This window comes from Momordica charantia (assembly GCF_013281855.1).
Source record: "Momordica charantia cultivar OHB3-1 chromosome 4 unlocalized genomic scaffold, Mcharantia_2.0 BLBB01000004.1, whole genome shotgun sequence".
Classification (NCBI taxonomy): Eukaryota; Viridiplantae; Streptophyta; class Magnoliopsida; order Cucurbitales; family Cucurbitaceae; genus Momordica; species Momordica charantia.
The window spans coordinates 10,474,354-10,524,889 of NW_028275162.1; the positions used below are offsets into that span (position 1 = coordinate 10,474,354).

At 39.1% G+C, this 50,536-nt stretch overlaps 1 protein-coding gene and 1 long non-coding RNA gene across 4 annotated transcripts; one reads left to right on the forward strand and one right to left on the reverse strand.

Moving 5' to 3' along the window:
• Nucleotides 1-818: 818 nt before the first annotated feature.
• COP9 (COP9 signalosome, subunit CSN8) lies at nt 819-40,022 on the forward strand. 3 transcript variants are annotated; one of them, XM_088122807.1, is made up of 6 exons: nt 819-974; nt 1,093-1,175; nt 2,052-2,233; nt 7,887-7,994; nt 23,801-23,964; nt 39,687-40,022. In XM_088122807.1, the coding sequence occupies exons 1-5, from the start codon at nt 894-896 to the stop codon at nt 23,938-23,940; spliced, it is 594 nt and encodes a 197-aa protein (XP_087978933.1). In that variant the 5' UTR covers nt 819-893; the 3' UTR covers nt 23,941-23,964; nt 39,687-40,022. The 3 variants fall into 3 exon arrangements, with proteins under 3 accessions (XP_087978933.1, XP_087978932.1, XP_087978931.1); XM_088122806.1 differs by lacking the exon at nt 39,687-40,022 and adding an exon at nt 24,636-24,900; XM_088122805.1 differs by lacking the exon at nt 39,687-40,022 and having other exon boundaries at nt 23,801-24,251.
• Nucleotides 40,023-45,882: 5,860 nt separating this feature from the next.
• LOC148211774 (uncharacterized) lies at nt 45,883-46,929 on the reverse strand. The gene is made up of 3 exons (XR_015790502.1): nt 46,619-46,929; nt 46,328-46,515; nt 45,883-46,237 (listed from the first exon to the last, which is right to left on the reverse strand). It is a non-coding gene; the product is annotated as an uncharacterized LOC148211774 (long non-coding RNA).
• Nucleotides 46,930-50,536: the final 3,607 nt, after the last annotated feature.

Genomic DNA, 50,536 nt, shown 5'->3' on the forward strand with positions numbered 1-50,536 from the left:
CTGTAAAGGGGTAAGTATCCGGATTCATAGCCCATTGAATACCCAGTTCCTAGGTGCAGTTTATGCATGGCGAAAGGGAGCATTGGAAGGGTCTTAGCTCCAGAATATTCAGACGAAAAAAAAAGAAACTGAACTTCAACCCCCGGACACTTTCTTTTTTGTAATATATAAATAAGGTTGTTGATTCAATTGAATGCCAGTCCAGGAGTCGATTCTGATCATGAATGTCGTAGAACTATTGCATCAGCAGGATGGCTCTACTGCGATAGAGGATGAAGGAGAATCCGTAGGCAACTGGTCGTTATTAGAATATGATAAAGATGCTGGCTGCTCTTTATTATTAGAAGAGTGATGTGCAAGTGGTCAAGCCCTTTCTCTATTAAAGCAAAAAGTATGCGCTCAAAATACCTCCTAAACCCCAACCCACCTTGTTTGTGTACTGGAATAGCTAATTTGATAAGCCAATGATTTTTTTCCGTGTTTCAGAATACGGGAAAAAGGAATATCGAAAAAAAGGAAGAAAACAAATAGCAAACCTTAGCTCCCCTTCCGATGATCACTTCCTCCGACCTCTCACTTCGTTTCATTCTTCTTCTCTTGAGTCGCTTGACATTTTGCTCGTTACTGTCCCATCCCAATGTTCAACGGACGAATGCTACTTATTTGTCTTTTGAAAACTATATATATATTTTTAAAAATTTACATGGAATTTCAAAATTATTTTTTAAAACAGAAATTTAAATTTGTTATCAAACAATCCGTTTCTTAAAAACCAAAAATAAAAAATAAAAAACGAATTGGTTTTTGAAAGGGTCCTCGAACGGGCCTTAAATAACCGAATTGGTTTTAGCAGCACAGGAAGAGGAGCAGCCGAGAGAGCAAGAGCAGCAATCATGGATTTTGCTCATCTCACAGAGGCCTTGGCCTCAAAGTCTTATGAGAAGATCGCTGATATCTGCGACGACCTCATGCTTCAGGAAACTAATATCTCTCAGTTTTTCATTACGCTTCATCTTTAATTCTTTTTCACGACTCTCCAAAACCCTGGCCTGATTTATCCTCTTCGTTTTGCTTAAATTTCCATTACTTGAACAGGCTGCCGCTGAGGGCATTGCTTTTCAGGACGAATGGCCTTACGCAATCCACATTCTCGGCCACCTTTACGTTGACGATATGTAAGATCATTTTCCCCGATTCCTATTCATTTTCAGTGATTTTTTAGGTTATTTGTTTGATTTATTCAGTCGTTTTGGTTTGAGGGAACTGCCAATTTGTTACTGCTAAATACCTTAATAATTTGATCAAGTATATGGTTGGGTTGATTAGGATACTAGACTGTTTCATGGCGGAAAGTTTTGTGGTTCTTGTCTTTGGTCTGGGTTTGGAGCGCCATTGTGTTTTGTGGGTTTCTTCAAAGGGTTGGTTTTACTCCTCTAATGGGAGTTCTTTGTACTTTGTAGCTACAATGAGAAGTTCTGTTTCCTTGTAAAAGAAAAAAAAAGGATTAGGGCACTAGGCTGGGAAATTGTGTTAGATAATGTTTTATTTGATTATTGGCTCATATGAAAATTCTCAACACCAATGTAAGAGTTCAACGTGATCTTCAGTTTTCTTCAGGAATATGTTCTTGAGGAAATATGAATTATTTCTTGGCTTTGATCCCTTTTTTTTTTGTCAAAAAAGACAGAAGCAATATGGTCAAAATTGTCCTGTTGATGTCTCTTAGAAATATTCTTTAGTTGTTTCATTTTCCTTTATCTGCCATCCTTCAAACTTGCATATAGGGCTCTGTATTGGAGTTATGTTTTGGAATACGTTGGTCTGCATTTGGTTGGGTAAGTCCATATGTAAATTATTTATAGATTTTATTTTAGACTCACATTCAAATTTTTATTTTGGATTCCTTTTCCCTGATTTATTTATTTTTTCATTCAATTTTGAGGTTGAATCTTGTCATAATTTAGTTCATATCATAACTACTCTAGGTTGAAGTTGAGTTTCCTTATCCGGATTTGTGGATTATCAGCTAACTGTTAAGTGGTCTCTTGCAGTAATAGTGCCCGATTTCTCTGGAAAGCAGTACCTTCTACTGTAAGAGAGAGCCGACCAGAATTGGTTGCAGTTTGGAAAATTGGCCAGAAGCTATGGACTAGGGATTATGGTGGTGTGTATGGGGCTATTCATGGATTTGATTGGTCTCAAGAAGTTCAAGGTTTATTAGTTGCATTTTCAGGCAAGTTTCCTTGATTTTTTTTCCTTTTCAAAGGGAACATCACATTTCATTGATAATATGGAAAGTTACAAGTAAAGTTACATAAACTCCTTTCTAAGATATGAGAAACAGCCCAACATAATCCCCCCGAAAAGACTTAACAAATACTGATCCTCAAGCTTTACTACAAACAACCATGCACTAGCCCTCCAAAATGTTCTACTTAATTTCTTTCTCAGACTTTTGAGATCCTTCTTTTTTCTTTTCTTTTATTTTTTTTTTCACAGTTCACTTGAAATTAGAACAAAAATAAATCCAGACTCCTAATTAAAATCTACACCCTCTTCCCCATATTGCTCCTCGACACACTTTATCTCTTCCAGAACTTCAAAAAAAAAAAAAAAAAATTCTTATTAACACAAAGGGCTTTCCTCTGATTCTGAAGTGATAGAGCATTCTCTGCATTTGTGGCAATAATTCTTTATTTCTCACATCATTAAGATGGAATGTGGAAGCCAGTAACTCCATCCATAGTAAAGGTATCATCTTCTATTTTCTTCCCAAACGTAATCAGAATTGTTGCACTTATTGCTACTAACACTAACATAAGAACTCTCCGAGAGACCAATGACATTAACATTTTCTTTCTTGGAGACTTAATTTCTTCTCAGTCTTGAATAGGGTAGTGTTTGGAGACCTAGTATCTTTCCTAACCTTGTTTCTTGAGTAGACTAGTGTATCTCCTTCTATTGGGCAAGTTTCTTTAATTGTTTAAACAATTCTTAGTTTGTCTCACTATATAATATTTTTGTAATATTTTGGGTCTGGGCCTCGGGTCGGGTGCGCCAGGGTATAGGGGACGAAAGCTCCGACTCCCAGTTATAAAAAAAAAAAATTGTAAGATTTTTGTTGAAAGGTATTTCCAAAGAAATGCTAGACATATTTTCATCTTTTTTAGATGAGAAATAGTTGGTATTGATGGCAAAGATCACAAAGAACCAAGGGAACTCTCCTTTCAGTTGAAACAAAAATGTTGCCTTATACGGCGATTCATTAAATTTAGGCTTTTTTTTTGGGATAAGATTTAAATTTAGGTTTAGGATTTGAATGCACAAGAGAACTCATAATGGGCAACTAACCTAAAACAAGCCTGCTTCACTTTCGTTCTTAAAATCATATGCTTCCTCAACTTTACGTGTTTGATGTGAGTGGGCCTTTTCTTCTCTAAGTTGAGTGTGAAAATAACTTTTCCGTTGAACATTCCAGACGTGCTAACTCAAATAGTTTTGTTTTTTTCGGTATCTAGAATAGATCTTGTGTTTCCATATTTTTTCCTGGTAACATGGCTGAGAAAACTTGTGATATTCAATTTGATTCTTATGCAGGTGAAAATCATGGATCATAAGTTAAATGATTCATTACTAAGATTGAAGCTAGAACATTAGACTATAACTACGAATCATTGAGATGGATAACCAAATAACTGATAATTTGCTTGAAGATAGCGCAAAAACCAGCAGCCTATTTGCTTACTTTAGCCCTCTTTTACCCCACTGATGCATATACAAATCAATATACAAAGGTGAATTCATGGCTATCGTCATGCTAATTCAAAAAGGGCAACCTACCTTTTGGGTTAAAGGTTTTTTTTGAGAGAAGAAGACCAAACTTTCATGGGGAAGAATGACATAATACAGAAGGGCATCCAAAAACACAGCCCAACAAAAGGAAGCCAAACAAAGGGCTTCAATAAAGCAAGATCAAACCTAAGGAATAATTACAAAAGGCTTCGGACACAGATCTAAAACTCCCATTGAGAGCTCTCAACAATTGATGGGGAAATTGAAGATGAGTGTCCGAGTTTTTTGTTGACCTCTCTATCTCATGAGTGTTTGAAACACTGTTGCCTCCTCGTTAGGCAGTGGGCGTATGAGGGTTAGTGATCTGGTTAGGGGGTCTCTAAAGATTGAAAGAAAGATGTTTGAGTTTGGCTGTAAGGGCTCGGAAAAGAGTGTGGATGTAGTAGAGAAAGGAAGACATAATTCTCTGGTGTTGGTTTTGTGCTTGGGTGGCTTGGGTTAGAGACTGCCTAATTGGGATCTTTGCCCATTCAAAGGAAGCTCCTTTTTAACATTGTGGCCTTAGAGTTCGGTTGAGGAGAGTGATTCCCTTGCAGGAAAAGCTTGAAAGTTTTCTACCTAAAGCGGCACTGATTCCCTTCCCCTCCCCTCCCACATCCAGCTTCCCCATTAATCCTTGGAGGTGAAAGTACATTCTCATGCCGAGTTGGATAAGAAGGTAAAGGCTGGGTCAAAGGCAACCATTTTCCAGAGTGATGAGATGGCGTTTGCCTTGGTGTTGGGAGGGTGGTGTTAATAGTTAGGAGATGCTCATTGGATCAGGTGGCAGCTAAGAAGTTAGGTTTCATGGAAGGAGAGATGCAAAGAAGGTGAAAGAGTTGATTTTGTGAGACGGAAGCAAACTGATTTGAAATTTTGAACAAAATTTTAGAATTTCACATCATTCCTTCTAATTTGGGGTGTGAGAAAATATAAAGAAGTGTAGAGTTATAAGAGATCTTTCTTTTTCTTTTTCTTTTTCTTCTTTTCTTCCTTGGGAGATACAAAGATTTCATTGATAAAATAAATTATACAAAAAAAGAAGGAAAATCCTCCCTACCACCGATGTTCGACTGCAAAAACATCACCACCTTGTGACGAGAAGTATGGCTGGAATCTTTGAAAGGCTGTAAGTGTAACATTTACACCAGTATAAAGCATTTAAAAGAACTGAATCTAATAAATGAGTCAACAACCTTCACACCAAATATTCCAAAAGAAAGCTCTGTTAATAGCCACCACAGTGTCCTTTTTCCATCCCTAAAAGGATGGTATATAGAAACATCGGTCCTTGTGGAAAAAAGGTCTTTTCTCTAAAGGAGGAAGGTTAACGCTCATTCAAGTGGCTTTAAGTGGGATTCCGTTGTATTATTTCTCTATTTTTAAAGCCCCTATAGTTGTTTGTAAAAGCTTGGAAAAAATTATGTGAGATTTTTTGTGGGAAAGGGTGGAGGAGGGAGGTGGAGCACATTTAGTCAGTTGGGGTATGGTTTCCAAACCGTCAGAGGCAGGTGGCCTAGGCATTGGGAACTTAAGGCTTCGAAATGATGCACTTTTGGCTAAATGGCTTTGGAGGTTTTCCATGAGCCTAGGGCTTTATGGCGGAGGATTATTCTGAGTAAGTATAGGCCGCACCCCTTTGATTGGGTTTCAGATAGAGGGCATAAGGTTTGTGCTAATAACCCCTGGAAGGCTATATCCTCAGGCTTTCCTCTCTTTTCCCATTTCGTGTCTTCTGTGGTTGGAGATGGTTATGATACTTACTTCTGGGAGGACCACTGGGTGGGAGTAAAGCCCCTTTGTTCTTTATTTCCTTGCCTTTTTCTATTATCAGACAGAAGGTTGCACTTGGTGGCCTCGGTGCTAGGCTTTGGGGAGGAAGGACCTTCTATTTCCTTAGGTCTCAATCGGTCTTTAACTGATAGAGAGTCTCGCGAAGCGGGAGAGTTGCTCCATCTTCTCTCTGATGTCCATTTCTCCCGAGATAGGAAGGATGTCTGTGTTTGGGCCCCTACTCCTTCTAGGGGTTTCTCTTGCAGGTCATTATTTAAAATTTTGTGCTCCCCTATCCTTCCCCGGCTGCCCTGTGTTGCCTCGCTTTGGAAAGTCAATATCCCAAAGAAGATTAAGTTTTTCGTGTGGCAGATCTTACTTGGGAGAATCAATACCCTGGATCGTATCCAGAAGCATTCTTCTTCTTGTTTGGGTCCGCAATGGTGTGTTCTTTGCAAACAAGACTCTGAGAGTCTTGATCACATGTTATGGTATTGTATTTTTGCCCAGAAGATTTGGAGTCAGTTCTTTGACATGTACGAAATTTCTTGGGCCCGACATAGAGATTGGGGGCTATGGTGGAGGAAGTGCTCTCGGCTTCTCATTTTCGTGAGTAAAGGAGGTTTTTGTGGCAAGCTTGTTTCTTTGCGTTCTTGTGGGGAGTTTGGTTGGAAAGGAACAATAGAATTTTTAGGGGTGTAAAGAGAGAGCGAGGCCGTTCGGGAGCTTGTGAGATTTAATGTTTCTTTATGGGGTTCTGTTTCGAAGTTTTGTAATTATCAACTAGGTCAGATTCTTTTGGATTGGAAGCCCTTCTTTAGCTAGTGCTTCTCCTCGTCGGGCTCTTATTTTTGTGTGCCCATGTTTTTTTGTATATTTTTTCATTTATCTTAATGAAAAGTGCAGTTTCCTATCAGAAAAAAAAAAGAAAAAAGAAAAAAGAAAAAAGAAATGAGAGCCTGAAATCAGGGATGTTTGCTGGGGAATCATAGATAGACCAACCAAAAGCTTCCATCATAACAGCCCAGTGATTAGCAAAAGGACAAAAAGTAAAGAGGTGGCTGGGACATTCAGAGCTCTTTTAGCACATGACACACCCATTGAGGGATAGAAAATGAGCATGCAACCTTTTCTGAAGACAATCTCCTGTGTTTATACCCCAGTGGCTAAGCTCCCAGCGAAAAATTTTAATTTTTTTGGGGTATAGACCATTTCAGATGATGCTATAAAGGGATTACACTCGGTGTTTCGGCTGACCATTAAAGCAATATTTATAGATTTAGCCTGGAAATTCTGTGGTGGATATAGTGGCCAGACCCAAGTTCCCAACTATCAGCATCCTCCTTGAGAATCATCGTGGATAGCAAATTAGAGAGTGAAACCCACTCCAAAATCTCATCATCTTTGAGGTTCCTAGGAAAGCCAGCTCCCAAGCTAATATGGATGGGTTCCAAACCTCAGAAGTGGAGAAGTTTGCACGGTTGGAGAGCTTGTATAGCTTGGGATTAGTGACTGCAAAAGGACCCTCTTCATTTCAAGAATCAAGACAAAAGGATGTATTCATCCGATCCCCAAGTTTCTTTCTATTCTTCCCATAGAAGATACTGCTCAATTTGGAGATGAAATGCCATGTTTTGGTGAAGCTTTTATGAGCGGGAGATGGCAAAATAGGCTCAACGGAGGAAGAGTAATAATATAACTCAAAGAGGCTTAGATGAAATTTCTTCACATTCATGCATAGAGGCTGGGGGTTTGATGGTTAATAAGATGATAATTATTTGAGAAAAATAACCCTTTAACCACCACCCACCGTGCCAAACCATCAAACCGAGCCGAATGAATCTTGAGCTCAATTTTTACCCCTCTGGCAGTTTGGCTTAGTTTATGTATTTATTTTCATTTCTAAAATATAGCTGTTTGATTTCGGTTCAGCTCAATAACCTAGTAAAATACCTAACAATTTGATAAGCAAGGTATCCACCAAAATTGATGTGTTTCCTAGGGGCCAATACTCCCACCACAATACATCAATGAGGGTGGCCAGCTATGGCTCTAACTAAGGCTAACAAAACCCTTAATGAATCAGAGTCAAACTGTTTGGACGAGGATGCTTAATTTAAAGCCATCAGACATGCTTTCTTTTAGTTGTGCTTGCTTGTTGGTACTGTTGTCTGAAACTTGTAAATGCGGATGTTGGTCACTGCAATTCTCCAACCCCCAAGAATTTAAAAAATATGATATGGATCTTAAGCATCAAAATAATTTTGGTTTTCATGTTGCAGATCTTTACAGAAGGAGAATGTTTCAGCTGCTGGTGTCCGCTTATTCTACATTAAGCATCCATGACACGGCTCACTTCTTGGGAATGAGTGAGGAAGAAGCCAAAAACTGTAAGCTTCTTTATTAACCAAGTACTTTTGTTTATGCCTTCAACTTTTGTTTGGATATATTGTACTTTTAAAGAAACAAAACTTTTCATTGAGAGAGTGAAAAGCTTATGGGTATGATTCAAAGAAATTTTTCTTAGCTTTCAAGCCTTTGAACATATGGTAACTGCTCAATGTTATCTTTTGCTGAGAAACCAATGGCCTACGATTTTTTGAAACTCTTGTAAAAACATATTTCCAATGTTTCTTGTCAAAAAAAAAAAGGAACTCTTGTAAAAACTGAAACCAGTGTTTCCAACTAAAAGAACAATGAAAATAATCGATGATCCACCTGATCCTTTTCATTTTTCCATACCAGAGAACCAATTTGGATGAATATTCATGATAGGGCATCTTTTTGAATCCTTTCTGGTGGGTATAAACCTCCATTTCACTCAGTCCACTTGAAGATTGTAACTTCTTTTGATTATTTACCCTCCACATTGTCAATACCAAGATTTTTCTAAAGAAACTTCGCACATATCGCATATGTCAGGTAAAAGAAACATGACTTTACCTAAATCAACCTGATAATGTAAGCTCCATATATTAATAAGCTGTAGAAATCGTTGGTATACTCCTCTTTGGATAAATTTCTTCTCGTTACAAAATTCCAATTGTCTATGTCTATTATCTTCTTTCCATGCATCTTTCTGCATCACATATTTTTCTTTGTTCTACTGCAAACACTTGAGGGAAAGAGTACATGACAGACTGTGTTCCCACCCAATTGTCCTTCCAAAAAGAGTTGTCTCTTCATGTTAAACTCTTATTGATCTGCATTTTTGAAATTTTTTTTGAGCTTTATCCATTCAGTCAATCTCTTAACAAGTCTTGGGTGGAGGGGTTTTTAGTCATGTCCTCTCCAACTCTTGCCTTTTGTTCCTTTATCCTTTGCTGACCCACCCACTGTTTAACCCACTGTTTTCCTTGTCAGCCATGTTTTGATCTGATCGTGCTTTGTCTGCCACCTACTGTGGTCTTCACCAAACGTTTGATCTCCGTTGAAAATAAATCTTTTGCTTTGCCCTTGTTTGGTTGTATTTATGAAGGTAGTCAATTGCGTTTAACAGAGCCACAAAGATGCAAGTCCTCCATAGCAATTCTCTTATCTTCCCTTCTGGGATTGTTTCAAAGAGCTGTTATTCTTTCTGAAGAGTGACAATTTGTGGAAAGTTACGTGTGAAGATTATGTCATATGGATGTGAAAAAAGTTCAGCAAATGGGGTTTTATGATAGAAGTCTTCAAACGGGATTCATTGTAATAAACTCAGCATTATTTTACCTGGAGGTTCAGATGAGGGAGGATGCCGAACGTTTTAAAATCAGATTGATGACTATCCTGGAACGAAAGTAAAAAACAACCTCCTCTCAGCAAAGTCCCGTATTCCCTGCTTTCAGTTTTGTGTTGAAGTTTTTAAATGCTGGAATGAACAATTTTAAGTGCAAACCACCTAAGGCTGTTTAAGACTTTTCTCACTTAGGGTGCTGTGTCTCAAGGAAGCTAAGAGCCTTAATTAGAACGTTACAATCAAGATTAGTGGACAGTTTTTCCACTAAGAGGTTCAAGATCCTCTCTGCCTCCAAAGATCATTCAGCCTTTGGTGCAAGAATAACCCCTTTCAGCTCATCATGGATCTTCTTAAATGTAAAAGATGAAGATGTTGCCAGAATTACTTGCCTCCAAACCAGTTGAAGATTGTCAAGTTAAGTTTGAGCGGTGAAATTATAAGCTCCATGACATAATTTTCATTGTTCTATCCTTTGACTTAAAATCCTTTTAGGGGATTTTATCAAGGTTGCTAAAAAACTGTTAATCTGTATGAGCTTTTGGAAGTTTACATCTAGGTGAAAGATAACTGCTTGGGTTTCGCACGACAGAATTCTTAGTCCAAATCATTATTCACAGTTCCTTGTCAAAAGAGGTAGTTGTTTCAAAGCCTATTAGAATGGTAAACAGCCCGTGTCTTCGGGGTTTTTTTCCCTGTGGTTAGTGGGGAGGAGCAAAGTATTGCCTTGACATCTGTGAAGATGACGGTTATATCAATCATTCCTACACTGTTTGATAACAACACTAATCCTGAGATCTACTTGCAGAAGCAAGGGGGGAAGTTGCTTTGTCTCTCCTTCAAGGCATCAGAAAAAGTTGATTTAATGTTGGACAAAATCGTTGGCCAATGTTACAACACATTTGTCAAACCATTTTTTTTTGGAGGGAAATAGCAGTAAGTATGGCCCGTCACACTCAGCACCAAGTCTCAGCCCACAGAACTACCCATCAACCTCCCTAAAGGGTGGTCTACGGAGAAAAAAAAAGAAAAGAAGAAAGGGTGGCCTCGTCCAACCACAATTTCGTTTAAGACAAGTTGAACTACTAGAAGCCATTATTCACGACTCCAATAATGCTCTTCTCAATGATGGAAGTAAGGGAGAAGCCCTCTTAGAAACTATGGCCGTTCAGATTGAGTACTTCGGGCACAATGAAATCCAAAATCCACCCTAAAGGCAAGGAGTTATTTTAAGAAGCAGAGGTTTGCAAAGTTTGTAAGTGGGAGTCTGATGTTGTCATCCTTCAAGAAAGTGTAGGGCAAAGTTATTAAATCCATCTGTGCTCCAAACTCTCAGTGCTTGAAGGGGGGGGGGGGGGGGGGGGTGGGATTGATTTTTGATTTTATAGTTAAAGAATGTCATTTGCAATTTATTGGTGAACCTTTAAGTGAAACAGATTTTGCACTTGGTCCAACATGAAATGTTTTTTGTTTTTTGTTTTTAATATAAAACAAATATTTTATTGATGGTATGAAATATACAAAAGGCCCCTCGGGCAATTACAAGAATGCCTTCCAGTTAGCGATAAGATCGTTTAGAGAATAGCTATTAAAGGGTGGACAAAAACATTTACACCAACCAAGAGCTCCAAGAGCTAAAATAGTAACTCTATCAAAAAAAGAATCAAAAGGGAGGGATTTGCCATTAAAACCCCTATTGTTCCTCTCCAACCATAAACTCCAAAGGTAAGCTTGGACGAACTAGACCAGAGGGTTGCTACGTCCTTTTTGAAAGGACGATGAGCCAAGAGATAATCTAGGAAGGTAGAGGGATGGTTGTGCAGTGCTATCCTCCATCCAAAAGTAGAAAGGAGCCGATCCAGAAACCTAGTAGCAAAATTGTAGCTTATGAAGAGGTGTCCCTGAGATTTCAAGGCCCTCTAATAGAGATGACAACAGTTGGGGGAGAGAGATATATGAGGAAGCTTTTTCAATTTCTGTATCCGGTCATGTGTGTTCAATGCTCGGTGGCTGAGCTCCCCATAGAAAGACTTGACCTTTTTGAGGAATTTGCCTTGCCAAATGATGGGAAAGAGGGTGGAGGCTAGGGGTGTAAGGACCTTAACCAAACCGTAAAACTAAACCGAACTGACTTGATTCGGTTCGGTTATGACATAAATGAGTTCGGTTCAGGTCGGTTCCTTCAAAACCGACTTAAAAGGTTGCCCTACTTTTTTTGCGTCGCTCCTCTTCTCTCTCAACAAACCTGCTCCCGCCCCCCTCCCCTTCCTCTCTCAAAATCCTACCACCGTTCTCTCTCTCCCAACAATTGCACCGACGGTAGCCCAACAATGATGACTTCAATGGCGACCCAATGGCAGCACGAGACCGAACTCCTCTTTGGCGGCACGCGAAGCATCATAAAGAAGAAATCTCTGTGATGAAATCTTTCTGCGCGGAAGAAGAAGTATAGAAGTAGAAGATGAGGTGAGAAGAACATTTCTTTTCTAACTTTTAATTTCTCCCTCTCCCGACCCAGGGAAAGTTCCCAATCAGATTTTTTTCGTTAATTTTCAGATGTGAGAGATTTATTATTTTTTTTTTGATATGAAACGAGAATTTCATTGATGGTATGAAATATACAAAAGGCCACATAGGCAATTACAAAAACGCCTTCCAATTATGGATAAGAACGTTGAGAGTGTAATAATTGAAGGGTGAGTGGAAGCTTTTACACCAACCAAGAGCTAAAACAGTAACTCTATCAAAAAAAGGATCAAAAGGAAGAGATTTATCGTTAAAGACTCGATTGTTCCTTTCTAGCCATAGACTCCATAGGAAGGTTTTGATGAAGAGGGTCCAAAGTGTTGCACGATGCTTAGTGAAAGGATGACCAAAAGATAATCAAGGAGGATGGAGGGGTTGTTGTGAAATGCTGTCTTCCATCCAAATGAAGAGAGGAGGGTCACCCAAAATTTGGAGGCATAGCTGCAGCTGAAAAAAAGGTGTCCGGGTGTTTCATGTGCCTTGACACATAGGTGGCAGCAGTTTGGGGAGAGGGTGATATGGGGCAGCCTTTTCTGAATCCGTTCAAAAGTATTTAAAGCTCCATGACTAAGTTCCCAGCAAAAAAAACTTGACCTTTTTGGGGCATTTTCCTTGCCAAAGAGTAGGGTAGAGGCTGGAAGTGGCATTGCAATTGGACAGATGCTTAAAAACAGAGTTGGTGGTGAAAGATTTACTTGGTTCCAGAGTCCAAAACCATCTGTCTTCTTGTGGGGGAGGGTTTACAGCTTCTAGGATCTGTGATAGGTCCAACCATTCTTCGAACTCCTCATCTTTGAGTGGTCTACGAAAGCTGTAGTCCCATGTTGCTGTAGTCTTGGACCAGTGATCGATAATTTCAGCATCCTTATTTGTGGCTATGGCAAAGAGCCTCAGATAGAGGTTGTCAAGAGTCCCTTGTTGAAAACACCTATCTTTCTAAAAGTAGCAAAGACAGTCTTCCCCCACCTTGCAGAGAGCAAATTCCTTAATAATATGTGTATGATTAAGAATAGAAGACCAAGGACCTCTAAAGCAAGTGTAGCTTTTAGAGGGCCAAGTATTAGATAGAGAACCCATATATTTTGCTGATATTATAGTCCTCCAAAGATAGTGTCTTTCACTAATAAACCGCCAAATCCATTTTGAGAGGAGAGCTGTATTCTTGTGCCTGATATTACCCACTCCTAGACCACCCACATTAATGGGAAGTTGAACTTGCTTCCAGTTAACGAGATGAGGCTTACCATTATTGGTTGAGCCTTCACATAGGAAATCCCTGAAAAGCTTGCTAATCTGTTCTTCTGCTCTCCTTGGTAATTTGAATAGGGATAAATAGTATGTAGGAAGGTTGGATAGGATTGATTGTAGAATAGTGTGTCTCCCACCTTTGGAGATAAATAGGTTTTTCCATCTGCTCAAACGGTTCTGTATTTTCTCAATAATAGGGCACCAAAAAGAATCCATTTTAGGATTACCATTCAACGGGAGACCCAAGTAGGTGCATGGCCAAGCTTCCTGTTTGCAGCCCCAAGCAGTGGCAATAAGAGAAGTAATCTGTGGGTCAATGGAGACACCATGGACGCTGGACTTGTTGTAGTTTATGTTGAGGCCCGAAGCGATCTCGAAAAATTTGATGATTTTGTGAAGATTTATTACCTTGGAGGGGTCCTTGCTGGTGAAAAGGAGAGTATCATCTGCAAAAGGAGGTGGTTAACCTTAAAATTACCACATTTGGAGGAGTATTCTTCGATTTGTCCTTTGTGTTCTCCATAAGTGAGCAGTCGGCTTAGGACATCAGTGACTAAAATGAAAAGAAAAGGGGAAAGGGGATCCCCTTGTCTCAGTCCTCTTGTTGCTGTGAATTTGCCCCTAGGCTTGCCATTAATGATGATGGAAAAGCTTGTTGTGGAAAGACATGCACGGATCCATTTTCTCCATTTTGTCCCAAAACCTTTGTGGAGCATCACAGTGTCTAGGAAGTCCCAATCAACCATATCGAAGGCTTTTTCGAGGTTTAGTTTGATCACAGCACCTTCAAAGTTCAGAGTTTTCCATTCATCCACAATCTCATTAACAATTAGGGAAGAGTCAAGGATCTGGCACCCCTCAATGAAGGCTGATTGGAACTGCATGATGGTGCTAGGCAGCACCTTTTTAAGCCTCTCGGAGAGGACTCTAGCGATCACTTTGTAGGCACAAGGAATAAGGCTGATAGGGCGATAGTCATGGACTGTCTTTGCACCTTTTTTCTTGGGGATGAGAGCGATATATGTCTCGTTAAGGGCAGCATTAATGACTCCGTTTTTAAAAAAATCTTGGAACAATACCAGAATGTCGGATTTGATGATGTTCCATGATTTTTTGAAAAACTCTGCGGTGAAGCCGTCCGGCCCAGGGGCTTTATCAGATCCAAGGGAGAAGACAGCCTTGTGTATTTCTTCTTCTGTGAAATCTTGCTCTAATAGGTCCCTGTGTACAATGGAGATCGGATCCCATGGCAAATTGGTTGGACAGCATCTATAACCTTCCTTTCTAGAATAGAAAGAAGTGTAGAAATCAATGAACTCTTTTTCAATATCATTAATATGAGTAAGGCTAACACCTTCTCTAGAAAGAATTTCAGAAATGGTACTTCTTCTCCTTGTGTTGTCTAGAAATCTATGGAAGAATTTTGTGTTTTCGTCCCCCTCCTTCAACCAAATCTATTTGCACCGCTGGCGCCAGTAAGTTTCCTCTTGAGCAGCAAGCACTAGGAGGTCATCTCTGGCCCTGTTCCTCTCCATAATTTGTGTAAGGGTTAGTGGATTATTGCCTTCTGTCTCATCGAAAGAGCTAATAACCTTTGTAAGGCTGTCTTTCTGTGTATGCAAACGGCCGAAATGTTCTGTATTCCATGCTTTTAAAGCAAGTTTAAGGGATTTGAGTTTCATCATCAATCCATGACCTGGCCATTCGTTGGTTGGGTTGCAACGCCACCATCTTTCAAGGAAGGGTGAGAAGGACTTATGGGCAAGCCACATATCTCAAATCTGAAGGGGGTGGGGCCCAGTTGTTTTGGCCAAAGTCTAAGAGGATGGAGAAGTGGTCTGATATAGCTCTGTCTATTCTCTTAGCCAAGGGCAACCCAAATCTGTTGATGCAACCGTTAGATAAAAGAAATCTATCAATAAGGGAGAAAGATCTGTTATTAGACCAGGTGTACTTCCCGTTGCTCAATGGGATATCCGAAAGTTCGGTGGCCTCAATGAAGGAATTGAAAAGCCTCATGCTTTTTGTGAGGGGTCTACTGTGAGATTTTTCCCAGGACCATCTGGAAGCATTGAAGTCCCCTGCTAAAATCCACTGTGCCTCACAAAGATAGGAGAGATCTTGCAGTTCTTTCTAGAAAAGGTGGCGGGTACCAGAGGAAGAGGGACCATAAATGCCTGTGATCTAGAAAGAGAAGCCATCAGCAAGACAAAAATTAATGGAGAGGGAGAAATCACCTTCAATGATCTCATCCATAGCGAAGTCTGATTTGTTCCAAAGAAAAAGGATCCCTCCGCTAGAACCCGTAGCATTGAGGGCGGACCAATTGATCCCATGTGAGCTCCAAAGGGACTTGATGATGAGGGGGTCAACAGATGCGAGCTTATTTTCTTGTAGAATAACAAGATTTGGATTATAGTGGGAGATTGACTGTTTTATAAGGGCTATTTTCTTCCATGAGCCCAACCCTCTAACATTCCATGAGAGAAGCTTCATCTGATAGATGAGGGCCCCCCAAGTAGTGTCTTCCTCTTCTCGTAATTAATAGAGGTGGAGAGATTCTTCAGTTCTCTGGCTCCTGCTTTAGTCTTTTGTTGTGGCTTTGTTTGTGGCCTGTGTGGTGGGATCGTCGGAGGGATGACCATCATGTAAAGGCCCATCTCTTGCAAGTAATTGTCTAGGTAGTGCTTGAAACGGTCAGGGGAGAAGAAGGCCTTAGCCATTTCGCTATCAACAAAGTCTATGTTCAGCGAGTTGGCAGTGATAGGTTGTGCATCAGAGTCTTTAGGTTCCAGTAGTGGGACAACATTGGAGGGAGAGGAGGTTGGTGTGATGTAAGTAGCTTCAGCTGGGTGATTGGTGGTAGGGTTATTGGTGATCTCGTGAGTGGGCAAATCACCAAAAAGGATTTTTGGGATGATGGGTGTCCGAAGGCTGCTACAGAGGGATAGTTTTGGGCTTTCCTCGAGGAGGGGGCTGGAAAAGTAGTCGATATCCTCTAGATCTTCTTATAGGGGGCTAATGGGAAGGGGGTTAGGTTTCCCTTTATAGGTCAAAGAAGGTGGCAATAGTTTATCCCTGACAGTAACATTTTTGCTATTTTCGTGTATCATTAAAGGTGGCTGTACCTGAGGTGGGGAGCTCAAGGGAAGAGGGGCAGAAAAGTCAATGACTTTTTCCTTCCCTTTGGACTTTGTCAGGGATGTCTGTCGAGACGCAGACGACAGTGTCGGGTCTCCAGATTTGTGGGCCCATGTGTCAGTCTCAGCAGTAACTGCAAGGTTGGGAACCACGACGGCGAAGGTCTGGCGCCGAGAGGGAGGTTTTCCGGCGGGTGCTTTTCCGGCTGTTGATTTCGGGGGGTTTCTATGTCCACCACGAGCATAGTGTCTGCGACCCACCAGGTTTTCGACAATGAAAAAAGGGTCAATATGGACGGTAATAATGTCTTCATGAGTGAGGGATGGAGGGAGCTCGACGGTTGCCGGGATAAAGCCCATGTTGTTGCTCTTGACCTTAATCTTGAGTTCCATGAGTTCACGGAGGCTGGAAGAGGAACTAGAGACTGCATGAAGCCGCCACATCGATCCACAATGAAAGGAACAACTGTGTCATTCCATAGATGGAGGGGAAGGTCACGGATTATGATCCAGCCGCCGTAGGAGGGGTCTTGGCGGTTAGAGTTTATGTTCTTGGTACTCTATTGGAGAAAACGGAGCTGGAAAGGTCCAATGTTTTGCCACTCGGGGTTTTGGGTAAGGGTAAGAGCTTGTGAGCCATCCTTGCACCTGAGGAGGGCTTTATCGGCATGAATAGGACTCAGGGAGCAGTGGTCGCTGATGGACTCTTGTAAGGCCATGAGGATTGGGTGCCAATCATCATGAAACGATTGGCGTTGAACAATAACCCATCAACTCCAGGCAAATAATTCGGGAAAAAGGGAAGACTTGGTGGGTTGGTCCAAAGTCAAAGTGTGTGGTCTTTGTAACATGGGTGTCGGTGGAAGAGGGAGGGTGGCTTATTCCCTGGTTTCAGTGGCGGGGGGATGATCAGCAAATAGAGGCGAGGGGGGGGGGGGGTTGTTCCAGGATGACTTATCAGAAGTCGGATAGCCATTGAGAAGGTTGTAGAAAGCTTTCCAGCCTCCTTTTTCCAAACCAGAGGGGAGCATAATCCTATTTTTTCCTCCATTGTTGTTGAGCTTATTGAGTTCCACCCAGTAGCCTTTTTTATTGTTGAGTTTTTCGAACCAGAGGGTGTAGTCATCACTCCTCTCGAAAGAACTTGTGTGTGAGTCGGGTGTCGAGCAGCAGGCTAAGGGAAGAAGTAACCCAATTTACAGAGGCCCAAGTTGAGATATAAGGAGAAGGATGAATCCCTTCCAGCTTCAGTGATCCTAGCACGACTCCCTCTGTAGTGCTTATCAACGTTGATGGTGAAGGATTTCCTTTCAATAACTAGATTACGGGGCTGGTAGTTCCAGGGGGTCATGTTGGTGGTCGGAAAACAGTGATCTTGATTGTGGAAGAGATGTGAGAGATTTGTTGAGTACCCAAATCCCAAATCTGTGAATTTCAGATCTGTTCTTTCTCTGAAGATGAATCTGCTCTCTATCACAATCATATCAAAAGATTTATCTGCTCTCTCTCTCACTAAAATCTCAAAAGATCGATCTATTCTCTCTCACGAAAATCCATCTGGGTTTGCTCTCTTCCAGAAAAGATGGATGTAAATTTCTCTCTCTCAAAAGAAGATGGATCTGGGTTTTGCTCTCTCTTTTTAAAAGATGAATATGGATTTTTGCTCTCCCTAAAAGAAATCTGGGTTTGCTCTAAAAAATAGGATGGATATGGATTTTCTATCAACTTTAATTTCAAATAGGAAAGATATTGAAATAAGAAGAATTTTGTACAATTTCAATTTCAAATAAAGAAATATTTGTTTTCAATTTCAATTTCAACAGAGAAACCGGTTTCAATTCGTATTCTCATGAATCTCGCTGTTTTCATTTTAAGAAGGAAGTGAGTGAAAAAAAGGCAAAACAGAAAAGGAAAAAACCAACAGAACCGACACAAACCGACCCGATTGAAACCGAACCGACTCTGAATCGAGAAACTTCGGTGGTTTTGTCTGAGAACCGACCCGACCCAGAAATTTTACACCTCTAGTGGAGGCAGTGTGGTATTTGGCTGAAGTCAAGTGTCTGAAGACGGAACTTATGGAGAAAGATCTAGTCGTGTCAAGGGGCCAAATCCATTTGTCATCTTGGGGAGGAGGGACATACTTGCTTAGGATGTGGAATAGACGCATGCAATCTTCAAATTCCTTTTCCTTTAGTGGCCTGCGGAAGCTGTAATCCCAAAAGAAGGAGGACTTGGACCAAAGATCTGCTATATTGGTCCAACTTGAAATGCTACGTGACTCAATCCCTTCTTGATCAGTTTTTTTTTTTTTTTTGATAAGAAATTGGGATGCACTAAGGACAATAGAAGCAACAGCCTAGAGGCAGGGGCCAAGGCGGCTCCCCAAAGAGCTACCACATTACAACTTTCCAATATTGTAGAAATAAGCCTATACTGTAATTACAGAAGAATTTTCTACAAGGCACCAAGAGGATGAGTAATCTGTACATGTTCACAAAAAATATCAAAGGAAGTCACCAAATTGTTGAAAACTCTTTGATTCCTTTCTCTCCATCAGCCCCAAAGTAAGGCTCTAGCCGCACAACTCCACAAAGCTTTAGCTTTTCCTTTTAATGTCCCCTCCGAGCCACCTCCAAGAGCCAGTCATCTATTAACCAAGGGGGCATCCCAAAATACCGCACTTACTCATAATGAAGGACCATCCCTTATGAACGAAAGAGCAGTGTAAGAAGAGGTGGTCAATTTCCTCTGCATTCCGTAAGCATAGAGGACAAACCGAGGGAGAAAGCGCCCATGTAGGAAGCTTTTTCTGCTGCTTTTTGTTAGTGTTGAGGCTTCTATAAGCCACACTCCAAAAAAAAACTTCGAATTTTTTTTTTGGGGGAAAGGGGACTTCTAGATAGCTTTAACTAGGGGGGAGAGGAACCTGGGAGTGACCTCAGTAATTTTGTGAAAAGCAGAACTTGTGGTGAACTTTTTCTTCCCCTCCATGTTCCATCCTAGCTTATCCTCACCATTCCCAAATCGGAAGGAAGCCAACAAATCCACTAGCCGCAACCAGTTGGGCATCTCATGGTCTCTCAAACCTCTTCTGAAGCCTAAATTCCCATCAGCTTGCTCCTCACAGTATTGTCTTTTTTAGCCGACATTCTAAATAAATCTGGGAATTATGTTGCAAGGGGACTATTCCCTAACCAAGTATCTTTCCAAAATTTAATCTTTCTTCCATTGTTTACTTTGAAGGAGTGAACTTTAAGAAACAGTTACTCTGCTTTGCGATATCCACCCAAGGGCTGCCAGTAGCCTTCCTTCTCGAAGTGGGGTGGGGAAGCCATGCACTATTTTCATCCCCATAAATGCTAGCAATCACCCACCTCCATAAGGGGTCTTCTTTTTGGGTAAATCTCGATAGCCATTTCTGCAATAAAGCATCATTCCACTGTTGGAAGACACCAATCCCGAGGCCCCCATAGATCTTTGGGAGAGAGGCATGCTCCCATTTCACTAAATGATATTGTGGGTGGTAGCCGGTGCCGTTCCAAAAGAAATTTCTAACTATTCTCTCCATTTCGGCAATTACCTTAGCAGGGGCTTTGAAAATGGAGAAAGCGTATAAAGGGATGCTGTTCAGGACCAATGAACCAAGAGCTTATCTTCCCCCCTTAAACAACATAAGGTTCTTCCAGTTTCGGTCTTGGCCCTAAATTTGTCCACAATAGAGTCCCAAAAAGAGGCTCTTTTGTACTTTCCCCGGGCTGAACGCCCAAATAATAATTGATGGGAAGGAAATCAGCCTTGAAACCAAAACGAGAGGCTTGCTCCCATCATAAAAAGGTTAAGAAAAGCCCACCACCTTTCCAAGTTATTGTGAGATGCCCGATCATTAATACATATGCTAGGAGGGGTAGAAGCGGTATTGTACGTGTTGACAGTTAGTTGGTTCATTAATGATGGTGGCTGGCATGGCGGGAGTACCTATTTTATCTGTTGAACTTCTTTTGATGTTTTTATGTTTAGTTGAGTTAGGAAGACAGTAGAGAAGAGGACCGGCACTCTCTAAAAGGCTGGGATTGTTATTTTGTGCTATTCGAACGAGTTTATCCTTGATTATTGTTCTAATATCATCATTTTGAGTTAGGTAAACCTTACGGTTATCTTCCTCATCTTGGCAAAAAATTAGAGTGTCGTTCGCATACTGGAGGTGAGTAATCGCAGCTTCCCTTTTACCAACCACAACATTTTTCAGGAATCTTTTCTCACAGCAGAAGTGAATAGCAAGGCTAAGAGAATCTCCCACGAGTAAAAAGGAAAGGAGAGATAGCATCCCCTTGTCTCAGCCCTTTCTTAGCATGGATTTTCCCTCTTGGTCTTCCATTTATGATGATAGAGAAATTGACCGTCGGGAGGCACCCTTGCATCCACATCCTCCATCTTTTACCAAAGTCTTTCCTTTCCAAAACTGCATCTAAGTAGTCCCAATCCACTTTGTCATAAGCTTTTTTTGAGATCCAGTTTAATAAAAAAGACTCCTCTTTCCGTTTTCCAGTCAACCACCACTTCCAAAGCTACGAGAATAGCATCTATTAGGTGACGTCCTCCACAAAAGCAGCCTGGGAATCGTCGATGATGAAAGGGAGGACTTTTTTGAGCCTTTCCGCCAGCACCTTTAAGATGATTGAATGAACAAGTTTTCTGATGCTGAAGTTGATAGGTTTGGAAGAGTCAATTGACCACTTTCCACCATTCTTCAGTGGGTTTCAAGTGGGGATCCATCCCTTTCTGGTTATGAGAATATGTGGCTCAAGCATCCTTTGTTAGACTCTGCTTGTTACTAATTGGGGGAATTCCTGTAAATGTAATCCTCGAGGGTGGTAAGGCTTAGTTTCATGTTGAAATTAAAAAAATCTAAAGGAGCAGCTCAAAACCAGGACACAGAAGAATTTGGGCACATTCAAAAAGCAAAAGGATGACCTTTATACCGTTATACAACAGGTTGCTGATTTCGACCCCTTGGAAGAATATCAAAGTTTTAACCAACAGCAAAATACTGATAGGTTCCTTGGAAAATTCTCGACCTTACTGTGAAAGAGAAAATGTTCTAGGTGGAAAGATGCAAACTTTAGTGGCTAAGTGATGAAAACTTAGTTTTCCACAAATTCATCAATGCTATAAGGAAGAAACCACTTTTATTTATTTATTTATTTTGTTGTAAAAAGGAGATATTTTAATGAAGAAAGATGATGAGAAAGAAAGAGGGGATGAGATAAGTTACAAAAGGGATTGCTGGTTGGCCAAAATTTGTACATAATTACAAAAAAGTGTAGAGAGAGAACACTTGTGAATGCAAAGAGCCTAATGGAATTCCACAACTTGGTACAAGAAATGATCTCTTAGCAAGCATAAGCCATAACCGTGTTAGACCAGAGAGCTTTGGTCCGTCCTTTAAAAGGAACACCACTAATAAGTTGAAGAAGGGCTTCATTGCCCTTTTTAGGGAAACACCAACTAATACCAAATAACTGAAAATGTTTGACCAAATGGCAGTAGCGTTGGTCCATTGGAAGAAAAGGTGGCCGCACCAATTTGGATAAAGGGAAACATTTGGGCATTTCCTTTGCAGCAAGTCACATGTATTCAGCTTTCCTTGAACAAACACCCAAAGACCTTCACCTTTTAGGGAATATTGGCCTTCCACATGATCTTGATTAGTGCATTCTCAAAAGGAGCATGAAAGTTGGTTAGAGCAGGGACAAGAGCTTTGCTGTGTAAAGGCCACCGCTATGGAGGGTCCACCTCTTAACATCCTCTCACGTAGAAGGCCTAATGTGCCCTAGGAGATCAATCAGGTTAATCCACCTATTGCTCTCTGCTTCAGTGAGGTTTCTTCTAAAATGCAAGTTCCAACTATTTGTAATTTATGTTTCTGCCAGAACTTGCACAAACTTGTTCCCTTAGAATTAACCACACTGTAGAATCTTGGGAAAAAAAGCTACTATTGTGGCCTCTCCTAGCCATAAATCTTCCCAAAGTATGTCTTCCTTGCCCAGCTTCAACTGGTACCATTTATCCACAAGGCTACAACGTTTGACAATTGATTTCCAAGGACCTTTGAACTTCATGGAGCTTTTGAGGTTTGGGATCCATTCTCTTTTGTGAGGCAGTATTTACTAGCAGCAATTGTCCTCCATAAGGCGTGTTCCTCAATCGCGATCTCCATCCCCATTTTGCTAGGAGACTAATATTCCTCTTCTTACTGAAATCCTTTCTTGAACGGAAGCAGCCTAATCCCTCTGAAACTGCGTCAGAGTTCAAATTCTTTTCCAAAGTCTACTATGAAGAGGAGATCACCAGATTTTTGCCAGGACGCTGGGACCACATTTTGAAGAGTACAGCTATTGATCGGAAAAAGATTTCACTAAGCAAGATCGGCAATGCCATCTCTATCTTGGGCAATTGCAAGGCATCGAGTCTGATGGTTTATCTGTTGAATTCTTTTAAAATTCTTTGAACATTCTAAAAGATGACTTAATCCTAATGTTTCGAATTTTTCCAGAAGGGTATCATCAATGCGGTCATCAATGACTGAATGCTCTGGATGGAACCTTGGATTTTGTAGGAATCTTAATGATCAAGAAGTTGAATCTTGGATTAGTCTTATAAACATGTCATGTCAGAGAACGCCCACTTCTTGCATGCTGAAGAGAGGAGACGATGGATCCCAATTAATGGAGTGTATTCTTGCAAAAATGATATGCAGACTCTGACCAAAGATGCTGGAAATCTTATTAAAAGACCTACTTTGCGATTTGGAAGACGAACTACCCTAAGGAGGTTGAAGTTGTTCTTTGGACTGCCACCTAAGGTGGCCTTGGGACCGGCTAACAAAATTCAGCCTTCAGCCGAACACCACTTGTAGTCAGTCACTGCTGTTTCCAACAATGAAAATGCAACACATCTTTTTATATTTACCCTTCACCATCAGTTTGTGGCCACTGACCAAACTAGAGTTAGAGACATACAAATAGAACTTTGAGTGACTTCTTGACTTAGCTTGTGTTCTAATATATTCTGCTGCTTCCGTTTGTTTGGAGTAGGTCAACTTGGTAGGCCACTCTTATGAAACACTAAGCATTATCTGCCTACTCTAACTTTTACTAGCTCTCACCAAGTCCCAACTGACTTGCATCGCTTATTCCTCACACCTGTATAGCAGACTAATTATTATACCGACAAAGTTGGTCATGTGAATGACTCCGATTTATCTAGAAACATTCAGTAAATAACCAACTCAAAAATAGAAGAATATGGAAACTTCCAGATAATCATACCCATTGGGTTTTTTGTTTTTTTTTGGGTACACCCATTGGGATTTTCTACCTTGCACATTGCCAAAATGACTCTGTTCTGTATTTCGAGATAAGAATCGCACGTTCGATTATATAATTTATAAACGTTCCTTAAATTAGGCTGGTTTTTAAATAGCTATATTATGTGGATTACATTAGGTGTTTCCCCCTTCCCTTGTGGTCGGTAACAAACTAATAGGGCTGGTTTCTATTTGCAGATGTAACACAAGAAGGATGGATTGTTGATCTTGCTTCTCAAATGCTCACTGTGAAGAAGCAACAAATTGTGTCAGAGCAGAAGTTAGATTCCAGTAAATTGCAGCGGTTGACCGAATATGTCTTCCATCTTGAACATTGAGAGCATAAATGCTTTAGTACTCAGGTATTCTATGTTCTTTAGAGCTAGCAGTGCTTTGTGGATATTCTTATTCTTTTCTTTGGAAGACTTGGTACCCCCCAACTGTGAACGGTTATATTTCAGAATTTGAGATTGTTTACTTTTGTATAGTTTTTAACCTTAGCAAGACCTTTCTTTGGGGGTCATCTATTTGGTTCCACAACCAATCTTTTTGGGGCACCGTTTGCTAATGTTCCCTTGGCTTATATTCTAGAGACTCTTACTCTTTTGCTTGTAAATGAATTTCACATTAATCAGGTTTCTTTGATGTTTATGGTGCATTAACTTTATTTTGGTTTTTAAATTTTACAATATTTTATTTTAGTTCTTGGAGTTTGCATAATTTTTTAAAATGTATTATTTAATAGAAACCTAACCTAGTATATCTTTTGTTCATTTACTATCATATATAGCTTTTGAAGTTAAATGTTAAACCTTAGATGATATGAAAATCATAGTAAATTAGAATCAGGAATCTTTTCGGTACGTGAACCCCGAATTCACAAACACTAAAACTATCACTCAATTCGATTTCAACCTTTAAGGTTTAGGTTAGAAATGGGTTGCCTTAAATCAAAGCTCTTGAGATAAAAGAATAAATTCTTTGATTTTTGAATCAAATGCCATGATCAATCTTACTAGAATATTTTTGGCAGGCAATTCAAAGAAACATAAAATTGCAAAGATTCAAGAAGTTGTTGGCCAAATTGAAAGGAAAAGCACAAAAGCTATTCATTCATCAAAGTTGATCCGTCCAAAACAACTCGATGACAAGGCTTTAGATGCTCTCCTAACTATACTTTAAATGCTACATTGTCAATCATAGGAAAAATATTTAATATGCTCTACAATGATAAATTTAGAAAGAAATAATATTACACCAAAACTATCAAATAAAATATGTATTATAATTTGAATTTCTATGCTATTTCTATCGGGTATTAAGTTTTTCAAATTTATTTAGATTCCTATTGAATGGTGAATGACAAATAGGTAGGAAAAGAAACTGAGATAGAAAGAGAGAAATGTTAATTACGGTCCAGCTGCCAAACCGAGTATAGCTCAAATGTTAAGACACCTATCTCTGACCAGAAGGTCATGAGTTCGAACCCCCACCCCCACAATGTTGTACTAAAAAAAAAAAAAATTACGGTCCAACTAAGTTTATGTTGGCATTTTAAAGAGAAAAGTTATGAAAGATTTTAGAAAGTAAATTTATAGAAAGAAAAATTGGAGAGCAAAGGATAGGTTAGAGGAAAAGAGTAGTTAGAGAAATTATTAAAACTAAAATATTTTTTTAGTACAATGTGGGGGTGGAATTTGAACTAGCAATCTTATTATCGAATATAGGTGTTTTAATTAGTTGATCTATATTGTGGTCGGCTTGGAACCAAAATGTTAATAAGAGAAGTTTTAAATAGATAAGTTAGAGGAAAATTTGTCAGGGAGAGATATATCAAAATTTTGTTTTCTATTTTTGGTTTTTCATTCTTGAAAAGGATCTCGATAATCAACTAAATTTTTAGTTTTCAATTTTTGACCTTGTAAGTTAAATTCAGAAAGTTATAAAAAAAAGTTTTTATAATTTTTTTTAGTTATTCAAGCCCTAATTTTGATAGCCATTTTGGCTCTTGGTTTTTATGTTTTCTATTTTCTATTTAAACAAAAACAAAAAGAGTAGTCTTTAAAACAATATTTCTACATTTTGAAATTTCACTTTTTCTTATAGCACTACTTTTCTTCTCTGGAAAAAATTCATTAGATAACAAATGTTATATATGGATTTAAAAACATGTTAGAACTTTCTTTTAATTTCTTTTTTCAATATAGCATAATTTTGTGGCTTTTTTAACAGTATTTCAAATGTATTTGAATTTGAGTTATAGGTACGAACGACAACACTAAAAAGGATAAATAAATTCCGTGCCAACTTTTAGATTTTAAAATTAAAATCAAGAATCACAAAAAATCAAATCAGATTTAAATGCACAAGTTAAAAGATTATAGAGAAAGAAATGACACTAAGAAATTTTTTAGTGGTTTGAAAATTTCTACTCCACTTTCAAAGGCTCATTCTTGGGTATTTTATTGTGTCGACCCTCTTATGAGTGAGAACCAAATCGATCAACTACTCTATTTGGGCCCTTTTGCAAGTTCAAGATCCAACCTACATCGATCTTTTTCATTGGTACAAGATCAAATCACTCTCACAATTCAAGGGTGCACCTACACCTTAGTACAAAGTCCAAAATTATGTAAATATAATCAATACAAAGGAAATACCTCACTAAGGTAGATTCGAAGTTTTGCAAAATTTTGGGAGGAGAATTTGAAGAGAGAAATATCTTTGCTTTGATAATTAGTGTTGTTGTGCAAAATACACCAATAACCACGGCTTCTTTTATCAAACAATATTAATCATTAATCCAAATAAATCCACTAAGAAATATTAACACTAAATCAAGTAGATAAGGGAAGAGAAGATGACACCAAAAATTTATAGTTGTTCGACCAATGTGGTCTACATCCACTGTGCAAGGTGAGAGCAAAACTTCTATTAGCTTCAATATCCAAGAACAATACAAACGGAAGAGGAGAGAAAGATAAACTCAAGCTCTAAGCAGAACAACCCAAGAAGAAAATGAAAAAAAATGGACAAAATACAAGAAGAAAGAAACAAACTAGAGTTAAGGAGCAAGATGTAACTTAGGGGTAAAACAGTAATTTGACCAAGCTAGAGTTATGAACACTCGAAACATTGACTTGCCCTGAGCTCATGAGTTTGTAATTTGTAAACATTTTATTTATTATTAATAAAAACTATTTAATTATTTCTTTGCATTACTCGTATTACAATAAACTAAGATCCAATGTTATTTAATATAACTGGAACAATATATATTTGATATACAGTAGATATTAAAAGTGTGTGTTGTAAGCTTTTGGTGAACTTAGACATGCATTTTGACACTTAGTCATGCCATGCATGAGTGAAATATGTGTTGTAAGCTTTTGGTGAACTTAGACATGCAATAGTTGCATGTAATTTTGCTTATTTAAGAAGGTCTTTGTTCAAACATTAATTCTTCTTGGATCCTTTGGCCATTTTGATGGTTTTGAAAAGCTTACATAACTCCTTTTTAACTCCATATTTCTCTTAAATTTTTCTTCTCTAAAAGAGCCCCACCACTCTATTCCAAGCCTTGAGAATAGCTAGGAAGACCTCTTGGTGGTCCTCATTGGAGCTATTTGAAGAAGCTTGAAAAGCTACAAAGATATGTAATTTTCTCTCTCTTTCTCTAAGCATGATAATATATGATCATGCATGTTTAATCCTAGGTTGAAATATGCATCTGGATTGTTATTTCGATCCTTGCTCGCTTCTGTTGCGCATGTATGTATTTTATTCCATACATGGTTATGGAGCATGTCTATAGTTTATAAGTGTTATAAAAGAGATAGACATTAAAATCCATAACAAAGATAATATGCATGCTCACTAAGGTTAATGGCCAATGCAAAGTTTTCATAGGCAAAATTATGTCGTTAACTCATAAATTGGTAAAACAAGATCACTCACCCAATAAAATCTTGTCTAAGGCTGGGGGTATTTAAGTTGACGATTTACAGAACACCCCCTACCTGGAGATTGAGTCGGTTTCTTGAGTTGTGTTAACCAATTTCATGAGCATGCGTGAGTGGTGTGAGGTAATAAAACTGGTTTATCACCTAGACAACGTATGTTCAAATCCAATATAAGAGTTATATTTGGATCAATTACCTAGACGTAGGATATGTTTATTTAGCCTAAATATATGCCTCAGTGAAAGTATACCCTAAATTGCCTAGAACACTTCAGCTGGAGATTAGTAACGTACTATAAGCTCTAGCGTCCCTAAGAGTTCACAACGTGAGATCCATGCTTGGCTTCGTGCCGCCCTGGGAGCGGCCTCCCTTCGGAGAGTGTTTGCATAGGTTATGAACATGGTGAATAGGGGAAGTAGTTCATAGTAAGTTGGTGAAGGATTAATGTCAACAAAATCCTACGGTCTCTTCCATTAGGTCGCACCGTGAGAATCCTATAATGCGCTTGCATGTCTGCCTTGAAGCGACCTTACCAATCGGATGGTGGTATTATAGAATTCGTAACACCGCGAACATATAGATCCTAATCTTAGAAGTCTGAAAGTGGAAGGTCACACTTACAAGAATTACTAAGAGTTAGTATATTCTTGACCAAACCAAACGATAACTAAGGCTATAGGAATAAGAGTTATTCTGGTATTAGCATTTAGTCAAGATTGTCTTGATTTAATGGAGGAATGGTCGACTGCTCCTCGGTGGAAGCTGTTCTAAACCATTGTAGTATCGTTGCAAATATAAATAAAAGTTGGGTACTTTATTAGAATTTGCTAAACTTAAAATTGGATTTAGAACTTATATCTAATCTAAAGTATGTTTGTTTTTCAGCATGAACAACTCAATAGTTCAACTCTTAGCTTCGGAAAAACTAAATGAAGATAATTATTCAACGTGGAAAAACAATCTCAATACAATACTAGTCATTGATGACCTACGATTCGTCTTAACTGAGGAATGTCCTCAAACCCTGCCGCAAATGCCAACCAAAATGTTCGAGAAGCATTTGATCAATGAGTCAATGCCAACGATAAGGCTCGTTTCTACATTCTTGCCAGCATGACTAATGTATTGGCAAAGAAACATGAACCCTTGATGACTGCAAAGGAAATCATGGATTCATGAAAGGCGATGTTCGAGCAACCTTTTTCGACCTTGAGACACGAGACACTTAAATACGTTTACAACAAACATATGAAGGAGGGGACCTCTGTGGACATGATGGTTCACTTCAATACTGCTGAAGTGAACGGAGCCACCATTGATGAGGCAAGTCAAGTAAGTTTTATTATGGAGTCTCTTCCGAAGAGCTTCATACCATTTCAGACCAATGCTGCTCTAAATAAAATAGAATTCAACTTGACAACCCTTCTAAATGAGCTCCAGCGTTTCCAGAACCTTACTAAGGCTAACGGGAAGGAAGCGGAGGCAAACGTTGCCGCCACAAAGAAAATACCAAGAGGTTCGACCTCTAAAGCAAAAGCTGGACCTTCAAAGAACAGAAATGTTCAAATGAAGAAGAAGAAGGAAAAGGGGAAGGCTCCCGTGGTTGACAAGGGAAAGAATGTTGCAAAGGAAATCTGTTTCCGTTGCAATCAAGATGGGCATTGGAAGTGAAATTGCCCGAAGTACCTTGCCGAGAAGAAGACAGAGAAAGCAACAATAGGTAAATACGATTTACTAGTTGTTGAAACATGTATAGTGGAGTATAATACTTCCACCTGGATACTAGATTCAGGAGCCACTAACCATATTTGTTTCTCATTTCAGGAAACTAGTTCCTGGAAGAAGCTGGAAGAAGGCAAGATAACTCTCAAAGTTGGAACTGGAGAGGTTGTCTCGGCCAAGGCACTAAGAGATTTAATGTTGTCTTTTGAAGATAGATTCATTTTACTAGAAAATATTTTGTATGTTCCTCTTATGAAAAGGAAATTAATATCTATCTCATGTTTATTAGAACAAATGTAAAGAATATCCTTTGAAATTAATGAAGCGTTCATATTTAGAAAAGATATTCAAAGCTGTTCTGCTACACTCGAAAACAACTTATACAAGTTAAGACTAACTAGAGCAAATTTTGTCTTTAATACTGAGATGTTTAGAACTGTCGAAACTCAGAATAAAAGACAAAAGGTTTCTTCTAACGTCTATTTATGGCACTTAAGACTTGGACATATAAATCTCAATAGGATTGGGAGCCTGGTTAAGTGTGGACTTCTAAATAAGTTAGAAGATGACTCCTTACCACCATGTGAGTCCTGTCTTGAGGGAAAGATGACTAAAAGATCTTTTACTGGAAAAGGTCTTAGAGCCATGATACCTTTATAGCTCGTTCACTCAGACAACTGCGATGAACGTAAGAGCTCGAGGTGGGTATGAATATTTCATCAGCTTCATTGATGATTATTCTAGGTATGGTCATATTTACCTAATGCATCACAAGTCTGAAACTCTTGAAAAGTTCAAGGAATATAAGGCTGAATTTGAAAACTAATTAGGTAAATCAATAAAAACACTTCGATCAGATCGAGGTGGAGAGTATATGGACTTGAAATTCCAAGACTATTTGATAGAACATGGAATTCAGTTACAACTCTCTGCACCTAGTACGCCTCAACAAAATGATGTATCTGAAAGAAGAAACCGAACCTTGTTAGACATGATTCGCTCTATGATGAGCTATGCTCAGTTACCCGATTCCTTTTGGGAACATGCGTTAGAGACTGTTGTCTACATTTTGAACAATGTTCCCTCTAAAAGTGTTTCTGAAACACCTTATGAGTTATGGAAAGGGCGTAAAGGTAGTTTATGTCACTTTAGGATTTGAGCCTATCTAGCACACGTGTTGGTGCAAAACCCTAAGAAATTGGAACGACGTTCAAAATTATGTCTATTTGTAGGTTACCCAAAAGAATCAAAAGGTGGTTTGTTTTATAATCCTCAAGAGAATAAGGTATTTGTGTCGACAAATGCCATATTCTTAGAGGAATGCCACATTAGGAGTCGTCAACCTCGTAGTAGGCTAGTATTGAATGAGATGTCCAAAAACACTACAAAAAGAGCTAGTTCATCAACTAAAGTAGTTGATGGAACTAGCATTTTTGGTCGTCATATCCTCCTCAATAGTTGAAATGCCTCGACGTAGTGGGAGGGTTGTTCATCAGCCTCACCGTTACTTGGGTTTAACTGAAACTCAAGTCGTCATACCGGATGACGGCATAGAGGATCCATCAACCTATAAACAGACGATGAATGATGTGGACCGAGTCCAGTGCATAAAAGCCATGGACCTCGAAATAGAATTAATGTATTTCAATTCGGTCTAGGTTCTTGTAGATCAGCCAAATAACATAAAGCCAATTGGTTGTAAATAGATCTACAAGAGAAAACGAGACCATGCCGGGAAAGTACAGACTTTTAAGGCTCAACTTGTGGCAACGGGTTACACCCAGAGAGAGGGAGTTGAATATGAGGAAACCTTCTCTCCTGTTGCCATGCTAAAGTCGATTAGGATACTCTTGTCCATCGTCACTTTTTATGATTATGAAATTTGGCAGATGGATGTCAAGACAACATTCCTAAATGGAAGTCTTGAAGAGAGTATCTATATGGTCCAACCATAAGGGTTCATTGAACAGCGCCAAGAACAAAAGGTTTGTAAGCTTCAGAGATCCATTTATGGATTCAAGCAAACATCTCGATCCTGGAATATAAGATTTGATACTGCAATAAAATCTTATGGCTTTGAGCAAAATGTTGACGAACCTTGTGTATACAAAAAATGTCAATTCTACTGTAGCGTTTCTAGTTTTGTACATTGAGATTAGCTAAACAATTCAAAATGAATTTTTGGGAAATGCACAGAATGTTCTAGGGATTCAAATAGTTCGGAACTGAAAGAACAAGACACTAGCCATGTCTCAAGCAACTTATATCGACAAAATGTTGTCCAGATATAAGATGCAGAATTCGAAAAAAGGTTTATTACCTTTTAGACATGGAATTCACCTATCTCAGGAACAGTGTCCTAAGACACCTCAAGAAGTTGAGAGGATGAGACATATTCCCTACGCTTCAGCTGTTGGAAGCTTAATGTATGCTATGTTATGTACTAGACCTGACATATGCTATGTAGTAGGGATAGTAAACAGATTTCAGTCCAATCCAGGATATGATCATTGGACTGCCGTTAATAATATCCTCGAGTATCTTAGGAGAACGAGGAACTATATGCTCGTGTATGGTACTAACATCTGATCCTTACTGGATACACTGACTCTGATTTTCAGACCGATACAGATGCTAGAAAATCTACATTGAGATTAGTGTTCACTCTGAATGGAGGAGCAGTAGTGTGGAGAAGTGTAAAGCAAACTTGCATTGCGGACTCCATAATGGAAGCTGAATACGTAGCTGCTTGTGAAGCAGCAAAGGAAGTAGTGTGGCTGAGGAAATTCTTGGCTGATCTGGAAATCGTTCCAGACATGCATTTGCCTATCGCTCTCTCTTGTGATAACAGTGGAGCAGTTGTAAATTCCAAAGAATCTAGAAGCCATAAGCGTGCAAAGCATATTGAGGGGAAATACCATCTCATCAAGGAGATAGTACACCGGGGAGACGTGGTCGTCACTCAGATAGCCTCGGAAGAGAATCTTGCTGATCCATTTACTATGGAATTCTCGGCTAAAGTGTTTGAGGGTCACCTAAAGAGTCTAGGACTACGAGGTTTGTAAACTAAGACAAGTGGGAGAATAATTGGATGTATATCTAATGTATGCACGATCTTTTTGTATTTTCTCACTTAAACTCAATAATATGTACCATTGGAGTTTTAGTCCAAGTGGGAGTTTGTTGAGTTTTATGTCCTAAAACTCATAGTTTGTAAATGCCAGATATACCTTTATCATTCAATAAAGTTGTTATTGAATTTTATAATCAATAAGTAGTTATTTGATCCAATAAAATGTTTTACTAGATCTAATTCCAATAAACTAAGGATCCTAGACTATTACATGAGACTCAAACTTTATGTAGAGACATAAATGTGGATCAAGTTTGAGTTAGCAGTCTAAATGGTCTATAGTATAGGAATAAAGTTGGGCGCCTTATTCTGGGGACATTATGGATGCGGCCCACTTTGTACAAACGATGTGTTCCTAATTTGTTCATGTGGAGACATGCGAGTGGGGGCGTCCCGTGCAAATAGTTTGCATAAGACCGGACCATGAGATAGTCACTTTTACTTTTTAACACCGTTTACTATCTAAAACTGACTATCTCAACTTTGATGACCTAGGTAACTCGATCTTAATCCTGAGCTAACTATGAACTTCTATTTATTCGGGATTATCCTTAGATCTGCGTGGGTGAGAGCAGCTCAATAGCGCTGGCTCAATAAGCCTCCCATTTCAAGGGTAAAACCAGGTAGATAGCTAGGGAGATAGAGTGCAAGAAGGAATTCCTACCCACTTCTAGATAGTAGAAAAGTTGTTCTCTTAAGGGTTGAATCCAGGTTTTGAGCATTTGGCACCACCTTCATCAAAAGGTTTGAGAGGCTTTTTTTTTTATTTGATAGTTGGACTACAAATTATTGTTCATTGGAGGATCAGTGGGACTTAAGGAACAAGAGGTAATTACAAGGGTAAAACGGTATTTTGACCCAACTGTATTACAAACAACCTGTGAAGGGTCGACTTACCGATCATGGTTATATCAAATGGACATAATATATCTACAGTAAGGAGAGTACAACTACAAGCTTTAGTGGAGTGACCCGGTAGTTAACGAATGTTGGTTAACCAGGTTAAAGAGTTTAACCGGTAAATCTCGAATCGTTGGAGCTCATGATCTGTAGGTCCATAAGGTCCCCTGACAAGCTAATATAGGAATAAACTTGGAATAATTTGAAGGTATAGTTCGAATCGTTCGAATTAGGTTAATCATATGAGATATGATTAAGTAAATGATATATGATATTAATTGAGAAAATTGGTCAAAATATTTAAATAGGATTTAAATATTAAAATTATGAATGCGGATTCATAATCTGAGGCATGGATTAGTCAAACAGTCAGATTTCGGAAAAAGTCAAATAGTTGACTTTGACCCGACAAAGTCAAAGGTTAACTAAGAAGATTAAAATAATGTTTTAACCAAGTTGGTAGAATATTCCACTAACTTGTTGAGTGGAACATTTAAATAATCTAGAAAATCCACATTTTGACGCTTAACCATGACATGCATGAGTGGAGTGTGTGTCGTAAGCTTTTGGTGAACTTAGACATGCATTTTGACACTTAGCCATACCATGCATGAGTGAAATATGTGTTGTAAGTTTTTGGTGAACTTAGACATGCAAGAGTTGCATGAAATTTTGCCTATTTAAGAAGGCCTTTGTTCAAACATTAATTCTTCTTGGAACCTTTGGCCATTTTGATGGTTTTGAAAAGCTTACATAACTTCTTTTAGCTTCATATTTCTCTCAAATTTTCCTTATCTAAAAGAGTTTCACCACTCTATTCCAAGCCTTAAGAATAGCTAGGAAGACCTCTTGGTGCTCCTCATTGGAGCTATTTGAAGTAGTTTGAAAAGCTACATAGGTATGTAATTTTCTCTCCCTTTCTCTAAGCATCATAATGTATGATCATCATGCATGCTTAATCATAGGTTGGAATATGCATCTAGATTGTTATTTTTATCCTTGCTCGCTTCCGCTGCGCATGTATGTATTTTATTCCATCATTAAATATATAGTGTATATATTTGATATACAATATATATACAATATATATTCGATATACAAGTGGATAATGTTCTAGTAATAACCTAAATGGTCTATAGTACATGGATGAGGTTGGGTACTTTATCCTGGTAACGTTATGGATACGACTCGCTTTGTAATAGTTACAAACGACTTTACCCAAGTCATTCATGTAGAGACATGTAGGGGTATCATATACAATCAGTTTGTAAAAGATCAGACCATGAAATAATTAATTATTGGCTCTATCATCGTTAGTTAATAGATTGTTATCTAATAGGATGACAAGGTAACTCAATCTTAATCTTGAGCAGATTATGGACTCCTGCCTATAAGGGACCGTCCTTTGATTTGTATGGGTAAGAGTGGCTCGGGTTGCCGACTCAATAATCCTACCATTTTGGAGACGAGACCGAATGGGGAGTTGGGAAGATAACTACGAAAGATGATATTCACTCCTTCTCGACTTTAGGGAAGTAGATGAGTGTTCCCTTACATCCTGACTCCAGGACTTGAACAAGGGGCCCCACTCTCTCATTGGCCCAAGAGGGACTTATAGTTATTGGTTAAACCATAACCAGTTTGTTCATTAGAGAAGCAGTGGTATTTAAGGAGCAAGATGTAACTCATGGGTAACGGTAATTTGGCCTAGCTAGAGTTACGAGCACTCGTGAAGGATTGATTTGCCGTTAATAGTAGTACATCCGTGGACATGAAAATATTATGCAGTAAGAAGAGTGCAGCTGCGGGTCTTTAGTGGAGTGACCCGCAGTTAACGAATGTTGATTAACTCGGTTAATGAGTTTGGCTGATTAATCTACATCATTAGAGCTTCTGATCTGTAGGTCCATTAGGTCCCCTTGCTAGCTCACAACGGCTAAAATGAGGATAAAAAATTATGAAATAATTTGAAATGTTCAAATTATATAAGAAAATGTATATAATGTATATTGATACATTATATAAATATATGTTAATTTTGGATAAAGATTCAAAATTAATACTATGTATTTTGAGAGTGTGGGCAATGTTATGGAAGGGAAATCCTATTTTCTACATTTTAAATTCCATTTGGGAATTCAAAAGAAGAAGATATCCTGATGGTCTTGGGATTTCCCTTAGATTCAGGAGAAGATATCCTATATATCCAAGATAAGATATCCTGATGGTTTTAGGATTTGCGCTCTATAAATATAACAGTAAGCTAAACCTTAAAGGTAGACTAAAAATCTCTCAACTCTCTTTCTCTCTCAATCCCTTGCAATTGAATCTCACAATTCGAAATCTCGACTGAGAGACTTAGCAAAGAAGATCAAGTGGTGTTGTCTCATTGGGTTTACACGAAGAAGAGTCTTCAAAGGTAAAATCCAACTTTCTTCCTTGTTTCATATTTTTATTTGTTTTAAATTTCAAAAGAAATTCAAGAACGCGTTTTACTGCTTCCGCTTCGGGATTCACATCCTTTCATCTGAGGCAAGGATTGTTTATGTTGGAACCCTTTCGAAATAGAGTGAATTATACAAAGAGGTTTTTGGTCCTCTGTCAATTTTTTAGGAGAACGTTTTTTTATGAGAGAGAAAAAACACCGTATATATATATATTTGAATTTTTAAATGAGGGAGAGACTCCCCACTTCACCGCTTTCCCACTCCCCTGATGCTCGAAAAGGAAAAAAGGCCAGGGTTGTTGAAAAAAGGAAAGTGTTTCCAGTATAATGTTGATTGGCACTGTAAGGGGAACTGATGTACTCAATTCTACCATAAGTGGCTTAGGCAACCTTGTAAGAACAAACACCTCCTAAACACACATGGCAACACCTAGTACACACACAAAGAATCACCCAAAGGGAAGAAGAAGGGACTTACTTTGAAGGTTAAGACTTTAGATAGAGAGAACTTGTTCTAGATCCAAAGTGAAACACTCCACAAGTTTGATGCCAACCTAAAATTGCATGTTTCAAAGTGTTTTGTGCGACTAGATCAAGATGCACCAATGCTCATGGTTTTGGGAGCAAAGAGGAAAGCTCAAGGCTATTTTCATTCATCAATAATCCAACCCCACAAATGTACAAGATGAAGCCAATATATGGGCATCTTAAAATTCCATAAAAGTAAAAGGAAAAGACTTTTATCTAAACCTAGACTAAACTAACTAAGGTACAAAACCTTAGACTTGGGCCTAAAGGCAATTACAAAAATTACAAAATAAGTCTAAAGGAAAGGTAAATACAAGAAATTACAAAGAAATACAAATTTAAGGTTTAAACTCTAAATAAACCCTAAATAATATTTAAAATGGAGTCTTCGACTTTGGGTATTCCAATTTGGCTTGTAGCTTCTTTCTCAATATGTCCTTATTCATCCTTAAGCTTAACATTCCAAATGTTAAAGTGTCCTTCTTCTTTGTTGTGCTCTAGCTTGGTCGTAAGAAGTAAGTTTTGAACTTGTTGATAGAATCTTGCACCTTTTTGGCTTGCAACCTCGTGATCGGTCCTCTTGGTAATGTTTGGTCTTCTTGATGCACATCTTCCAAGTGCTACTAGTGTAAGGTTTGGTATGAGAATTGTACCTTGATTGTCGTCTTTTGTTTTGTTTCGAAATTTTGACCGCCAAGTGCAACATCTCTTCCTTATCCCATTAGAATTGGAGATCTAGTTGGTCGACCACATCCTTTTTTAGACCATTGAGAAAATGGGCCATGGTTGTCTCCTCGTCCTCCTCCACTTTCAAGTGGTTTAGTAAGGTCTCTATCCCTCATTGTAGAAGTCCTCCACACTTTTGGTCCCTTGTTGAAATTGTGGGAGCCTTTGTGCATTGTCTCTTGAGAAGTATTTAGGAGTAAATCTCCTCCTCATGCACTCCTTGAGTTCTTGCCAAGTGCTTACGTGTGGTAGATGAATCCTTCTCCTATTTAACAATAAATGGTCCCACCACTCAATAGTATAATCTTGGAAATGGGATATAGCAACACGGTATTCTTTCTTCACGGAGGAAATTGCACCCAAATACGAAATTGGCATTCTCTCCCAGTTTGATCTACTCTTCACGATCAGATCTTCCATGAAACTTTGGGAACTTAAGTTTGATGCCTCCTAAGACTTGGTCATCCTCCATATTGCTGGGTGTGTTGCCCTAAACTCGTAATTTGTATTTATGTAAAAACAAATTTATATTTAATAAAGTTTTGTCTTTCTTATTCAATCAATTTGTTATCGGATTTACAATTTTGCATTGTCCAAATCCAATAAACTAAACATCCAAGGTTATTATCATGTAACTGGGACAGTATATATACTAGGTATATATTTGATATATCCTAGATATACAAGTGGATAATGTCTTGGGAATAACCTAAAGGGTCTATAGTATATGGATAGGCTGGGTACCTTATCTTGACAACACTATGGATACGACCCACTTTGTAAATGATACAAACGACCCGATCTATAACGCCCTGAGTCCCTCAGGTTAGTTAGTTTCAAATCAGGAGATTTTTCATTTAATTTTTAAAGTGAATGTTAATTGAATTTATCTATATTTATCGGGCTCTAAAATCCAATTAAATTACTATTGACCGGATCCCGTGTGGTGGGTCTTGTTTAGGAGGGGGGTAGATTTCTTATCTTTGGACTTGGACTTGTTGGGCCTCCATTGGGTTATTTTGGTTTTAAAACAAAGGGAAAAAGATAGAAAACAAAAAAGAAAGAAAAAACCCTAGCCCAAGTTCCTTCTTTCTTCTTCTTTTCTTCTTTTTTCCTCTCCCTAGCCGCCCCCCCGATTTCTTCTTCGTTCCCAAATTTCGCCGCCCTCCTCTCGTTTTCCTGCAGCTTCTCCGACGCCTCGACGCAGCACCGGTGCTGCTAGCCACTCCGATCGGGACGACGACCCGTAGTAGCGGCAGACGAACACCCACGCACGGCGGCCGGCGACCAATCTGTAGCAGCAGCAGCAGGCGGCGCGACCCCAACGTTCCGGCAATCTGCAGCAGCGGCGGCGCACGGCGAACGGGTGTACAGCGGCGAACCAGCGGCGGTCTGCTGCTACGATCCGACGGACAGCGACTCCAACGGCGGGATTTGTACGTTACAGCAGTGTTTAGGACGTTTGGCGGTGACCCACATCCGTTCGAAGCTCGATTTAGGCTACCTACAGCTTGGCGAGCTAGATCTAGGTGACCCACATCCATACGAAGTCGGTTTTGGTGGTAATGCGTCATTCGAACCCTTTTAAAGTTGAATTTCGGGGGCCAAATAGGGTGCGTAATGTGCCGTATTTTCTGTTTTGGTGTGCTTAGGTGTGAAGTCGGCGCAACATTTAAGGGCGCGGTTGTGAGTAAGTAGACAAGGGGCGTGTGCGTGTGTTAATGTATGCTCGATGGTCTCTGACGTGCTGATTTTGTGGCATTTAATGCCAATTTTGTGATGTCATTGTGTTAAATAATTTTCGTTGTGTTAGTCGATATGCTTGGAATGGTGTTGGATAGTTATCGATGAAAATGGTGAGTTTTCTGCTTTGTTAAACTGTGAGTATAGCTGTGGTAATATTTGTTGCCTGGATATGCATGTTTTTGTCCGGCGTGTTTAGTGAACTATTATCCTTAGTAATACTTGTTAATAATGATGTTGGATATTGAGCATGATTGGCTTATTATTTCGTTATTAGAAAGTTGTTAAAGTTGTGAAAGCATGCTGAACTGTACTTGTGAGTTGGAAGATGCAGGGTTAGTGGTAAAAGAAAGTATATAGTAAGACTCTGGTGAAAGTTGGATTTTTAGAAAGAATGAAAGAGTGGGTGTTAGGGCCTCGAGTATAAATGGTCGGGGGCTGATACGTCACTAATGGAGTATCGAGGCCTCGGGTATAAATGGTCGAGGGTCGATACGAGGAGTCCTTTGGAGGGAAGACTATTGGGGCCTTGGGTATAAATGGTCAAGGGCCAATAGATGGTGAAGTCATCGGGGCCTCGGGTATAAATGGTCGAGGGTCGATGCAGAAGTGTCGGGGCTCTGGGTATAAATGGTCAGGGGCCGACTCTATTGGAAGGGATAACTGTGGAAGGTTAGGATAGCTGAGATATGTATGGAAGTAATTGCGGTGTTAGGGAGACTAGAGGTTGGTTGTTAATGTGTTTACTGGTTGTGGATGTCACTAAATTTTTATGGAATGTGTTTATGTTTGAATGCATAATGTGTTGAAAGGCATGACTACGATTGTTTCATGATATAATTGAGCATGATGTGTGTGTGTTGGTGAGGGCTACTTACGGAGTATATTTTATATACTCACCCCCCTCTACAATGATTGTTTCAGGTGAAGGACTCGGGGGCAACCATGGTGATGGGACGAAGGAGACATGACGAGCGAGGACCATAGGCTGCTTAGTTACTTCGGTTTAGTTTAAGTCATTGGTTGAGGCCTTATGTTATGGCCAATAAACAAATTGTTCGTATTTGAATAATTGGGAGATTTCCCTTGTTGTTAGTTTCCTTTCGAGATAGGTGCCTATTTTAGTTTTATTCTATTCATTGAGTTTCGCTTAGTTGAATGATAAACTTGTCTCGTGGGGTGGTCCACGAATGTTGTTGAATGATATTCTATGGGATTGATTTATCGTTAAATTGATGAGAATTGGAACTTGATTTTATATATTTGTTTGCATAGGGAGTTGGCAGGACGTACTTGGGGTAAGCTTAATTAGTTGGGTAGTTAACGTGACCTAGAAGTGTGTGGGAAATTCTGGGTCGTTACACAATCCAAGTCGTTTGTGTAGAGATATGCGAGTGGGGGTATCCTATACAATGGGTTTGTATAAGACCGGACCGTGAAATAGTCAATCTTTAGATGTAACGTCGTTGACCAATATATTGCTATTTCATAGGATGACCAGGCAACTCATTCTCAATCCTGAGTGAGTTATGGACTCCTGCTCGTGAGGGCTCATTCTTTGATCTATATGGGTGAGGTGACCCAAGTCGCCGACTCAACATTCCTACCATTTTGGGGACAAGACCGAGTGGGGGAGCTGGGAACATAACTTTACAAGATGGAATTCACTCCTCCTCAACTTTAGAGGAGTAGACGAGTATTCCTTTCAGTGCTGACTCAGGGACTTGAACAAAGAGCCCCACCCTCTCACTGGCCCGAAAGGGACATCCGGTTATTGGTCGGACCATAACTGGGTTGTTCATTAGAGGATCAACGGTACTTAAGATACAAGATGTAACACATGGGTAAAACGGTAATTTGAACTCTCTACGGTTACGAACACTCGTGAAGGATTGACTTGCCATTAATGCTCAATATCTGTGAACGCAGAAATATTCTATAGTGAGAAGAGTTCAGCTGCGGGTTTTTAGTGGATTAACCCGTAGTTTACGTATGTTGATTAAAGTGGTCAATGAGTTTAAGCAATTAATCTCGCAACGTTGGTGCTTTTGATCTATAGGTCCATTAGGTTCCCTTGGTATCTCATAAAGGGTAATTAAGAACATTAAATCTTGGAATGAATTTGAATTTTTCAAATTTAATTAAACGAAATTTGAGTTAATTGTGTATGACACAATTTAATATAATGTATGATGATACATTATAAAACTATATAATTTGAGAGAATAATGTGGATTGGATTCATATTAAAAACTATAGGTTAAAATTTAATATGAATTAGATTCATATTAAATACTATAGGTTAGGAGGGAAGTGTATATTTGAATATGATTCGAATATTAATTGATTTAATTAAATGTGATTTAATTAAATTATTTTTATTTATTTAATTAATTAAATAAAATAAAATTTAATTATTTAATTAATTAAATAAAATAAAATTTAATTATTTAATTAATTTATTAAATTAAATATATTAAATTAATTAATTAAGAACTTCCCAACAGTTTTGCTGTGAAGTGGTGAGGTGGAGAGTGAGAGGTTACTCCCACTTCCTCTCTCTTCCCTCTCACGTTAAATCACAGTTTTCTTATATGATTTTAGGTTGTTCTTCATCCTTGCAAAGGTGGAATTAGAAAAACAAGAAAATCTCTCTCGATTAGAACCACAATTCCCTTTCGTTTTCTTTCGAAGGAGAATCCCACAATCCAGGTTCTTGTTGCTAGAGTCATAGTAAGGAAACTTCGTGGTAGTGTCTAACATTTGAATCGTGCATTCGGGAACATTTGTTCATGCTCTCACAAAGTTCATGGTCAAGGAAGAATATCAGTTCACGGTCTACAAAAGTAAGTTTTCTTCCTCCCAAGAGACTTAACTTCTAATTTAAAATAGAATCGGTTTTGTTATAAAAATCGGTAATGTATTTCTTCTAAATCGAGTTGAATCACAAGCGTTGAACCGCTTCCGTTGGTGATTCAATCCATCACATATGCCCTCTTTTTGGGTGATTGTAATGGTGGGTGTCTTCTTTTTCTTCGTAAGCACCTCTCCTCCCTCTCCCCTGGGTATGATTTATAGGTTCTCTAGGGTACCGTTCATCTTCTTCAAGCTAGTCATCTCCCTCATCTAACTCCATAGAACCATAGTCCTCCTCGCCCCCTCGGCCTAATCCCCTAAGTGGTAAATTTGGTAGGGGAATTTGGGGGTTTGGTCGTCTCATTGCTTGTATCCTAGCCACCATTATTTGCACTAGGGTAGTGAGTTGTTCTAAGCTTTGATGAACCTGCTCTAAGCTATGTTGGGGGTGTTTCTACCCGTCTTGGAACTTCTACCACATTAGTATCACGCTCCTCATTCCTTACCTCACCTATTGATCGTTACACTCACCCTAGGTATTCCTTGCAAGGTGTTCACCATGGCTGAAAAAAAAAGGAGAAAGTTAGAGAAAAACCACAATAATTAATTTTTCTTCCCTCACAAGCCACTCAAGGATGGAGACCTCTTGCTCACAACCACACAATCTTGAGATGGTAAGATAACCGTGAGTGTGCAAACTTGTCTTAAGCAAGCAATTCCCTTGAAACACCGAACTAGATTGCTTGTGGCGAATTACAATGAACCAAAGACAAGTTAGAGTATAAAGAAGGCAAGATACAACAATGAATCACACATAGAAGGAACAACAACAAGTCTAATACAGAATAGAGATAACAGTCAAAATAGATTTTTCAAGAATTGAGGCAAACTTGAAAACAACAGTGTGGACAATCTACTCGTGCAAATTTAAGTTTGAAAGCATATTCAGAAAGCTTATGAAGTCTAGTTTAACCATGTAAAATTTCAAAAAGTGATCATTTTTGGTTTGTGAATTTAAGAAAGAAAACATACTACTAAGAGAATCAAAGTAACAGTAAAATTAAGCATATGACCCGACTTGTAGCTATTGGTGTGAGCAAATGGCTCGTGCCATTTCAAAACTAAAACGTATTCTTACAAGTAATTGACCTAAGAACACTTACTAGGTCAGAAACTCAGTTTGGATGAGTAGATTTGGACGAATATCCCTTTGAAGGTCAAAAGGTCAAAACCGAAGAAAACACTGTTTTGGAAAACAGTGACTGAACAGTGTTCACCTTTGCTGATGGTGTGAGTTGGTGTTGAATGGGTTTGGTTCCAAACTAATTGGAAATGAAACTAGACTTGACTTTAAAACGTTACACAGCCATCCTCACTCAATCAAATTTAATTTCAGTCTACCATAACCATCTTTTGTGAGTTAGTCTTGAATGAGTTTTGTTCCAAACTAATTGGAAATGAAACTAGACTCACAAAGGATGGTTATGGTAGACTGAAACTAAATTTGATTGAGTGAGGATGGCTGTGCAACGTTTTAAAGTCAGACAATAGTGTTTTTGTTTGGTAGCAGTACATTGTTTTGGAGCAGTTGGACTCTTACGTGAATTTGGGATACTTCCACTTGGAGTTTTTATCTGAAAGTTTGTGTAGAAGTCAATAAGGTACTAAGGATTAAGGCGAAGTTAGCCTCACTCAAAGAAAAATTCAAAATGAGATTGTTGGAATGGCTGAAAGTGGGGGAAATGGTGCTTTAGCTATTGTTCTTCTTCTTTGTTGCAGACTTCTTTGTCTTCCTTCTCATTTTTGCCTAACTTAATGAACTTCAAATTGTATGAAAATTTCAAATTATTTGAGTCACAGCTCATAAATTGACAAGCAATACAAGTTATAGCAGAAAAATCACAATTGTCAGAAAATAACAGCAACACACTTCTTTTTCTTTTATGTTTTCTTCTTTTTGTTTTTTTTCTTCTTCGTCTTAGTCTTCTACTTCTTTCTTTCTTTCTTGTTTTCGAATTAAAACAAACTTCAAACAGAAATGAAATACAAAAAGTCAAGTAACATAAAAGGCTCAACAAGCACCTCTTGATTAGCAAGCAATGCTTGGAGCTTGAAAGAAAAGTTTGAAAGTAAGTAAAGATAGATGGATAGATTGAGATATGTCCGATCTTGAACCAAAGCTCTAATACCAAATGATGTACTCAACCCTACTACAAGTGGCTTAAGTAACCCTTGTAAGAACAAGCACCTCCTAAACACACACGACAACACCTAGTACACACACAAAGAATCACCCAAGTGGAAGAAGATGAGACTTACCTTGAAGGTCAAGGCTTTGGATAGAGAGAAATTGATCTAGATCCAACATGAAACACTCCACAAGTTTGATGACCAACCTAAACTTGCATGTTTCAAAGGGTTTTGTGCAACTAGATCAAGATGCACCAATGCTCACGATTTTGGGAGCAAAGAAGAAAACTCAATGGCTATTTTCATTCATCAATCATCCAACCCCTCAAATATACAAGAAGAAGCCTATATATAGGCATCTTAAAATTCCATAAAAGTAAAAGGAAAAGATTTTTATCTAAACCTAGACTAAACTAACTAAGGTACAAAACCTTGCACTTGGGCCTAAAGGCAATTACAAAAATTACAAAATAAGTCCAAAGGAAAAGTAAATACAAGAAATTACAAAGAAACACAAATTTAAGGTTTAAACTCTAAATAAACCTTAAATAATATTTAAAATGGAGTCTTTGACTTTCGGTATTCCAATTTGGCTAGTAGCTTCTTTCTCAATATGTCCTTCTTCCTCCTTAAGCTTAACATTCCAAATGTTAAAGTGGAGGTGTCGTTCTTTGTTGTGCTCTAGCTTGGTCATAAGAAGTGTAACGCCCCAAGATGTTATATACCATCCTAGGTAATGCTAAATAATCCATCTGTCTAGCCTTAACTCTAAACACCAGATAACCAACTCCCTGGGAAATAATTTAAATAAAATAAAGCTTCGACTCCCATAATTCCACCAAAAATATCAATTTTATAAACTGTCGAAACTTCGTTCTCCGTGGCAATTTAAAAAAAGACATCTCATATCCGCCTCAGTGGCTAAAATTCTTAAATAAATAAATCAATCGTACACCTAAACTCCAACGACAACAGTGACGTGTTTAAGAATAACATCCATAAAAAAAATAAAAGTAGTTCTAAAGAAAACAAAATCGCTCCTCGGGTCCACACCTAGCAATAAATAAATCCCAACGCTACTCGTACCAAACGACCCTTCCCTCTATCCTCACTAACTCGACTAGTGATCCCTCCTCGGTCAAGCCCCCTCCACGTCATCACCACGGTCGACCCTGTTCACACCTGAAAACAAATAAGGATACAAGGGGGGGGGGGTGAGTACATAAGGTACTCCGTAAGTAGCCCTTCCTAACTAACACAAAAATCATGCTCACAGTCACGGCATATAAAATAAAACGATAGCAAGACAATTAAATAGACAGCGAAAGATAAAAAAACAATAACTTGACATTTACATACAACAACCATGCGTCGGAACTACCAAGACTACAACCATATGATTCACTAGCCCATGTCCCACCGTACTAAACCTCTCTCTACACTCCCCTGTGATACTCCCCGTTTAACTTCTCGAGGCATGACGGCTCTTGACATTTATTCCCAAGATACCGCCCCCCCTCCTTTTACAGTACTTGATGTTCGACCTTGCCATTTATTCCCAAGGCCTAGCACCACTACTTCGCAAGCACCACTCTACTTTAGTCCTTCAAGCCTAACTCCTCGAGTCGCATTGGCCCTTGATATTTATCCCCAAGGCCCCAATATTCCTCTACAGAAACTTGATGTTCGGCCTTGCCATTTATTCCCAAGGCCTGAACTGTGCACCGGTCCTTGCCGTTTATCCCCAAGGTACCGATGACTTCCTAGCGTATTGGTCCTTGACATTTATCCCCAAGACCCCAATACTCATTTACAGAAATTTGACGTTCGGCCTTGTCATTTATTCCCAAGGCAACTACTCAAGGCTTTGAACCTCCAAGCGATTTATATGCATTTTCAGATCAGACCACCCATAGTTTAACGGACTGCCAACCCGTCCCTTCACCCTTCACCCTTCACCACTCCCACTAGCCCTCCCAAGACCACCTACAAGTATATTTCCCACATTCCAATTCACTGCACAGTTCACAAGCATGCTTTTCTTTGTAATAAACAAGTCACCACCCAACAGCTCACAACTAAAACAATATAAACTAATTATTAGTTTAACAACGCGAGCATTTGATTTACAACATGTTTGCAAAATGTCATGAGCCAGTTACTTTTAACCGCAACAATTCAGAATCTCCTAGTCACCTCCAACAATAAGAATAGAAAGCATGTTTCCTCATAAGTGTTCAATAATAAAAAGACGGCAACAAAATCACTAGAAGTTCACAAATCAAAACTAACAATCCCAACCTGCACAATTAAATTATTTTAACTAAAAATCAGCATCAAAACCATTCCGTTAACGCTAAATAACGCACGCACTCGCCCCCTGGTGCTACTTACACAACCACGTCCTTAAGTTTGCGTCGAACTCACACCTAAGCACAAGAACGGAAAAAATACAGCAATATAAATATATTGTTCAGCCTTCGAAAACAACTCTAAGAGGGTTCAAAGGGTCTCATTACCGCAAAACGACTTCGTGTAGGTGTGGGTAAATTAGATCTAGCTTGCAAAGGGGTGGGTAGCGTAAATCGGGCTTCGAACGGATGAAGATAATCGCCGGACACCACCCCAAAACACTGCTGTCCACGTTTTTTACAGCAGCGAAAAACGCCTAAAACGACCTCCAACGGCTTCGATTTGATGTCCGTTACTACAAAACAATTTCGCTTAGGTGTGGGTATTCCAAATCGATTTCGTTTAGGTGTGGGTACTCCAAATCTAACTTCGAACAAGGGTGGGTCAAAGAAAATTACCGTGCTTCCCGGATCTAAGCTATTCGAGTCGTTGGAGTTTGTCGGATCGAGGGAAAATACCGCGAACAGCCACCACACGCCGCCGCCGTACCTACTGCTGCCCGAGACCACGCGCCGCCGTCTGCCGCTGCCCGACGCCCGCGCCAGCTGCTGCCCGACGCAGCCTGCTGCTGCCCGAGTCCGACGCTGCTACTGCCGTGCTGCTGTCCCGACGCCCCACCTGCTGCTCCGATGCCGCCGCTGTTCGTCGCGTCGCCTGAACGGAGCTGCTCGCCGGAGAAGAAGAATCCGAGTGGGGGGTGGCCGACGGCTTCAACAAGAGAGGGAAAGGGAGGAAGAAGAAAAGGAAAAAGAACAAGGGATAGGGTTATTTGTTTTAAACTTTTAACTCCTTTGGGCTTAGGTTCTTTTCCTTTTGTTTAAGGCCCACTTACCCAACCCCTCCTTGTTAAAACAAGCCAATAATATAATTTCGTAATTGGCCCAATGGCCCAAAACAAGTGTCACATAACGGAATCCGTACTAAACCATAATTTGATAAATAACTACATGCGACTAACTCACCACTAATTCTGTAACAATACACAATAACCGAGATGCCACACTTAAATTAAATAAAGATAACTGATGAATCAAACAAAATAAAATGAAATAAATAAATAAATAAAAATCTATTTTGTTATCAAAATTTTCCGGAACTCGAGGCAAGCTAACCTGAGTAACGCGGGGCGTTACAAGAAGTAAGTTTTGAACTTGCTTGTTGATGGAGTCTTGCACCTTTTTGACCTTGCAAAACCTCGTGATCGATTATCTGATAGTGTTTTCGGTCTCCTTGATGCACATCAGGAACTGCCCAAAGTACTTGGCTGAGAAGAAGAAAGCCAAATAAGGTGAATACGATTTACTTGTCCTAGAAACTTGTTTAGTGGAGAATCATAATTCTACCTGGATAATTGATTCGGTAGCCACTAATCATGGTTGTTCTTCTTTACAGGGACTTAGTTCATTGCAACAGCGGGGGCCTGGAGAGAGGACTATTTGAGTTGGAACCGGCGATGGCGTCTATGTTGTTGTTGTTGACAATGTCAAGTTATTCTTCAACAAGAATAGTTACATGTTATTAATTAAATAATGTGTACATAGTTCAAGAAATTAAGAGGAACTTAATTTCTGTTTCTTGTTTGCTTGAACAATCTTTGTCTATTTCCTTTTATCTGAATGAAGTATTTATTTTGATAAAAGGTGTTGAGATTTGTTCAACTAAATTAGAAAATAACTTGTATATATTAAGACTAATATTAACTAAGACAGTTCTAAATACTGAATTGATAGAATAGCAACAACACAGACTAAAAGACAAAAGATTTATTCTAAAGAAAATGCTTATCTTCGGCATCTTAGATTAGGTCACATTAATCTCAATAGGATTGAGAGATTGACTAAAAGTGGACTTCTAAATGAGTTAGAAGATGACTCTTTACCAGTATGTGAATCATCTGTTGAAGGTAAAATGTCTAAAAGATCTTTTACTGAAAAATGTTATAGAACTAAAGAACCTTTAGAACTTGTACATTCAGACCTTTGTAGTCCGATGAGTGTTAAGGCAAGAGGAGGGTATGAATACATCATCTCTTTTATAGATGATTATTCAAGATATGAGTATCTTTTGAAAAGTTCAAGGAGTATAAGACCAAAGTGGAGAATTATTAGGTAAAATAATTAAAACACTTCGATCAGATCTTTGTGGCGAGTATATAGATTTGAGGTTCCAAGACTATATGATAGAACATAGAATCACATCCTAACTCTTAGCGCCCAACACACCTCAACAGAATGGTGTATTAGAAGGGAGAAATAGAATCCTATTGGCATGGTTCGGTCAACGATGAGCTATGCTCAATTGCCTAACTCGTTTTGTGGTTATGTAGTGGAGACTGTAGTTTATATTCTGAACAATGTTCCATCAAAAAGTGTCTTTAAAACACTTTTTGAGTTATGAAGAGGTCGTAAAGCAAAGTTAAGCACTTCAAAATTTGTGGGTGTCCAGCACACATGTTTGTGACCAACCCAAAGAAATTGGAATCCCGTTCAAGAGTATGCATATTTGTAGGTTATCCCAAAGAAACGAGAGGTGGTTACTTCTTCGACTCAAAAGAAAGTAAAGTATTTATATTGACAAATGCTACTTTCTTGGAAGAAGACCACATTAGGGAATGTAAACGACGAAGTAAAATGGTATTAAATGAAATTTCCAATGAAGCTATTAGTACGTCAACATGAGTTGTTGATAATGCTAGCACATCAACAAGAGTTGTTGATAATGCTAGTACATCGAATCAAAGACATCCTTCTCAAGAGTTTAGAATGCCTCAACGTAGTGAGAGGGTAGCAACTCAACTTGACTGTTACATGGATTTAACAGAATCTCAGGTCGTCATACCAAATGTTGGCATTGAGGATCCATTGCCCGTGAAAAAGGCAATAAATGTTGTTAATAAAGATGAATGAATTAAAGCCATGAATCAGGAAATGGAGTCTATGTACTTCAATTCTGACTGGGATCTTCTAACCAACTTAATAGGATAAAACTTATAGATTGCAAATGGATCTAAAAGGGGAAAAGAGATGTAGATGAATGGGTCGTACTATGAGGCGGGTGGTAGAGAGATCCTTCTCAAATCTGTTGTGGGGGCAACAGGTTAGGTTGGAAGCATCATGGAGAACGTTCACTCGTACAACTGCATTAATGAGGGGACATGTGTTCATTGCTGTTTCATGGGGGTCGCGTCCTTCGTGCCCCGAGCAAAGCGGTGGGCTATGGCGTTTGCGATTTTGGGTAGCCGTTGGGATCTGAGGCCCATAGATTTTAGTTTTGTTTTCCTTCCTCTTTGTTCCTTCCCCTTTCCTTCGTACCAAATATTTTGCAATGGTTATCTACAGAAGCCCCTCCTCCAGTGGCGGTTGCCCAGTTGTGGCTCATGTCCGATTAATTGCGACGAAAGTGGATCTAGAGAAGGTGAGGGCTACTCACTGCGTCCCTTAGTACGTTCTCATGCACTTCCCTTCTAAGGATGAGAGAATTTATACCCCCTTCTTGATGGGTGAGCTTTTACCCCCAGACGGGTGGGCTGAACCTCTCAATAAGTGAGAGAGCCTCCTCGACTCTCTTAATCGATGATGATGCCGTCTTTCCTTTGATAAAGGGGGTATCATCTCCTTACTAGGTCTGTTGGTCACGATGGTTAGAGCTGGGGAGAACAGCCAGAGCACTTCGAACCTGGTTATCGATGCTGGCGAGATACCGACTAGGAAGAGGAAGGAATAAGGCATGGGACCGCCGCTGAAGAGGCGCTGAGGAAGTGCCAGAGGCCGCTTGCAATCTTCCTACTGGGCCTCTGTGGCTCGAATTTCAGAGGCCGATGTCGAAGCTGCTCGATTAAGATTGTCATCTTCTTGATTTAAGGAGCCTAAAGTTTATTCCTTTAGACGCTGCTTCGACCTTCTGACTGACTCTTTTACCCTTAACCCTTATAGGTTCATGGGGGAGTTTAAGGAGTCAGTCAGCGTCATGGCTATGAGGCTCTTCTGTCATGGCTAGGAGGCTTACGGGCCAAGAATATTACAACATCCAGACGGATTGTCTCGACGGGGCTTTCTAGGCAATCACTGTAAGCATCTCTTCTTTCGTTCCTTTGTTTTTATCCCCACTTGAAGCCAACATTTCCTTCAGATTGTTTTTTGCTTCTTGATAACTCTCCATAAGAGAGTGTTTTTGGTATAAATTGGGCAATTTTAGTGTGTAATTGTAAAGGTCATTGGTCAATTAGCAATAAAAGAAAATAATTTAGTGAAGTAGGCCCTTAAGCTGTTTAGAGTTTGCCATATCCCTGATTTGAATGTAGTTGCGCTGATTATCTA

Excerpts from the sequence above, each read along its gene's own strand:
- COP9 (XM_088122807.1), top strand. The coding sequence starts at position 894 with ATGGATTTTGCTCATCTCACAGAGGCCTTGGCCTCAAAGTCTTATGAG. Across the intron at positions 1,176-2,051 it reads CACCTTTACGTTGACGATAT|TAATAGTGCCCGATTTCTCT; the intron begins GTAAGATCATTT and ends GGTCTCTTGCAG. Across the intron at positions 2,234-7,886 it reads TTTATTAGTTGCATTTTCAG|ATCTTTACAGAAGGAGAATG; the intron begins GCAAGTTTCCTT and ends TTCATGTTGCAG.